The following is a 72,089-nucleotide window of genomic DNA, read 5'->3' on the forward strand; positions in this document are numbered from 1 at the left end:
AATATGAGGTTAAACATAAACAAAATGATTTTTACTTATCAAGATTGCTTAACAAAAGCTCATGCAAATGTCAATGAAAACTTGAGGGAGCCTAAAGTTCAAGTATTGTAATTTGCTATGTTTCTTCAAAACCATAATTAGAAGAATGTCAATTATATTTGAATTGGGAATTCAAGAAAAAATGATATATATAGCTTTCATCATATTTTTATCACATACAACACTATTTAATAAGAGACATAACATTTTTTATTTTAATAACAAAATTTTACTTTTACAGAAACAAAATTTATTCTATTGGAATAACAAAAGTGTAATTGAAAAAAATGCAAATAAAACAAAAGTACACACTTATCTCATGGAGACTTGGAATTGAGCTGTAGCGTGCACTCCATGCCTAATGGAACCTTTCTCTCAAGTTCTCTGGAAGGAGTCTATGTAATATCGTCTACAGCTACCAGCACTTCACCTCCACACAGAATTCAAGAAAAAATTGATATATATAGCTTTCATCATATGTTTATCACATACAACACTATTTATAATAAGAGACATAATATTTTTTATTTAAATAACAAAACTTTACTTTTATTAGAAACAAAATTGATTCTATTGGAATAATAAAAATGTAATTGAAAAATAAGCAAATAAAACAAAAGTACACACTTATCTCTTGAGACTGTCTTGAGCAATGAGGTGCACCTTCCATGCAGACCACAGTGGTTTGGGTGCCTGGATTTTGTTGAAATTACAGCAATGCGATGAGCTATGGTGGATCAAATACTAGAATCAACATCATAAACAAAGTGATTAGCAAATAATTAAGACGTAATTAGTGAGTAATTAGCAAATAGCTTAATGTAGGCATGGATAATAAAAAACCAGCAAATTCTCATTAGGCCAATGCCTCAATTTATAGAGTTTACATCCAAGCATCTAATCCCACTGATTTCTCCTTGATTCACTCCACCTCTTTTGCTTGATTCTCTCCACCTCTTCACTTTTTCCAAAATATCTCCCAGAATATCTCCACACTTCCTAAATCTTCTCATGCTACCCTTTATTCTCTCCCAGTAGATTCTTCTCACCTTTTCATAGGTTCTCTCACATTTACACATTCTCTTTTATAGCCTCTAACCAAGGGCTTGTTCCCGCACACACCCTATTCACTTGTATATTTCAACACCTCCCCTCAAGTGAATACTCTCTAGCACACCTGGACCCTATACCAAGTTTCCCTCTTACTTGATAGCCCGCGAGACCAGTGCCTCAAGTCCCTAAACTCATAGTCCTTGACACTCTCTCTCTCTATGTATCCAAGGCTACTACAAGTGCCCGGCGACCTTGACTAAAGTGCTCACACATACATCTATCTACCACACATGGCCTACATCATCAAAGGCTCAGAGGTGGTTTTACTTTGTTAGGGCAGGTTACATTGGGTTGTGGGGTCTCTCTCTCTCTCTCAGAAAAGATGATCCGACTCCACTTTCTTTGGAGCCTCCATGAAGTTTGCCGATGTCGTTCCTTCTCCACTGGGTTTGCTGTAGTAGTCTCTTGCCATGTGTCCTGGCTTTCCACAATTGTGGCAAGTGAAGGTCCTTCCTCCTACTTTGCCTCTTCCTCGTCCTCGTTCTCGTCCTCGTCCTCTCGAGAGAATCCTCCTCGGGTGAAGAATGCTTTTTCTTCTCCTGCTGTTGAGTCGAGCCATTTCTTCTCTTTGCCTCTGCTCTCTTGCTCTTGTAGAGCTGCTTCTATCTCGTGTAGCTTCACTTCAGGTACATTCTTTAGTGTTGCTACAATATTTTCATATTCACCTTTGTCCACACTCTTCAGAAGCACTGCTAGTGCCTCATCATCTTCTACCTTTTTGCCAATAGAGCTGCCAGAGCAGCTGTTGCTTAATGCTTTTATATCTGTTCAAGTGTGTGATTAAAGGTTCACTTTCCTTCATGTCCAATTTGTAGAATTGCATTAATAGAAGCACTGCTAGTGCCTCATCATCTTCTACCTTTTTGCCAATAGAGCTGCCAGAGCAGCTGTTGCTTAATGCTTTTATATCTGTTAAAGTGTGTGATTAAAGGTTCACTTTCCTTCATGTCCAATTTGTAGAATTGCATTAACAGATTTATATTTGAATTTTTTGCTTGTGTGCCAAATAATTTATTGAGTTCATCCCATGCATCTTTTGCCCATTGTATCCCTGTGATGTGATGAATGATTTCATCATTTAAACTGAGTGCAATAAGTCCCAATGCTTTTTCATTCCTGCTCTTCCACTCATTTTTCCCTCTCGCCTCTGGGCATTCACCTCTTCCCTCAACTAGCCCCCACAGATTTTTCCTCATGAGCAAATACATGGTTTTTGTCTGCCATGTGTAAAACTACTCCCCATTAAATTTGGCTATTTCTTGTGCTGTACTCATGATGATGTGAAGGGGGTCTTACCTCTTGATCCAATTTCAAGATTCAAGGACAGTGTCTACCCTTTTACAACTCAATCTGGTGTTTAAGAGATGATTACAACAAATTTATCAGCATAAAATCACCAGAAATTACATTAAATCAAGGGTAACCAATTTGTACGGAATGGTTGGAGTATCAAACCAACTCCGAATTGCAATCTGAAGTTATAGGGCTCTGTATTAGATACCTAATGGTTGATTTGAACCCTCAATTATACCAAAATATAGTGATTAGTACTGATTAATCATTGATTAACAAATTAATCCTCTATTTTGTGTGCAAAAAATAGAGTATGCGGGGAGTCCAGATCTGGTGCCTTAGACTTCAAATGAGCTCAAATGCTTTCAAAGACATCAATAGCAACGAGTCTAGTAGAGGATTAAGCCAAGAAACACAAGATTTGACCAAACATTGAATGCTTACTCTGTTTTACCAAAGTCACCTGCTTCTGCAGATTTGATGAAGAGCTTGGATCTCACTATAGACTTGATCAAATTGAATTCTGACTTCACCAGCTTGTAGAGCATGCTTGAAAACCCCCGAGGCTAAGAGGAATTACACTGATTTGATTTGATGAAGTGAAGATCTCAAATTTTCTCCCAAAAACAGGCGCCTGGTAAATTCGTGATTTCTCCTGAACCCGTCTGCTGCTGCGATGATTTGATGAGCTTGAAGAGCAATGAGATACCTATGTTGTGCGAGAAGGGTTTGGGCTAATTTGATGTGTGCAAGGAGAGGAAGCTCCTCCACTGGCTGGGGGTGCAGATGTGAGTTGAAAAATAACTAAAAATTTGATGAATTTCTAATTATCTACTAATCTTAATTAATTAGATAATGGGCTCATAAACATGATGAATTCTAGGCATGGCTCTGATACCATGTTGAAATTACAGCAATGTGATGAGCTATGGTGGATCAAATACTAGAATCAATATCATTAATAATGTGATTAGTAAATAATTAAGACGTAATTGGAGTAATTAGCAAATAATTAAGACGTAAGTGAGTAATTAGCAAATAGCTTAATGTAGGCATGGATAATCAAAAACCAGCAAATTCTCATTAGGCCAATGTCTCAATTTATAGAGTTCACATCCAAGCATCTAATCCCACTGATTTCTCCTTGATTCACTCCACCCTTTTGCTTGATTCTCTCCACCTCTTCACTTTTTGCAGAATATCTCCCAGAATATCTCCACACTTCCTAAATCTTCTCATGCTACCCTTTATTCTCTCCTAGTAGATTCTTCTCACCTTTTCACAGGTTCTCTCACATTTACACATTCTCTTTTGCAGCCTCTAACCAAGGGCTTGTTCCCGCACACACCCTATTCACTTGTATATTTCAATAGATTTCACCTCATTCTATGCCCTAGGCCTCATGTTGGCCTCCGATTGTGGACAATGGAAGAGTTGAGTGACGAGTCTATTGAACTTTAAAGTTTGAATTCTGAAGGGTTGTTCACTTTGTTGGGATTTTTAAAGAGAAGGAGAGGCTTCAAAGAATAGGCCACCAAAATCTTTTTTTGAGTTTGTATTAATTAATTAGTGAAGAGTTGAAAGGTTTTCTAAATAGGGCACCAAAATCTCATTCTATGCCCTATTAATTAATTAGTGAAGAGTTGAAAGGAGGTTGAAAGGTTTTCTAAATAGGGTACCAAAATCTCATTCACCTCATTCTACGCCCTGGGCCTCATGTTGGCCTCCGATTGTGGACAATGGAAGAGTTGAGTGACGAGTCTATTGAACTTTAAAGTTTGAATTCTAAAGGGTTGTTCACTTTGTTGGGATTTTTAAAGAGAAGGAGAGGCTTTAGAGAATAAAATCTTTTTTTGAGTTTGTATTAATTAATTAGTGAAGAGTTGAAAGGTTTTCTAAATAGGGCACCAAAATCTGTGGGGACGGAATCAATTTGGAAACAATAGTTTTTAATCGAATCTACTGTTATCTTCTTATTAAAAAAACATGTTTTGACAAACTCTTCTTCGTCTACATTCTTCAAAGGTACCCTCTGTCAAGCTTATCTTCATCTACATTCTTCAAAGGTACCCTCTGTCAAGCTTATCTCCATCTCCCAACAGAAATATCAGCACCGGGATGCCCTTCATCTCTCTCTCTCTCTCTCTCTCTCTCTCTCTCTCTCTCTCTCTCTCTCTCTCTCTCTCTCTCTCTCTCTCTCTCTCTCTCTCTCTCTTTGTGGCACTCGCCCAACAGAAATATCAGCACCGAGATGCCCTTCATCTCTCTCTCTCTCTCTCTCTCTCTCTCTCTCTCTCTCTCTCTCTCTCTCTCTCTCTCTTTGTGGCACTCGCCCAGTACACATGCAATAGTGGAGGAGGTCTCTCGTTCTCGTTGAGGGGAGTTGGCTCTACATTACAAAGCAACTAAGGAGTATAGAATGGCAAGTCGTGTTGTTGTGAGGGAACAAAGCATGGTCCTTCTACAAAGAGGCCTAGGAGGAGCATGACATGGTAGGTTGGGGAGGGTACGATTCTCTTTCTCGAGGAGGAGGAGATGGTGAGGAGGAAGAGGAGGAGGCGTTGGTCAGTTGCATAAGGATGAGGAGTGAATTGGGGGTGTGGCTATCAACTACTAAGAGGCTAAGTCTCCTAATGTTATTAATTAATGCTAGGGATAAGTGAGCATTAATTAATAGTAGCAAGATAATTTAAGAGAGTATGATGGGAGATTAATGAATTACCATGAGCATTAATATAATGAATTATGCATGTAGCATAGTTTTAACTTTATTGTTAGCAATTGCCAATGAGCATAAATTATAATGGTAACTTATAAGTTACCATTAGCAATTGCTGTTAGCAATTGCCAATGAGAATAAATTATAATGGTAACTTATAAGTTCATCATTATGAAATTATTATGCCAATTAATATATATATATTGCTAATGAGCATAAATTGTAATAGCAACTTGCAAGGCTAACTTACAAGTTGCTATTACAATTTATACTCATACAATATGCTCTAATCTTTAGCCTCTTTCTACACATAAACCCTAATGGCCAAGAAAAGAAAACACGAACAAACCGCTAAAGAGAATACTTCTTCTAATCTCTTTCCTAATCCCTAGCTAAGACTGATCCTCATAGGGGCTTTGATACCAACTCAAAATTATATGATGCTAGGGTGGCTCATAACAAAAAGTGCTTAATACCATGATTAATGACACTATATCTATCCTTAATTAGATAATGATTACCAAAAAAAGAGTCTAACTCTTTTGTGTTTCACTTTAAAATGACATTGGGATTACATTAATTAGAGGTCAACAAAGGAGGACTTAGATCCACAATTATCTCCTTGAATTGCTTCATCAAATCACCTAGAATATCCCCACACCTCCTAAATCATCTCATGCTACCTTGATTCTCTCAATCACATCTGTGAATGTCTTAACCAACCCTTTCATCTTCCTCTTCACCTTTTACAGTATCACCAACCAGTTGAACCTTTGATCACACTAACAAATAATCCTTTGTTCAAGGCCCTTCAGACCTTTGAATACACACTAACAACTGTTGATCACACACTTATAAATAATACCTTTTCCAAGGCCCTTTAGACCTTTACGCATGCACACATACATAAGGCTCTTATAGTCCCCCTTAAACACACACCGTTTATCACTATAATTTTTAACAGAGACCTAGAGGAGGGTGCTACCTCCTAAAAGCCTATGCAATGACATGCCCACACACACTCACATAGGGTTGGAGAGAGAGAGAGAGAGAGAGAGAGAGAGAGAGAGAGAGAGAGAGAGAGAGAGAGAGAGAGAGAGAGAGAGAGAGAACTCAATAGGTAGATAACCACTAATCTGCTTTAGCCAACTAGTTAGAAGGAGCTAGGTCTTATATACGGGTGACAAAAACGCATGGATTAACGTTGAGAGAGAAAAATATGATCAAGAAACCAAGACAAATATAATGAGATAAGAAACTCAAAACCAACAAATCATTATATTGGTCATAACAAAAGCCATTACATTATAGCCTTGGGTGGAGGCTTTTAGATCCCACATGTATCTATATGCACAAGAAGCATGTGAGTGGTGCACCCATACAATGCATGTAACAATCACAAACCATGTGCCCGCTTCGATTCACCTTCCACGAAAACAACCTTTAATTTAAAAGGCCATATACAAACGTCTTTTGGTTGAGTTATGCTGCTCCCCCTACATCACCATAATTCAAATAGCTTGCTCCCCTTGCATCACCATAATTCAAATAGCTTGCTCCCCTTGCATCATCATAATTCAAATAGCTTGTCCACTAACCCATTGAATCAACATTTAAATAGCTTGTCCACTAACCCATTGAATCAACATGTGCTAAATGTAAGTAATGGTTCCCACTTAAACCATTACTTGGCTCTTTGCACCTTTGCAAAGAGGCAGCGATGGGTTCGACCCAGAGCCCGAGCACCGTATGGTCAGCACCCTCTAGGATCCTTCGCAGCAGAGCAGGTTACTTAGCGTTTCACTCATAGGCCGCTTCCTTGGTCCCTCATCCACTGTATCGGAAGCTCACCATTTAATCAAACCGAGGCTGGTCAAGACCTCGGCCGACCTTGCTACGTGAGACGTCCTCCCATGACTCTCCGTCATAGCAGTTGCAACTTTAATAAATAGGTCTCCATGACCTCATTCACAAGACGGTCAAAATGCTTTCCCAGCATTCTTGACATAAAACAATCATCGGTTTGCTCACTCAAATTTCTCAAAGCTTCTTGATATTCATCGTCATGATCTTGTGAGAGGTATGGGGGGGAGAACTTGGAGTGTGGCAGCTTTGCTCACACATATGAACTCCATAGATAGCTAGCCGCCGCCACCTATTAGCGGAGCTGGCCCATCTACTAGTCCTGTGGAGGCCGAAAAAAATTCATTTTTTGTGTGTGCGATCCATCCATCAAGTAGAGAGGTTGAGATGCACCAGGGAGAATGAGCACTCGTATGGCCAAGAGACCCCACCACTCAAGCTACGATCGCCGCCCACAATCTGTGAGATCTCTCTCAAGCACCTTGGCAAGGCAACGCGCTGGGGGTTGTGCACAAATAGGGCAAGGGTGGCTGGCATATAGGCACAAAAAGAAAAGGGGAGGTTACTAATGTTAATAGCTCATTAAAAAAACATATAGATGGACACATATGACATCATCCAATTATTTATTGTGTGTGTACGTGTACGTGTATACGTGTGTGTAGATAGATAGATAGATAGATATATGTAGTGTATATGTGTGTGTGTGTGTGTGTGTGTGTGTATGTATGTAGGCAATCTTGCCTTTTAAAAAAACATGGAAGATCAACTTCAACAAAACTTTTAAGCACAATAAATTCTACTCAATAATGTTCACACTTTACATCAAAATGAGCAAAATATGCAAGTATATATAGTGCACGCACTTGGCTAACAAGACACCTCAAAAGTTTAGTGTGACCTTAAAGACTTCATTCAAAGTCTTTCCACCAGGTTGTCGTATTGCACACCCTTTCTCATTGCTACCTACATTTAACCTTTCTTATTGCCACCCTACATTTTGAAGACTTGTATCCATGAATGTATTGCACCCACTTTCTCATTGCCACTTAAAGACTTTCTCATTGCCACTTACCTACATTTAATACTCTTCATTGCTAAAACCTAAGTTTATAGCCAAAGGTTGGTTATGACTCACAACATTGAGGTGCAAGACAAACACATGAAGTCGCCGCCGGTAGGGGAAGTAACAAAAATACCACCACTATAAAGAGCTAATATGGTGCAAGACAAACACATGAAGTCGCCGCCGGTAGGGGAAGTAACAAAAATACCACCACTATAAAGAGCTAATATGGTGCAATCTAACTCGTGTAAGGTGCATTTCCTTGGCCATTAAAGACACTCTTTTAGGCCAATACTAAGCCATCATAGAATTATGGATTCCACCCACCTTCTTTTTGTCCTTATCAAATAGGAACCGCTCTTTCCATGGTGATGATCTTACTTCTAGATGTGCAAAGTAGTACCATCACTCTTAGATGTGCAAACACGTTGCTAAGGGTCTTTACAGACACCCCCTGCCCTGGACGGGGAGTGTCAAAGTGTGGATGGGGAGAATTTGTAGCAAACTCTCTCACACTTCTATTCGATTGTTTGTGTTTCGACATGGGTGGAGCGAGCCTCTATACACTCCCTTGGACCTTGGAGGTAGCTCGGGTTTTTGGGGCGATCTCCCTCGCCCAAGTTAGTGGAGGGGACATTGAACTTGATCCATGTAGCCAACTGTGGAATTTTAGGGGTTTTAGGGAAGTAGTGTGCAAAGGCCCTAAAGACTCTTAAGAATCTTGTCAACAGCTAATATGGGGAACCTACTTTTAGGGAAGTAGTGTGCAAAGGCCCTAAAGACTCTTAAGAATCTTGTCAACAGCTAATATGGGGAACCTGCCAGGAGTAGTGTGCACAGGCTCTTGTCAAGAGCTAATATGCTGGAGCTAAACATGGAAAGTTCCAACCTAACACGCTGCATCAATAGCATTGAAAAATTGTGAGCATCGAAAGCTCCGTCTCTATTATTATCCTTCTCTGCGTACAGAGCTGTCGTTCTAAAGCTTTCTGCAGAACGAAAATGAGGGCCTTGGTGTGCAGGTCTCTGGGGGATCCCACGCTCCCTTTCTCCGACCAATCCCCTCTTTTTATTGACACAGAGCACCCTCGCCCTCCTCTGCCATCGCCCAAGCACGTGCGCGTGCGTGTGGAAGGTGTCAGCGTCAACTATGCCACTCTCCTTTCTGTGATGGGTCGGTATCAGGAGAGGCCCCCTCTCCCTTTTGTCCCCGGCAGCGACTTTGCCGGCGTCGTCGACGAAGTCGGCGCGGACGTCTCGTCTTTCCGGATTGGTGATGCAGTCTGCGGTGTCGGCGATGTGGGTTCGTTTGCTGAAGAGCATGTGATTGAAGAGAGCAGACTGTAAGTGTTTGTCTGGTTTTACTTCTTTTGAAAAATCTATTTTTTTTATATGAATTGTGAAAGCTATGAGACAATTGCAATCAAACCTCTAAGGTTCCAATCATATTTCTATGTTAATGGTCGGTTAAATAATATGATAAGTTCCTCAATAGCTCGTGCAGGACCAGAAGTTTTGTTATGGATTGAGGGCCCAAATGCAGTTTAATTTCATTTCATGTGTGTGTTTGTGCTTGCACTCATGTGTTCAGTGTGTGCACTTATCATAGTTGCATGCATGGAAACGGACGATGTCTCCAACAACCGAAATAGGAAACGGCATGTCTCTAACATTATATATATATATATATATATATATATATATATATACCTAGGTGAATCCAAGAACATGCCCAAATTCACCTTTTAGGAACGTGCATGTTATATACCCATGGTAGTCAACCCGCAAGACTATATAACTATCAACTCCATTATGCATAGTATGGACTAGATACTACGACATCCCAACTAACGTCATCAGTACCCAATAGTGGGTGTAGAACTCTGTATCAAGATATGAGCTCTCTCTCTCTCTCTCTCTCTCTCTCACACACACACACACACACACACACACACACACACACACATAAGAGCATATATTCACACAAAGCTCTTTGTACTGAGAAACAAATTGAGAATATAGTAGATGTAAATAGAAATGATGAATATAGGAGAAATAGAGGAGAAACTTGGGATAGATCATCATCTAATAGAAGCAAGGAAAAATATAGAAACTCAACACTTACTAGGAGAAAATTGTGGGAAAATTCTTTGTGAGATTAGGAAACGAGGGAACGAAAATGGTTTGGAACGGGAAATGATGAACATAGTCGAGAGAAATACAGGAGAAACTTGGGATAGATCATAATCTAATAGAAACACAAAAAATTGGGGAAAATCAAAACTTACCAGAGAAAATCGAAAGAATTCTTAGGCGAGATTAGAAAATAGGGAAACAGAAACAAAAACAGCTCCTCCTGAGAAATGGAGCACTCTTTTGAGTGTGGCATGGACATACTTCCACCCATTGACCAACTCTCTCATGTCGAGTACGTGGTCGAATTTATGTGTTTTTAAGGGCTGTTGTGTCAGATCATTATAATATTGTCCTTGCATCCAATGAGTAGCCAAGTGTGGACGTAGTTATTGGGTTATTGTGTGAACACACTTTGTTATTAGGGTTCGTAGAGTTGGTAGCCAAGTCACTAACATTAGATACTGTAAATAGGAGTCTATATAACTTAGCAGTTTGGGGCTTGTGAAGGGGACTACCTCCTTTCCAAAACCGATATTTACACTATTGGTCACTTCTCATCCTAGTACTAATCAACAACAAATGCTTATCTTTTTTAAGAGTTAAGGATATCAGACTGAGATCTCTCCACTCAATGTTGAACATAACGTTTATCTGATTAACCACTCTTCAAGAAGTTGTTGGTATGTGTGGAACAAGAGCAATTGAATGCATAAACCATCAAGCATTCCTTTCCAGTACCCTTTATATATACCATGGTGGATGACGTAGCATGACATGAGATGCAATGTTTTATGGATGTATAGTGCATATAATCATCTCAAGATTGCACCAAAAGACATGGAGAAAATTCATTGGTGAGCTAGTCATCGTTGAGTCATTGAGAGCTCAGGAGCAGTGCTACCATTGAGTATCTCTATTTAGCATTGTATATATTTCATGTTGGTAATACATGGTAGATTATGTCACCAGCCTGGACATTTCCCAGTCTGAAAGGGGTTTGGTGGACTCCAGGATGTTTAAATATTTGGAAAGTACAAGCTTTGGGAATGGGGGATTATCCTAGAATACAAAGGACCACACTCCTAAAATTTAGGAGAGTTGCTATTTTTGGCCCGACTCCGATGGAAATTCTGTTCGCATCATTACATCTGGAATTGAGCAGATACCAAGAGTTGGCAAAGTGCCTCTGACAGAATGTCTACTAGTTGGGATATTTTTAGAGATAAAGTTTATGGAAGGACCCATCTCTTAGATTGGGACATGTGGCAAGAAAGTGGACCAAAGTGAGATGGACACTTGTTAGAAAGTGGATCAAAGTGAGACAAGTGGCCTCACACTTGTCACTTCAGCTATTGTGTGGCTCTCCACTTGTCATTGTAGCCTTCTCTTGCCATTTTAGCTCATGGGAGGCCCAAGTCTATAAATTGGAGCCCTCTCTCTTCATTAATGGAGGCTCTCTTGCTGCACACTAGCCTCTACCACCGTTGAAGGCTGCCCTAATGCTGGCTACTCTCTTTCTCTCTCTCTTGAAGGCTGCCCATGAAGAATACCGGCTGTTGGGGACTGTTTTGGAGGCTTCCATCGCGAAGAAATACTGAAGGCAAGGGTATTTAATCATTTATTATGATTTCTAGCCATTGTACTTGTTGCACTAGCATTTGTACTTGCTATACTAGCCATCATATCGGATGCACCAGCCACTGTACCTACTGTACTAGTCATTGTACCTGATGTACCAACATTTGTACTTACTGTACTTGTTGTACCAGCCACCATATCGATTGTACCAGCCATTGTACCGGCTGTACCAGTCACTGTACCTATTGTACCAGCCATTATACTTGTTGTACCGGCTGAATGGAGAGTTGTACTTGCTGTACCAGCTCTATTGCATGAAGACCCGTGGTTTTTGGAGAAGAGTCAGTGCCCACACGGAGGTATATGGATTATATTGTTGGCTCGGCATTTCTACAGCCTATGTTCCGGCTTGGTAGCCTTGTGTTGGGCTCTGTTATGGCATTTGTATAGGGATAATCCGGCATCTCCCGTGGGGAGAGTAAGGCCCTCAAAGCTTGCACATGATATTATTCTCCTTTGGTAATAAAATACTCCAAGGGGGGGGGGGTCGGCCCATTCCGGCCTCTATGTGGTGTCACACGTGCAAGCTCCATTTTCAGCATTTGTGGATGTTTTGTCCAGCTTTATGTTTTACGCAAAGTGATGATGGATATGTGTTAAGGCTGTGGCCATGTTTAAGTGTTTTAACATGCATTGATGGTATCAACAAGTGTGTAAAAGGCCCTAGTCTCCCGGGCACCCGCCGCGAGTTTCATTGGTATCAGAGCATAGGCTTTCTTGGAAGCGGAGGCTTCTTTCTATCAATAAGGAAGAGAAAAGATCTCAAGTGGGGACCACACTTACCATCATTGCTGTTAAGCATGGCCAGCCGCTTCATAGCTTATGAAGCAAGAGCATGAGCAGTAGACAGCTTGTTGATCTAAGGATTTATGAATTCACAGAATTTTATCGTGGAAGTGTGAAGTTGGCTTTATGTGCACACGTTTAGCACTCTTTTCATATGGATATGGATTATATTATCAAGCTTACAAGTAAGCTATATGGAGATATATCTCGGGATATCTTAAGGATATGGTGAGGAGATATTTCTTTTGGCTTCATGGCCAACCTGGCAAAGAACAGCTAAGTATACTTTGAGTTTGCAAAGTTGGTGCTTTTGCTATTTACTATGAAGTGTTTTTGATGTTCACTAACCCTTGTATAGCTATGCAAGGAGAAAGGTGTTGTTGTTTGCCTTGAGATGGTTTCAGGGAAACATTGTTTATGGCTCCCTTTAATGCATAGTCACAAGGAACGGGGGACGGTAACGGGGGACGGGGATAGGACGGGGGACGGCCATAAGTAGGGAACGGGGACGGGGGAGGGAACGACACTCAAAAAATACTTTTTTTTAAAAGTTTTTCCACCCTCAGGTAACTACGCAGGCACCGGCTAACTCTACTTTGTGAGTCCCCCCTATATGAGGAGAAGGTATTTATGAGTAGCACGGGTCACCTGATAGGTCCCGGTTTAAACACCAGATGGTGGCCGATTGTGGCCAGATAGCATGAGACGATTCTGGAGAAGGTTGGCACATTGCCAACCAGGCTACATGCATATGCGGTGAGTTATTATACACCTACTGCATATGGGCTGTAAATTTTGAGTCTGTTGCGGCGCGCAGTTTCACACCAGCCTACTTGGGGGAAGGTGCATAGGGGGGCGTGAGCCCCTCTCTGCAGGGGGTCCGGGGGGGAGATGACTCCCCCCCCCGGCCCGAAGGGCCGTTTACGCTAAACTCCATGTTTGTAGCCTTGTAGCCTTGTTCTATATATAGATATTAGATAGGCAAGAGAGAGGCAAGGGCAAGTGAGAGAGAGAGAGAGGCAAGGGCCAAGCCTCAAGGGCCAAGGCCCAAGGCCCAAGGCCCAAGGCCCAAGCCTCAAACTTAAGCCTCAAGGGCAAGAGAGAGAGAGAGGGCCAAACAAGCCTCAAAGAGCCAACAGCCATAAACGGCTAGAAATGGGAAGCGCAACAGCCAAAAACGGCAGGCATCTCTCTGTCGTCCCCTCACAGGTCCGTCCCTCACCGGCGTCCCCGTCCCTGCGCCGTCCCCTGTGAGAAACGTGCCATGGGGGATGTCCGTCCGTCCCCGTCCGTCCCCGTTTGCTGGTCTGTCCCGAATCGGCGTCCCCGCGTTCCAAGCTGCCGTCCCCTCCGTCCCTTGTGACTATGCTTTAATGGGATGAATTCTTTTCATGGCTCCCTTTATTGGGATGGATTATATCTATGGAGATTTCTTTCTTGGACGAGATTTATATAGATATTGGGCTTCACAAGCAATTTCTATGGACGAATCTGTCCGAGTTTATAGAGAAGAAATCTTTGGATATCTCATGGATATGATGCTTTTATGGATAAAGTCCACCTCTACTCCAAGGGATGGATTATTCCTTTTGGCTCCCTTTATTTGGGATGCAGTGGACTTATGAAACTCATGATTCACATACCCTGTGTAGTGTTCTCTTGTCCTACGTGCTCTCTTGAAGATTGTTTCTACCATGTGAGGGTGGAACAATAGAGAGCAGATGGAAGGGAACATGGGCCTTTCACAGGTGTGGTCGCTTGGATGGCTGTCGATTGCTGTCCAGCCCTCTTTTGTGCCTTGTTGAGCTTTTTCTAGGTCCTACATCTGCTGCCAAATTATGCGCTTGATTTCTCAGCGATGTCCATGTGGCATGCACATGACATCCTGTTACATGCGCGGAAGCTCTGTCTTGTTTCAGCCCTAAACACCTTTCATAGGAACATCTCAATACAAAAGGCAGAGAAGAGATGGAGAGAAGAGCTGTATTTTCAGTGTATTTATATAGTACAAAATGGTACATGATTCTGGTAGCCATAGACATGCCCCAAAAAGGTGGAAAACCCCATCCTACCTATCTACTGTGACCTAACACTTTTGAGGTGTCAGATGATTGAAAAGATTCTTGGCAAAGCCTTATATAGGCTTTTGGACACCCAATCATGTTGGTTGACAATTCTAATGGACATTAAATGTCATTAAAGCTACCGACCGGCCCTGAATGCTTTGCAATCCTGGCAGACCTGATCTTGATCCATGGGGATCCATTCTAGTGTCCTCCTATGCCTAGCTTATGCCCTAAATTGTCTGTTTAAACTGTTGTCCACCAGGGATTAGCGTGGGAGTAAGCATTTACCTATGCACATGAGATCCCTTGCTACTAAACTTGATGATAGGATTCCAACCTTGACCTTGGACAATTGTGTCATTGTCCTCTATCTCCACATATGGTCTCCCATACTTGTTCTTCTTGGCAACCTTTTCAATGGAAACCTTGTCTTAGGTCTTTGATTCCACTCCAAAGTTTGGTGTAGATTTGTGCATCTGTTCCACTTGTTCATTGGCTCTTCATGCCCTGTCCCTGAACTCTTTCTTTGGTCTTCTTTTCCTGAGTATTGAGTCTGGCATTCTCACTGCACTCCTTGATTCATCATCCCTTGGAACCGTTTTCTTGAAATCCTTTCCTGGTAACCGAGATTTAATGGACCACATGCTCAATACAAGAAGTAATTTGCTGGATTGACAAGAGACGCACGATGACGTGGAACGGCCGTCTCTCCCTGAAATAAAGTATATTGATCTTGGGAGAATCAAGTACATAGTGTCATTGGCATTTTTGACTAGATTTCCATACCAATGCATATGAATACAATATTGCAAACAATGTGGTTGTCGGTGTAGACTTCAACTCACACTACCCTCTCAAGTGCCCATGTTCCCTACCATCTGCTCTCTATTGTTCCACCAACACATGGTAGCACGTAGGACAAGAGAACATTACACAGAGTATGTGAACATGGAGTCTTGCTCCTTCTCCTTAGTACTTGCTTCCATATTTAAGCATCAAAGCCTACGAATTGCAAGTAGAGTCGATGACAGTGGAAGTCTTTGGGATGGAAGCGTTTGGAGTGTTGAAATCTTCAATCTGACGCGATCCTTCATGACAAAAGTATGAAGGCAACCCTGGGAAAGCTCCCCTATGGTTCAACTTGAGAAAGGAAGGCTGAAATTAGGGTTTTCAAGAAAAAGACTAGAAATTACAGCAAATGTAAGAGCTGTTTTGCTGAATTTCAGTCATGGGAGTGTGGGGGAGAGTAAAACCACCTGGAAACACACTAGCACGCTTGGTTATGGAGTTGGGAAGGAGAGTGCAGAAAACACAGCCAACGAGGCTCATGAAGAGGAGCGCCTATTTCTAGAGAGACATGGAAGAGAGAGAGGGTGAGATGTCCATCCTAGGTGTGAGGTAGAGAGGATAAGTGACTTGTGGTGCAAGCTAGGATGGACACATGGCTGGTTGCTCCCTTTGTACAAAGAGGATAAGGTTTGGGTTGTGGACATTGAGTTTTGTCCACCTTGGGACCTGCGATAGGGCTAGTCATAATTTATAAGCGAGTTTTGGTCGCCCAAAACTAAATGAATTGTGTACTAAAGTGTGTACACACTCACTTATAAATTAATGCTAATTCCTAAGGCTAGGGTTTTGACCAATAGTTACCACCTGTCACATGCCGCATAACCATGTCAGTAGATAGTTTCACATGCACGGTTCACGGGCGGGCGTCCCCTTACTCGGAACTACACATTGGTCAGGCAAGCATGAAAACAGCATGCAAATTCAATTGCAAGCAAGCACATAAAGATGCTATCCAATGCAGCACTAGTATGGACACGTTCAATCAATCAATTCATAAACACGCTTTTGCAATTACCCATGTTACACGGAGTTTCCGCAATGTTTGGCTAGGAAACAGTTGTTACTTGTTACTATGATTGCTTATGCTTGCATACAGGGTGTGGTTTCACATGCTTATATGTGGGTGCCCGTGCTTGTGGGAGCGGGGGTGTGTGGCAACAGCTTGAATTGTTTGGGGCGGTGGAAATTTTATATTTGTTCCTTTGGATGATCTCTTTTTTCTAGAAGAAAATTACACATTGAAGTTTGCTATTTTGTGTTCAATATTGAACTTTTTTTCTTTTTGGGTTTTGCAGCTTTCTGGTGCCTGATGGTTGTGACTTAGTGGCAACAGCAGGTCTCCCTGTAGCCTTTGGCACTTCCCATTTAGCACTGACACATCGAGCACATCTTCGTCCACACCAGGTGTGTGATTTAGCTCTTCTACACCAGGTTTTAATGCTTTTATGCATTTCATTATTGAAAAATTGATGCTGATGGAATTTTGAGTTATTGAAATGTCTCTTTCGTCTAAATGCAATTGTAAATACGTCCCAAAATGAGAGGAGAAAAGATATCTGGCAGTTTCTATTAAGGATTTTTAGGAGTGAAATGTTCAGTTACATGTCACATTTTCTAATAGAAGACCAAAGCAAGGGGGGAGATCAGACTTATGTCATTTCCTGTCGGGAATCTATGGAATGAAATCTATAATGACTCTCACATTGTCCGACTAAAAGCCCCTTGCCAAAGCAAGGGGGGAGATTAGACTTCAGTCATTTCCTGTTGGGAATCTATGGAATGAAATCTTTAGTTACTCTCACATTATCCAACTAAAAGAAGCCAGTTGCTTCACATCAATTTTTTTGTGTTGGAGGAGGGTTTGAATACTGTGTGTGTGTGCATCCTTTCAACGTGCGCAGTGTCAGAGTCAGATCCTCACGTGCACTAATGTCCAGAGAATTTTGCAGAAGGTATTCATCTTAATGCAATTGGATTGATACTGAATGGATTAAACAGCATGCATGTTAATCATTTATCCACATAGATACCAGTGTTGGGTCCCAATATGCAAGATAAAAAATTAGGGGCTGAGGGGGCATATATAGGCTGATCCCACCCTCTTCCGACCCTTCTTGTTGGTTGTGAAACAACCTCTTAACTCTGCAGCAGCTTTTGCAACACACACACACACACACACACACACACACACACCATATATATGGCATCGGTCGCTCTCCACCCTTCTATAGCTCAATCCAGAGCACCCTTGGGCTAGAGGCGAGACCAACACCATTGCCATGCTTGTTGTCCAAACCATGGCATCTCATACCACCGGATTCCATTGTCCAAGTGTGTAGCTAGAGCCATGCCCAAGGCCTTGCTTGGGTCTTGATCCTTGGAAGTTCTCCATGCGAGGGGATGGCCACTTATGAGCCTATATCTTACTTATATATATGGTATAGGCTATAAATAAAGCAAGAAAGCACACCCTTTCACGCTAACCCACGCTAAAAGTGTCCATAAATCAATAAAATATGGCTTCTAGGTATAAGCCTGGCATCAAGTGGAAGCGAAGACAAAACAAGAGAGAGAAGAGGGAGCAAAGGAGAGAGAGCTTGTGGACAAGATCACCTTTTATAATAGCATGAAGCTTTACAATGGCAATAGCCAGCAAGAGGTGTTGCACAATGTGCTTGGAATGGATTGATTACAAGTGAATATGAGAAGTCCCTTTTATAGTGCAGTGTGGGAGCTGGCTGACATCTCCAAGACCTACAGAAAAGAGATAAAAGCGTAAAAGCCCATAAAATAGGCAGAGTCCCAAACACTGAGATGCACAATTCTAACACCCCCTTTGTAGCTCATAGTGTGTAAGAGTCTGAAGAAGATGCAACCATGGACCCTCCAATACTGCAGATACCGGAATTACCTCGGAGAGAGCTTCCGCTGTCACCAATTGGCCAACCATTTGGTCCATCTCCAGATTTGTGTCTCGTTCACTTGAGGCCAGGCCGGTGTCTCATGTGAAGGGGCCAGTATTTTTGCATAACATGGACGGGAGCTAGACTGGTGCCACCCGCGTGTCTTGCCTATGGGACTGTCACTCCATAGGGAGGCTCGTGCCTGGATTTGTGTCTTACCTATGGGACTGTCACTCCATAGGAAGACCGGGATTTATGTTTTCTATCATGCCATCATTGTGCTCGACAGAAATATTTAGTACTTGTTCCATGAAGGGGAGATATGTCCATGATACTGTTTGCACATGCATTCATGTTTTGCATGTTTGGAACTGTTTTCGCATGACTTGTATTTTTGTGTTTGCCTGTTTGACGTGCCACTTACTGAGCGGGGTCACCTGCCAGTGAGTCGTGAAGTTTGCTCTGTCTTCTGACGAGTTTTGTTGCGTGTGAACAGTGGTAAGTGTATTGCAATTGTTTATTTTATAGCTTTCTTTCTAACCTTTACCTTTTTATAAGGTTGCAAGTTCACATTCATTAAAGAGTGGGCACCCTCCCAAATATTTCATGATGTCCTTGGTAGGGTGGGCACCCATGTATGGGTCAAGGTGGAGAGGGAAACCCCTCACTTATTCTTATGTGTGGGGGTGGGTGCATGGCCACCTACCCACCCCTCACCTTGAGACTTTGGAACTGGCCGCCTCCATGCAACTGTGGTGGGCCGGCCAGCTGTTTATCATGCACCCCCTTCCATCGCTTAGGAGTGAACCTCCTCTTGCTTATATTCAGCTGCGCACAGGTGAATCAGCATCATCTCTCCGCTTGTCCTCTCCAACGCTGCACGACTAGTCGACTGTACTGCTGGGCTGTGCACAGTTCTCTTCCGCCTGCCCTCAGACTGCTGCATGCTGCTGGGCTGCGCACAAGCCTCACTTCCATTTGCCCTCAGGCCGCTGTACGACTGTGCAGGCCATCTCTTTCTCCTTGCTTGCTGGCGACTGCATACAGGAGGCTGCATAGGCCATCTCTCTCCCCTTGCCTTGCAGGCGGTTGCATACTGACTTCACAACAAGTGAATATTTCATATCATTCTACGGGGCAGCTGCTAGTTCTCCATCTCTCAAGCTGGCAGAAACAGCAATGTTCCTCCTTTCATACGTGGGAGTCTAATACTGCTGAAGGCCATAATTCATTGTGCTACAAGGTACGTTGATTGAGATTTAAGCAAAGGACTTTCATATCATTCTACGGGGCAGATGCTAGTTCTCCATCTCTCAAGCTGGCAGAAACAGCAATGTTCCTCCTTTCATACGTGGGAGTCTAATACTGCTGAAGGCCATAATTCATTGTGCTACAAGGTACGTTGATTGTGCTACAAGGTACGTTGATTGAGATTCATTGTGCTACAAGGTACGTTGATTGAGATTTAAGCAAAGGACTTTGATGTAAATCTGATAAGGGATGCTCTCTACTGCTAACACCCATTCGCTGTCGGGTAGTCCAAGCTTCTGGAGAACCACGGTCCATGGGTGCTGAGATCGGGAGGGCCAGGCGTTAGTACGGGAGCGCCTGTTTGTGCGTGGTCCTGGAACACCAGTGGGGCGCTCTCTGCGGATTCTAGTGAAGGCACGGGACCGTAGAGACTAGACTTCTCAAGTGGATCGCTCTCCTTCAAACGTCTACTTCGAGTCTCTTGTTTGGTAACTGTATTCATCTCAGTTGTACATGGACATCATCTGGTTCATTGAACCTATGGAGCATTGTATCTTTTAAATACTCCCAATAATATATATCATATATTGAGGGGGAGGGGTCGGCCCGTTCCGGCCCCAGTGCTGGTGTCCATTGATTAACATTTCATTTCATTTCAGTTTTCAGTTGTTATTCAGTTGTCCGTTCAAATTGAGATATTTAAGTTGTGCTATTACGCGTGTGGGTGTCCAACGGAGTCTATTCCCATTTGTCGGGATCGGTTTCATCCGCCAACTTGTTTTCTTAAAACAGAATGCCATCACGGGCAGCAAGGAACTTTGCTTGGCGCCGAATTCCCACACAAGGGTGCAGTGAACTCCAAGAATAAGATTATGAGCTACTAGACACACCGTGTCACCATTTGGCAACCCAATTGGTCCACCCGTGCTTCCTCATCATGTATGTACATTGGATTGGTGTCCATGGCAGTTGTATATGCCGGGGATTGATGCCACTCATGTGATACTGTGGACTTGGCTTTCCGTTGGGACTTGTGTCTCTGTGTACATGCCCGGAAATGCCTGGTGGATTGGTGTTACATTGGGTCTGGTACCTTGTGTACTTGCCTGGAGCACGCTTATTTTGGTATAGTCTCATGAACGGGGATTGTCCATACCAATGCTGCATTGCATAGCATCTTTATGTGCTTGCTTGCAATTGAAATTGCATGCTGTTTTCATGCTTGCTTGACCAATGTGTAGTTCTGGGTAAGGGGACGCCCGCCCACAAACCGTGCGTGTGAAACTGTCTGCTGACATGGTTATGTGGCATGTGACAGGTGGTAAGTATTGGTCATAAACCTAGCCTTAGGAGTTAACCCTAATTTATAAGTGTGTGTATACACTTCATTAAGTTTTGGGCGGCCAAAACTTACTTATAAATTATGACCAGCCCGATGTTTACACAGACTGATGTCTCGAGGTGGACAAAACTCAATGTCCACCGACTAGACCCTATCCCCTTTGTACAAAGGGAGTAACCAACCATGTGTCCTTTCTAGCTTGCTCCACAAAGCACCTGCGTGCCTAGAGTTGACAACTCACCACCTCACGCTTTCCTCTCTCTAGAAGAAGGCGCCTCCTTCATGAGGCCATTTGTGCTGTATTTTCTGCACTTTCTCCTTCCCAACTCCATATCCAAGCTTGCTAAGGTGTTTCCCAAGCTTCCAAGAGTGTTTCCGCGTGCTAATCACTCTCCTACACACTCCCAATGACTGAAATTCAGCAAAACAGCTCTCTTTCTTGCTGTAATTTCTGGTCTTTTTGCTGAAAACCCTAATTTCAGCCCTCCTTTCTCAAGTTGAACCATAGGGGAAGCTTTCCTAGGGTTCCTTTCATCCTCTTGAAGACTTTTGTCCTGAAGAATTGCCACAAATCGAAGATTTCAACACTACAAGCACTTCCATCGTGAAGACTTCCGCTGTCATCAACTCTACTTGCAATTGGTAAGCTTTTATGCTTAAATATGGAAGCAAGTAGCAGGAGGGAGGAACCGGATTACAAGATCACATACCCTGTGCAGTGTTCTCTTGCAGATTGTTGCTACCATGTGTTGGTGGAACAATAGGAACATGGGCACTTGAGAGGGTAGTGTGAGTTGCAAGTCTAATATGCATTGGTATGGAAATTTGGTTAGAAACGCCCATGACACTATGTACTTGATTCTCCCAAGATCAATTTACTTTATTTGAGGGAGGGACTGGCCGTTTTGGCTCATTGTCTCTGTTGTGAATTCAGCAAATTACTTCTTGTATTGAGCATGTGAACTCGGAACAGATCTTGTCCATAATCTTTGCTACACCAAAGATAACCATGTCCTGCTGAAACCAATCCCGTCAAGTGGGAATAGACTTCGTTGGACACCCACACGCGTAATAGCACAACTTAATATCACAATTTGAAATGGACAACTTAATAACAACTGGAATTTGAAATGAAATGAAATGAAATAGATAGACACCAGCACTAGGGCCGGAACGGGCCGACCCCCCTCTCAATATATGATATATTATTGGGAGTATTTAACAAATACGATGCTCCATGGGTTCAAAGAACCAGATGATGTCCATGTACAAATGAATACAGTACCAAACAAGAAGTTCGAAGTAGATATTCGAAGGAGAGCGACCACTTGAGTGGTCCAGTCTCTATGGTCCTGTGCCTTCACTGGACTCCGCAGAGAGCGCCCCACTGGTGTCCCAGGACCACGCACAAACAGGCGCGCACGGCACCGAACGGGTGTTAGCCGTAGAGAGAATCCCTTATCAGATTTACCACAAAGTTCTTTACTTAAATCTGAAATTCACTTACTTGTAGATTGCAGATGGAAGACCAATACCCATGGTGTCTGTGTGCAGCTACTTGAGAGGGACACCAAGGTGCAGCAGCATGTCGTGAGGAGTAGTTGCCTGGGGAATAGTATAGCCTCCTGAAGAAAGGAGATGCCGCCTATGTAAAGGAGGCACAACCGCCTGCAAAGGAAAACAACCACCCGCTGTGCAGGACACAGCCACCTTCTGTGGAGGAGGAAGAGGAGTCGTCGCCTGGCTGTAGGAGCACAGCCGCCAATTGAAGGAACAGCAGCTACGTACAGAAGGTACAGCCGCCTGAGGGAGAAGAAGCAGGAGCCGTTTGTATGCAAGGTATAGCCGTCGCCTGCAGAGTAGGAGAAGTACACACAGCGGAGGAGCAGCCTGTATGGTCGCCTGGCTGCAGTGGAGAAGAGGCAGCCGTCTGCTGCTGGAGGGGACAACTACCTGCTGGAGGAGGCGACGCAGCCTATGCAACCTGTGTAGCCTGCTGATGATGGCACACAGTAGCCTGCAAAAGAGGCAGCGTAGCATGTGCAGTACAAACACCGCTTGTATGTAGGGTACAGCAGCCGCCTGGGAGCAGAAGCGCAGGTTGAATTGCGCCGCCTGGGAGCAGAGGCGTAGGTTGAAGTGCAGCCGCCTGGGAGCAGAAGCGCAGGTTGAAGTGCAGCCGCCTGGGAGCAGAAGCGCAAGTTGAAGTGCAGCCGCCTGGGAGCAGAAGCGCAGGTTGAAGTGCAGCCGCTTGGGAGCAGAAGCGCAAGAGAAGGAGCCGCCTGAGGGATCGTGGAAATGATCGCCGGTTTCTCCTTACGAAGGGTGGTAGCCTCTATTTTGTAGATATTGGAGGGGAGTTAAACAATTACAGCTAGCCGGCTCCCCACGTTTGCATGGGGGCGGCCAGCTTCATGGTGGTGTGGGTAGGTGACCATGCACCCACACCCACACACACGAGTTAAGTGTGGCTGCCCACCTTGGCCCTTATGTGGGTGCCCAAAGTGGGTGCCCACTTTTAACTGAATGTGAACATACAACCTTATAAAACAAAAGGTTAGAAAATAAACTATTAAACCAGCATGTGCAATACACTTACCACCTGTTCACACGCAATAAAACTCGTCAGAAGACAGAGCAAACTTCACGACTCATTGGCAGGCGTCCCCGCTCAGTAAGTGGCACGTCAAGCAGGCAAACACAAAAATACAAGTCATGCGAAAATAGTTTCAAACAAGCAAAACATGAGTGCATGTGCAAATAGTATCATGGACATATCTCTCGTTCATGGAACAAGTACAAAATATCTGTCGGGCACAAAAAATGGCACGACGTAAAACATAAATCCTGGTCTTCCTATGGAGTGACAGTTCCATAGGTAAGACAGTTCCAGGCACGAGCCTCCCTATGGAGTGACAGTCCCATAGGCAAGACACGACACGAATACTGGCTCTTCCATGGCGTGACAATCCCATGGACAGAACACAGTCCAGGTCATACACGGGTGGCACCAGTCTGACTCCCGTCCATACGACACGATCTTGCTTGCTTATCTTGTGACCTTGCAATGGCTGTCCGCACCTGAGCAAAAGCTACATCCAAATCACGAACATATTCATCAGCTGCAAAAATCTCATCCTTTGTATGAAGGATGGGTGGTAATACCACTCTGCCATAAATAATCTCAAACGGGCCTTTCCCGTGGAGGCATGGGTCGTATTATTGTAGGCAAACTCAACAAGTGGAAGATACTTCTCCCATGCAGTCTTTTGATTTGCCACATAACACTTCCATAAATCCAACACGGCTGAATTTGCAGCTTCACTTTGGCCATCCGTTTGGGGATGATAAGCTGATGAAAATTCACGTTTAGTACCCATGTTATCAAATAAAGCCCTCCAAAAGAGGCTGGTAGTCCTGGGATCTCTATCCCCAACAATGGATTTAGGCATACCATGATGCTTGAAAATATTAGCAAGAAAAAGCTTTACCATATGATCAACTTTAATGGTTTTCTTGACGGGCAAGAAATGAGCTTGCTTGCTAAACCTGTCCACAATGGTCCAAATAGCATCATTCCCATGCTGGGATCTTGGCAAATCCATAATAAAATCCATAGTAATACTTTCCCAAGGTTGCGAGGGAATAGGCAATGGCTGAAGCAAACCTGGAGGTTTTTGCCTGTCAAATTTCACCTTTTGGCAAGTAATACACGCACGTACATAAGTCTCAATGTCTTTACGCCGCATGCTTGGCCAAAAGAAATATCTCTCAATCATGCGTGTAGTAGGCATGATACCTCTATGACCAGCATAAGGTGGAGCGTGACATTCCTCCATAACCTTTGGATGCAAATCCTTCACCACACATAGGCAATTATCCTTCATAAGATAACCCTCGTTGATAACATAAGAGGCATGTGAATGACCAGCCAACAAATCAGTCCATATATGCAGCTACATAAGGCCTCTTGGATAATGCATCGGCCACCACATTTTTCTTTCCTGGAGTATGCACAATCTGAAAATGAAACATGGAAAGAAAGTTTGCCATTCTCATCTGCTTCTCTGAAAGCTTTGTTTGAGATAGAAAGTATCTCAAGCTTTGATGATCTGTCTTGACTACAAATTCAGTCCCAAGAAGATAATGTTTCCATATCTTTAAGGCATGAATTACAGCCAAGAGCTCTTTCTCATAGATATCCATATGAAGCTCAGCATCATGCAAACGACGGCTCTCGTAGGCTAGACAACTTGTTGACATACTGTTGCACACTTTCATTTTCTCTTTGCTCAAGTCTATCTCACTTTTGAGTGAGAATTTGCTCCGCATTTGGTGGCAAAAACTGAGCATAGAATCTGTCCTTAAACTCCTTCCAGGTGCAAATGGGGTCCTTGGTGATCTTTTCAGTGATCCACCAATGAGCAGCGGTCCCTTTCAAAAACATGCTAGCATGGCGTACTTTAGACTTCTCAGTGAAGTCCTCATCGCTAAAAGCAATGTCAAACTGTACCACAGATGCTAACACTTTGGAAGCATCATGCTCTCCATGAAAAACATCAAACTTAACAGATTTGTCACCTGCTTTAAATTCCTTGAGCTTTCTGGCATGAGGCTCATGGTCTTCTCTTTTTCTTTTCCTCTTATCCAACGGGGCAGCCCTATCTGCATGGGCTCCATGGGCCATCATAGAAGTTTCATGAGGCACGGTGGCATGTGCTCCACGAACTTGAGAATCAGATGCATGTGACTTTCTTGCATAAGGCAATGTCTCTCCATGAGACGACTCAGAAGGCAAAGCTCTTCTAGTGGCAGACCTGTCACCCCTACCATGGGATACATGTCTTGAATGCATATGACCTTCATGCCCTCCATGAGCACCAGCATACATATATCTATTAGGCTTTGTGCCTTGTGGAGAAGACGCATGACGAGAGGTGACTGTCACCTCTTCCAGAATCAAGACAGCTACCTAAGCTCTGATACCAGTTGAATGGGAGAGATTATTAGGGTTAGAGATATTCATGTGGGAGACATACACACAGAGAGAAAAGGGAGAGAGAGAGTTGTGGGGATAAGTCAACTCATCAAGATGAGTGTGTGACTCCCCTATCACACATGTATATTGCACTAGTACACATAGTGCACTTAGTACATTAAAAGTACTAAGTGTACTATGTACTATAACTTATGGGCTTGTACACACTATGTCACGATTGTGACTTAGTTCATTATACACAGTCTCCTTATGGTTACAGATACTGAAGTGACATGATTATAGAGGACCCCTACACTCGGATGGTCACGACAATTCGCTCTAGAGACATGCCTCTTCATCAAGAGCCACACTCCTTCGACGCCTGGTCACACCCCTTCGCTCTAGGGTTGCAACTCTTCATCCAATGATTGCAGCTATTCGTCCAAAGGATGTGTCTCTTCGCCTAGAGTCATGACTATTGGTCATGGGATGTGTCTTTTCATTCGTGTCTCTTGGACTCCTATATAAGGAGCCTGTTGTATCATAGTTTCAATAAATCAATCAAACATCTGTGTTCAAGTCTACTTTCAGTTTCAGTCTTAAATACATAGATAGTGGATGAAATACTAAGTAATAACAGTAATCCTCACAGTGGTATCAAAGCAAAATTTTTTCCCGGGCCTACGGTTGTGAGCCTCTCACCCTCTCCGCGGCACTCCCTCATCCACCTCTCCTCTCGGTGTTGTATGGAAGAAGCAGAGCGATGGTGGACTTGGCGTGAATCCTTGCTCGCAGTAATGTAAACAAGCACACAAGGTCTCACACCCATATACACGTATTGTGTGTATAGCAGAGAGGGACCCCCTGCTGTATTTCCGGAATACCCTCCCTCCCTACTGACTGGTGGCGTTCGGCGTTCGCAACATGGCAGGAACTGCCCCCTTCGCTGCTGAATATGGAGCCCCCCCCCTCTCTTCGCCTTGGTTGCTGCCAACGGGCGCTCTTGTTTGCTGAGCGTGGCTGCCGGTTGTGAGCCTCCTTAATACATGCAGCGACTGCTGGTGGCACACTGTTCGAAGAGGCGCTGTTCGAAGATGGCAACGCGTACTGGCCTTCGAAGCGGCGCATTCCTTCCAGTCGGCGAAGCGTCAACCTTCAAAAAAAAAAAACAATACATAACATTAATACGTGCATTGCCACGTGGATCATCTAAAAAAATAAAAAATAAAAAAAAACAAGCAGCCTTATAACGTAAGGCTTATAATTAAGCCTTATTATATACGTACGTGAAGCGCCAGCACCGAACGGCCACCCGCCAGCGCAAGGAAACCCAGCCGCCGCCGTTGACCAGCGCACACTAAAAAAAAAAAGAAGGGACGGCCAGCCAGCGACCTGCGCATTAAAAAAAAAAGAAAAGAGGAAGCGAACACAGCCGACCAGCGTCTTTAAATAAAAAAAAACCCATACACATACGGGTTCCTACGAAATGGCGCCTGCCTTGGTCTTCTGCGCGCCAACTTGCTGCCGCCTCCCTTCCTCGAAAGCAGCCTTCTTCATTGCGGTTTGAAGCCATGTTCCATCAACAACCAAAAGCTTGTATCGATGAGCTTCAACATGTTTCTCAACAAAAATTCTCACACCCTAAGCATGGTTATTCAGAGACAACCAGACACAAAGTATCTTCGTGCGAGCAACGCAAGCCTCAGCATGGATATTCTTGGAAATGTTACAGTTCTAAGCAACCAACTTCTTATTGGAATCATCAGCAACAGAAGCAGCAACATGAAGCTTCCAAAGGATCACATCTTGGAAAGAAATCAGCCATATCAAGATGGGCTTACTTAGTGGCACGTGTGTCCGACCCTAGTCGAGTACTCGGTCGTGAACGCCGCGACGTTGGACAAGTTTCCCCTCGCGAGCAATGCCCTACATTCAAGTCCTTGCAAGCTCTTGGTGGCAGTGTTGAAGACTTACTCATTCTCACGTTGTGCAAGAGGATCCTTGAGAGGTCTAAGAGGCGCAAACAACCTCAACCTCCCCCTTCTACATTGGAAGCCTTAATACCTGCTGAGAAAGCTGAAGATTCAGAACATTCTGGTACATGTGTGACAAATACAATGTCCACAACCCCTTTTCTTGTCGTGACCCAGGCAAAAGCAATAGCCTCGTCACCGCCCGTGCAAAACGGAGTCTTTGCCTCTGACCAGATACTTGACGCCGTGGTGAATGATGATTCTTCTTCAAAAATGAAGACTCCAGTCCTTACCTTCAGTGGTGCGAAGGATAAATCAGACGCAGACTCTTGCCTTGTGGCATGGGCATGACATGACACACCCTTATTGACTTAGATGGTGCCTGACAATGACCCTCTGGACTGCTTTTGGCCCAAAAAAAGGTTTCCTAAGTGTACTATCTAAGTAGAATTTCGAGGTGGCACCCTAGTACATCAGTTGTGCACGTGATTGTTGTGGTTGTGCCTCTACTATGTGGTGATTAAACTCTATATATGTCATCACAAGTTGTGGTGGTGAAGATTCAAGAAATAGCTATCGTCAGAGTTGAAGTAGTAGCTGTTGGGTGGTGCCTAGAGTGTTGCCACACAATAGTGGGGAGAAGAGGGAGAGATGATCAACAAGAGAATCAACACAAGACTAAAGGGATCGTGGGAGTGCAAGATGTAGTGGAAAACATAAATTCATTATAGAAGTAAGTCCTTTTTATAGGAGAGACCTCATTACATATTCTAATGATATGCTAGATGTGATGCCACCACATATGCTAAATATGATTCCACCACATATTCTAAATATGATTCCACCACATATTCTAAGTATGATGCCACCACATATGCCAAATATGATGCCATCACATATGCCTTCTAAGAGGCTGTTCCCACACAAGACTTATATATACTAGCGGTTGTTCACACACATTGGAACCGCTTTATTTAAGGTCTACATTTAGTGCCGCTTTATTTAAGGTCTACATTTAGTGCTAGTTTACTCAACCACCTAGCACTTGTTTGTTCCCTCGTTAACTACTATTAATATTTAACATTTTCCCACACAGTGATAATGTGGCTAGAAAGCCCAATCATCTTGGACTAGGTTTACTTTATCTTCTGGTTGCTGCTTCTTTTCGTCGGAGATAGAAGAAGCAGAATTTGTAGAGTCTTCATCAGCTTTCAGCTTTGCGAGTCTCTTCTGACACTCTTCGATGTAGTGCCCTGGCTTGTGGCAGTAGTGACACTTTCCTTTCTTCTTCTTGGTGTCTCCTTGTGGCAAGTCCACTTTACCTTTGTCCCTGGAAAAGTAGGCTTGGTCTCCTTTGCTTGCATCACCCCTGGATTTGTTCTTCCTTTTCTGCTCCTCTTGGAGAAGTAATCCAACCAACTCCTCGAGGGATATAGGATTGCCTCCTCCTCTTGTAGAGAGATTTAGAGAAGTATGGAAACTCTGATAGGACTCAGGTAAGGAGTTAAGAATGGTGGTGACCAATTTTCTACTATCAACTACCTCATCTATATTCAATAGCTATTCATTTAGGTCTATTACCTTGGCAAGATGATCTGCAATGGAATCACCTTCGTTCATGGTCAAGTCGTCCAGTTCTCGCATTAGGTACATGACTTGTGCCTGCAACATGGTCTCGAGGACCACCTAGGCAACCCTTGCAGAGTTGCAAGATCGGATGTGAGTTACAATTGAGCGCTTGATTGAAAGAGCAATCATGGCCTTTGCTTGAGCATCACGGGCATCACACCGTCTTTGGTCTTCAGTGGGTCCAGGAGGCGGTGCTGGTGCTGTAATGCCTTACACAACTTGTGCCACAGTTTGAGTTGCTCTTGATGTCGAGGTGTAGGAGTTGGTGCAGGAGGATGAGGCTCTTGCCCCGTGACAATCTCCCATAGTCCCTTGGCAATTAAGAGATTCTTCAGAATGAAACTCCATAATGAATAGTTGGGACCATCAAGTCGATCTCAGCTGTTGTGAATGCACCAAATCCGGAAAACTCAGTGGAAGCAACTCTTTGCGACATCCTCACAGTAGTACGAGATTTCTCAAAGTTCGAGAGAGAACTAGGAACAAGAAAGCCCCCCTTGATGTGAGCTCTTGGGAAAATATGAGAAAAAGAGAGTTAGGGGAGGGTGCACACAAGGCACTGGGATATGACGAGGTTTAAGGTGCGATTGCTGAAGTATATCAAAAATAGGGTGTATACTTGAATGAGCTAACACAAGACTCCAGGAGTATTGCACAGGAACATGAGTGCATATGGATGCTTCCACCTTACCTCCCCTTACGAACAAGAATCCCCAAAGATGTAGCACAGAGGCCTTGAATTTGACAAAAAAAGAATGAAAAAGAAAGTCCCAAAAATTGCTTGTACCTATGTGAACAAGATGCTGGTGAGCTGAGTTGCTTCTTCTCTCTTCCCCTTTGTCACCCAAGCCGAGCTGAGAATAGAGCTAAGAAAAGAATAGAGCCAAGGAGAAGCCGTGTTGGTGTTGAGAACTAGGCCAAGCAGTGGGCTGGGCAGGTCTCAATGTGGACGCTGGCGGTGTTGAGTAGCGAAGGTGGCACTTGTTGCAGTGGTTCCGCCCAGTTGGCTGGCAGAGGTGGTGCGCTGGACACTAGCGCCGCTGATACTAGTGGTGGCCAAGCTGATGTGGTGGTTGGTTGCACACTAGCGCCGCCCGAATTGCCGGTGGCGGTGTCACATGCACACTGCACTATAGTGCATGGTGACAAGATGGCTCATCATTATCAGTGCAACATTGTACAGTATTAGTACCCTTTAGGATGATATTTGTTGTACGCTGTGACCCCATTGTAATCCTCAGTCCAGGATATGTTAGGCACGAGCTATGTAGGTCATTCCTCAGCCATAGCGAGTGAGTGAGTCAGTCAAGTTTATGAGTATTTATCTAGCATTTTTCCCATATTTTACAGCATTATTTCAGCATTTAAATATCATTATTGAGCATAAACAAGTCGTGTAGCTCTAGGGAGCCAACTGACCAGCCCATGATTAGTATAAATAGCATTCATTTACACCATTCCATCATCAATCAATAAGCGTTTCAGCCATCAGCCTTCTGGAGCATTAACGCTTGAGCATCTAGGAGCATACAACCTAAATGCAGCATATCCAGCAAGCCAGCCAGCATCAGAGCTTCTCCATCCTTGCATTTTCAGCATATCCAGCAGCCAGCCAGCAACAGAGCATCAACATCCTTGCATTTTCAGCCTTGAAGCAGTTTTCAGCATTGCATAGCATCAGCGTTTGCTACAGCCCCTTGGGTGAAGGTAACACGCATGCATACATTCATTTTCAGCATTCATACATAGCTTAGAACAGTCCCAAACAGCCCATACCTCAGCCTCAGATTTGCAGCCTTCCCTCATTCCATTGGGAAGAGTGCATAGGCTCGAGATCGGTCATTAATGGTGTTTCTACAGCCGTGTACAGTTCAGCCCGACTCCTGGTCCTTTGAGATCTTGTGTTTGGCTTATCGTTAGTCCAAAGTCATTCTCTTCAAAGTAATAAATCGAATACTATTCCGGTAACGGGATAGGGGGCCCTTCAGTGGGTAATTCAAGACCCAATCTGGTGTAGAGTTTCTCTCTCTCTCTCTCTCTCTCTCTCTCTCTCTCTCTCTCTAAATCTCTTAAAGTTTGAAGTCATAAAAGTGGATTGTTAAACTCGTGAAACTTAGGATACAGAAGGCGGTGTGAGACTTGTGTGACAGGATCCTTAATTACGAATACTTTCGCTGCATGTTACAGGCGATGGGCTATAGATCGGCGACGACTGGCTTTGAGACCATAGTGGTTGCGTACTTTAGGTACAGTGCGGTAGTTATGGTATGCGTACGAGTACGTAAAGTAGGCATCGGGATAAGTACTTTAAGTACGTTCATGTTTTAAAATAATGTATATATAATTAAAAATATATAATATAAACTTTGGTGCCTTTAGAGGTGGAAGGACGACTCTGCTGAGTTGAAGAAGTGAGGGAAGTGGTTGTGAGAGCTCGAGTGCCTTATCTATCAATGCCCTCTAGCTCTCTGTGAAATTGTTTGTATATCTCCTCTTGCTCATCACGTACTATGTCACTCTCATCGGCATGTTGTTGTTTGTGATGCTCAAGCTCCTCAACATCAACCTACATACCATGTATTCACTAGTAGTTATTAGTGACTAGTCACTGTAATTTTTTTTTAAAGTACGGGTACGGAAAGCATGGTACTTGTATGGTACGTATTGAGAGTACAGAACGGATGAGTACGAGTACGGAATGCAACTATGTTTGAGACGACGGTAGCGAGCAGCAGGTGACTTTGGGATGGCGTGCATGGCGGCAGTTGGCTTTGAGGTGGCGGGATCTGACTCTGATACCAAATGTTGGCCAGTGCCTAGAGTGCAGCCACACAATAGTGGGGAGAAGAGGGAGAGATGAAAATAAACAAGAGAATCAGCAGAAGACTAAAGGGATTGTGGGAGTACAAGATGTAGTGGAAGGCATAAATTCATTATAGAAGTAGGTCCTTTTTATATTTATAGGAGAGACCTCATTACATATTCTAAGCATATGCTAGATGTGATGCCGCCACATATGCTAAATATGATTCCACCACATATTCTAAGTATGATGCCACCACATATGCCAAATATGATGCCACCACATATGCCTTTTAAGAGGCTGTTCCCACCCAAGAGACTTGACTTCTAGGGCCCTGAATTACTGACCAAGTTGACGTGTAGAATGTGGGTGTCTTGGGCTGAATGCTGGCCCAGAAGTTGCCTTCTGCTGGGCAGTAGATGGGTGTTACGTTTTTCTTCTACAGGCTGCGTTTTTACTTCTACATAGAGTTGGGACTGTTTGTGATCTCCTGTATCTTGCGTTAATGGTTGAGGCCTGCCCTACGTTAATGGTTGAGGGATGACATTTCTATTGAGTTTTGCTAAGGCAAGTGTTCTGCATTTCGAACATTGATCTTCTGTTGCTCTTTGGAGTCGTCTCATCCTCATTGGCTCTGAGTTTGCTCATTCACATAGGCCTTTCGCCTCTAGGCACTAATCATACATTCACATGCATGTATCTAGGATAATCCTGGGCAAACTCTGAACGCCTTGTCTCTTCATCAAATAGGGCTCACAATTCCCTAGATGACCTTGTACATGGCCTCAGTAGTCACAACACGTGTTGACACATGCATTGAATCCAGATGCATGCACAGCTAGTCAAGCTCTTACACATCTTTACCCCAAAAAATATAAAAATAAAACTGGTTTTGGGTATTTGGACAGACTTTGTGAGGAATGGACTGCCTGAAGACCCAGGTCTTCCCACACGTATAAGGCGGAGCATGTTGGATAACATTTGGGGTTGGGCAGTGGGCAAGTCAAAACAGTGTCGGCAGTTGTTGATCTTGAGCATTTTCCTGTCTCAATGAAGTTTTGGATGTCTGGACATGGGCAGGCACATAGAAACCAAAAAATACACATCATGGGTTAGAATCCTGCGAAACGTTTCTAAAATTTCATGAAACATTTTTAATTTAAAAATTGCCTAAATTTTTTGGGTGATTTCCCCCCTTTTTTTTCCTTCATGTGACCCATAGTAGCCAGGAGTTTCATAAAAAAGGTTTTTGAAACGCGTTTCGAAACGTTTCATTGCCCGACCCAAAAGTATGAAACGGGAGGGGTACCTTGGGGGGGGGGGGGAGGGGGGGGGGAGAGCCAACAATAGGGACCCTTAACAAGTTTCATATCAGTTTATAAGACTGCAAACAAACAACATGTCACCTTGATCTTATAGACTTAAAAATGTGTAAATAAAAGCAAGACATTGCAATTTGAAATTTGATTTACGAATCACGATATCATATCTATATTTGACATCATGATTCATGACATGCCAACCTTGGCCCCTGGATACCGAATTTAACAACTTACAAGTAACCAAATGACAATAAGATTGTCTAAATAGTAAAGACCAAAGAGTGGCAATCCATAAAATCATAAATGTGACATGAGCCATGGGCCATGGCCAAAGCAGCTGAGAGTCTGGCACATGTGACACATGTGGTACATAAAAAAACCGACATAAAAGATAATAGCTACAACTGTCAACAATGTCTAATGTCAACATGAGACATGAGTCATGACCATAAATCATAAATTAAGCTGTAAAAAAACGAGAATGACTAAGTAGATACTAGACTCTAGAAGCCTAGTCATCCTCCTCTGCATCATCCAACTCAATATCCTCGTCCTCATCCTGAACATCAGATGCCTCAGAAGCTGTGACCCAATCGGAAGAGTCATCTGCACCCTCTGCCACCGCTGCCTCAGGTCCAGCACTCGTGCTAGCACCATCTGTGCAAGGTGCAGCACTCGTGCTAGCACCATGTGTACCCACAACAACTCCAACCTTGGCTCGAGAGCGGCTACGGGTTTGCCTGGTTTCCTGCATCGCCTCCTCATATAACATGGTGTAAATGTCCTGCTCATCAGGTGGGATCTCTGGGATGTCTTTCACTTTCTCGATGTCGATTTTGTCGACATTTACTTGTATTGGCTCTATGGAATTGCCTCTTTGCTCAAGTAGACGGAGGTTGCAATGACAATAAACCAACCGCTCTAATTGTGTAGTGGTAAACTTGTTCCTTTTCTTTGTGTGGAAAAGGGCCCATGTACTCCAATTTCTCTCACAAGGACCTGAGCTGCAGTCCTGTGAGAGCACTCTCAAAACAAACCTCCTCTGCAAAATTCAAATATGAAAAATCACACATGAGTCATGATTCATTATTCATGACACATGTGACATGAGCACAAAATTGTAATGAATACTCACCAGCTGCGGGGCACTTATACCATATTTCTCCCACCAAGATACGGCCCACGGGCTGCAACATCCCTGAATGCAATTCCGCAGTTGGTGACCCAAAATGCTTTCCTGTCTTGTTGCGGAAGGCAAGCCGCTGCTCCTCCAAGGCAGCCAACTCCCCCACATCTCCACCCACCCATGTTGTCACATACTCGGTCCAACCATCCTCCAACTCCTCACAACATGCCTGGTCTTCGTGTCTCCACAAAGGATGAAGAATGTGGGCCACCGCATGGATTGGTCTATGAAACCAATCCCAACGATCTTGCCAAATAGCACGAAGGCTGTCCTTCCTAGTTTTTTAAACATTACAATTTAGAATCTAGATGCACCAAGTTTAGAGCTGAAATTGAAGAGTTAAGAGTCAAGACAAAATATAATACTCACTCAATAGCAGAAATACCAGTTGCCTTTATAAGGCACTCCCCGAGTTTGTCCATTTACTCATACAAGAGGCCCATGGTGCTGCCCTCCATGTCGGTGATACGCAATACACTGTAGAAAGGCTGTAAAACTCTCACCAATCCCTCTGCTGTTGCCCACCACCCACCACCCATAATAGTGCTTGCAAACTTATCTGACTTTGGACACTTATTTTCAGCCTCCCAATCATACCACTCCTTGGACACCACTAGTCGTAAGCGTCTCTTTCGAACTCTTACTACTTTGTCAAGCACTATGAACATATATGCAAACCTGGTGGTCGAGGGTTTACACAACTCCAACTCACCCTGTGCCCTGTAGATAGAAAGTATCTTGGGCCTCTTTGTGACAAATTTGACAATGAAGCGAGCTGTATTCAATATATCCTGCAACCAACCTAGCTTGCCCATATCCTCCATCATAAGATCTAGACTATGACTGGCACATGGTGTCCAAACAATACGTGGGAACACATCCTGAAGCATGCGGCCCATACTGACACAGTTTGAACCATTGTCAGTCACAACCTGCACATGTTTTCTGGCCCAACTTCCAACACAACCTCACGCAAATGGCGCCAAATGAACTCTCCTGTCACCACTGTCCCTGGTTGGGATGCATCAATGGCACGCAAAAACATTGTGCCCTTGCAGGAGGACACCAAGATGTTGTACACACTCCTCTTGCGTACATCCGACCACCCATCACAAAGCAATGAACAGCCGTACTTTTCCCATGTCTTCCTTAATGGCTGAATTTCATGATGCACCTGTGCACGCTCTCTACGGAGCTCTCTAGTGCGCATAGTCTCATAGCTGGGCCCCTCCCACTCATATCCAATTCGGCTAATTGCACGCATGGCACATTTCCAACGATTTGTGCGTAGTATGTTGAAAGACAAGGCACACTGTATGAAAAGCTTAGTTAGCTCCCGAGTTGCCTCTTTCACAGCCTGTTTTTGAATACCTGCTTTTATGCTGCCTCTCTTGAGAGACCCCACAATCGGCAATTTAGAACGAGCCGCTACTGGCATAGAGCTCGATCTTACATAAACACCACCTGCATATGAGTCTTGGCTCTCGGCCACCTGTGTTTTTCCCCTCTTTGTCACTGCCTCTGAATTCTCCTCTTCCTCGATTCCTGTACCTGTGTTGGAGTCAATAACCCCTTCTTGGATTTTCTTCCAATCTTGTAGACTGTGCTGCACAACCTTTGGCACCTTGGGACAAGCAGAAATCCCCTCACCCTTCAAGCCAGACAAGTGGGCTTTGATGCGGGTTACACTCCCGCCAGTCACTAACAGGCAGAAATTGCATCTCCATTTTTCAGCTCCAGACCCACCGTATCTTCCAAGAGAGGTGACGTGTGTCCACACAGCATCACGATTGCGACCCATCTATGGCAAAAGAAACAAAAAAAAAACTCCCTGTTGAAAGTTGAAAGTAAAAAAAGCTTCGTGTTGAAAGTTAATCACATTATGCTGCATGCACAGACTCTCTCTCAATTACACAATGCAATTTCTCTCTCAATTTCTCTCTCTCTCTCTCTCTCTCTCTCTCTCTCACACACACACACACACACACACACACACACACACACACACAAACACGCACACACACACATCTCAATTGAAAATTGAAATTTGAGATGTGTGTGTGTGTGCGTGTTTGTGTGTGTGTGTGTGTGAGAGAGAGAGAGAGAGAGAGAGAGAGAGAAAGCTAGAGGAGAGAGAGAGAGAGAGGTAAAACCTGCTAGTTGCAAGGCTGTAGCAAACACGCACGCACGCCCTCTCTCTCTGTGAAACTCGCACGTAAGCTCTCTCTCTGTGAAACGCGTGCGCAAGGCTGAAAAAGGCCCAAATTTTGAGCCGTACGTTTTCAAACGGCAAAAATCCCCAATTTTGACATTAAAAAAAAATAAGCATAAAAAACTCGTTTCAAATTTAACCGAAACGTTTCGTACTTCAGTGGGGATGCGAAATGCGTTCCATTGCTACAATCATGTCAGCCCGTTTTCGATCCCTTATGTGCAGCCCCTTTCAAGATCGTTTCAGCATGTTTCAAGCCTACCCTATGATCCATCATTCTTCTTCATCTCCTCTTCCCATGGTCCACCTTGAATTTGAGGATTTACTTCAATTTTGGAAAAATCAGAGTAAACCTGCAAAAATCCCCAGTTCTTCAATTTCACTAAATTGAAATGAAATTGGACTTGCGGATTTGTCATTGACGTGAAATTGCAAAAATCCTAGTGGGATTTGGGGATTTTTGCAATTTCATTTTAATTTGATGAGATTGAACTCATTGAAGTGAAATTGCAAAAATTCAAATGGGATTTTGGGAATTTTGCAAGCTCCCCCCCCCCCCCCCCCAAAAAAAAAAAAACAAAATAAAACAAAAAAATTGGATTTGGGGATTTTTACAATTTCACTATAGTGAAATCGATGTGACATTGCAAAAATCCCCAAATCCTTGAGCTGTCATTTCAGTTTCTGAAAGCTATACATGTTTCTAAAAACTAATCAACACATCGATTTTTTGGAATGTTTTTTTTTTCCATTTAAGGATGAAATGTTTCTAGGCCAAACCTAATAAACCTGGAAACCTTGAAACAAACCAGACATTTTTTGTGGCTATGGATAGGCAGCCTCGTTTAGGAATGGACTGCCTGAGGAGGCAGGCATTCCACATGCACATGGCAGAGCAAGTTGGTCAACGTTTGGACAATGGGCAGCCTGAAAATGTCAGGTTGAGCAGCAGGGGTGATTTTGGGCGGGGCCAGGGGGGGGGGTGCAAAGCGTTAAATGCTGTTACTTGTAAAAAATGACTATCTATACAAGTAAAAGTATGTTGTGAACTGGTCCGTACTTCATCAGATTATTGTTGAGTTTGAATGTTTACCGTCTCAGCATGTGAGCAGCAGCCAATGAGCACTAAAGGCTGTTCTGGAGGCAATCCAAGTTGGCTGGGATTTTTGAACTGTCATTTCAGTTTGTGAAAGCTATACACATTTCTAAGAAATAATGGACACTGTGATTTTTTGGATCGTTTTTTTTTTCCCATTTAAGAATGAAATGTTTCTAGGCCAAACCTAATAAACCTGGAAACCTTGAAACAAACCAAACATTTTTTGTGACTATGTGTAGGCAGCCTCGTTTAAGAATGGACCCAGGTATTCCACACACACATGGCAGAGCAGGTTGGTCAACGTGGGTTGCCTCTAGAACAGCCTCTAGTGCTCACTGGCAAGCTTGTATGTAGAGCATTGTGCTCAGAAGTACTAGAACATGGAGTAGTTTAGGTTTTTATGTGCTAGATTAAGTCTTCTGTTGCTTTCTTCTGTCCGATATTCTCTTTCAGCTGGACTGTTAGGCCTTAGACACTTTAAGAAAGGAAACAAAGTGCCTTTTGGTTTGACAAGATGATTTCTGTCATGGGGTGATCAGGTGTTGCTTGTACTTGGTGCAGCTGGTGGTGTTGGGCTTGCAGCAGTGCAAATAGGAAAGGTTTGTGGTGCAACTGTGATTGCCGTGGCAAGGTCTGTTCACACAATAAGTTCTGTCCATCTTTTGTCCATGTTGCAATTATGGATGATTTAGTGGACATTGTTTAAGTTCACTTCCTGTGGCCAAGAATGGAAAGCTTCTGAGTGTTTTTCAGGGGTAAAGAGAAGGCAGATCTTTTGAACTCTGTGGGGGCAGACTTCGTTGTCGATCCTTCGGATGGATCTTTGATCAAGAGCGTACAAAGTTTTCTCAAAAGTAAGAAACTCAGAGGTGTTGACATTCTTTATGATCCTGTTGGTGGGAAGCTCTTCAAAGACAGCTTGAAACTGCTAAACTGGGGAGCTCAAGTTCTCATAATAGGCTTTACTAGTGGGGAAATTCCATCCATCCCTGCAAACGTCGCTCTTGTAAAGGTGATGCCAAATGGCTCTAAATTCTCCTCTTTACTGTGTTTCACACTACTTTGCACTTGGACGGGCAACACAGCCACTCTGTTTCCCGCCCATCTGTAAACAGCCTAATGTTTTGTATGGAACTAATCTAAGCAATCTCTTATTGGGGGGGGAATACCAGAATCTCACTATCCATGGTATATACTGGGGTAGCTATTTCAAGCACCAACCGACTATTCTGCAGGATTCTATGAATGAGCTTCTGTCATGGTTATCAAAAGGTTTCATAAGTGTACATGTCTCGCACAAGTTTCCTCTCTCCCAGGTAAATCTAAGTAGTCTTATTGGTTCCAGCTCACTTGTACTCCAGGTGGCTGACCTTTGAAATCAACTATGCAGGCCAACAAAGCTTTTTCTACCATTGCAGAACGGAAAGTGCTCGGGAAAGTGATGATAACTTTCCAAGCAAATGATAACTTGAGCAAAGCAGAAGGCAACAGGTCAAAGCTTTAAATGAGGATCCAAGTTTCCATCCCACCCATTTCATGAGAATCGGAGTGGGCTTTAAGAATGTCCCTAGGTTGTCGAGTAATTGTTGAAACGATTTAGCTGTATGAGCTTACCAATAATATGGGCAGCTGATAGAAGCAATGGTTCGAAGTGATGGTGATAGGTACAAAGTCAACAAAACTTTGATGTGTGATATCGTGAATAAAATGCTGCTTTCTCTTGTCACCGTGGATAAGTTAGAAATTCAAGTTGTGAGGTGGTGTGGGATTAATGATAATTGCTTGTAAACATGAAACGTATCCTCTCTTTTTCTTTGTTAATGATGATTGCTTGTTTGCATGAAAATACGTCAAGGGAGTGTGTGCTCCCAATTTTAATGCTGATGCCACTGAACCCAATATTCCAACTTGTGAGGCATCATCCTTCGCTCCAAATAGGACCAAGAGCCTATCGACCATGTGTGCACCTTCCAAACTTAAGGCTGACACCACTCCCCTTCACCTTCTCATAGCATGTGGAAATAGGTTTTGTCCCGTGTGGGAACTTTATCTGGGAAGCAAGCTATGGAGTTAAGGACCTATTGTTAGCACTGTGTATAAGGCGGGCTCATCAATTGGTGGCCTTTGTTTGGTGAATCTTAATTTGGAGTTTGTGGCAGTTTTGTTAGTTGTAACTTATGACTGATGACACTAGTTTGAGGGTTCCAAGAGGCTCAACTGGCTTGACAGCAGATGTCCTTGGGATGTCTCCCCCAACCTCTCTCACAAGTCTTAGAAGGGTAGAATGGGGTGCCTCTGATTCTAAACTATGTATGAGATCACCACCATTGCCGCATGTTTTCTAATCTTTTTGCAAACCATGCCTCGTAGTTTTGACAATCCCTTCTTCTTCCTCTGGTTTTTTGGGGTGCCTATGATTTTTCTGGTATGTTGCCCACTGTTGCAAAAAAAATGAGGTCATGTGCACGTTGGTTTAGATCTTCATGGTTGTACAGATTCTATTGCACACATGTAAATGGTGAGGGCAATCTTGGTTGATTCCTCAGGGCCTTTGAAGGGTGTGGTCACAACAATTGACCTCCTTCTCTTGCCAATGGCGGCTGGATTGAGCTTAGCAGCGTAGTCGATAGGGATCTTGCAACAGGCTCTGTCAACAGGGTCAAAAATCTGTCAAAAATGTCTATCAAGGCTTTCATTACACAATGTCTCTCATAAGTACCAAGGGGGGGAAAAGCTTGCAGTGTCGATCCATAGAATAGGTTTATGCCAGTCTTTAAGCTAATTGCTCACTCTTCCTTTTTTCTATTTAGATCAAAAGGATAGATGGTGAGGCTTGTTGGCTTGCTATCACTCAACAGGCTACAAGAAGTTTTATCCTTTCGCCATGGCTGACAAAGTTGATTCTTTGGCCCATCCAAGCTACTTGTGCAGGTCCTCCCATCCATTCAGGTCAGAAAGGACATTAAACGTGTAGGGAAGTGGTATGATCTGTGCTGCAGACGAGGTGGAGGAGTTTTGTTTCTCAAGACTTGTCACCCTGTTTGTTCTTAGTCTCAAAGCTTATCTGCTTTCAGATCCTCTTGCTTCCCCAAATTTGGCTAGCCACCCAACATCGATAAGCATGTTTATGTAGTACTCTGCTTTTATGCACCAATGGATTGCATGAAAAAATAGTTGGAACACATGAATGTTGGAAAAGCAAGAATTTGCAAGAGCTTGGGTACTCCACCCTCATCTTGTTGGCATGCTCATCTACTTCGTCATCAAACATTTTCATCAGGTTACTGTTGTCAGGTGGTCAGTCTCCTAGAGTATGTTAGTACATTTCTTGAACAGGAACCGATGTGGTCTATATCTATATTTGGGTGGTGGCTCTTGGTGCCCCTTGGAAGTGCAGCAAGCATGTCTGAATAGTAAAACAACTTTTTGATACTTTTTGATCTATCAAGAGGTGAAAATCTTCAAATACCACCAACGGCTACATATTGGGACATTCTCAACAGTAGTCTTCAAATACCACCAACGGCTGCATATTGCGACATTCTCAACAGTGAGGTTCAAGTATCTAGGCAGAAAAAAATGTCCTTTTTTGTTTCTTCCTATGATAGCATTGTTCCCCATAATGAAGAAAAGATTTGCTCACGAGAGAGACTGGCTTATTAGATCGCGAGAAAACCCTACATAAGAGAGCAGAATCAATCACCCCCTTTAGGGATGTTTGATTGTTGGTGAGGGTTTGAACCCTTGATCATCGTCAGGATACAAGGGAGACCTTGCCACCCCATGAAGAATCGATAAGGAAAATGGTCCTGGGGATTTCAGGCTTTACCCTTGTAGTAGTGAAATTGCTGGCCTTACTACCATGTAGATGCTGATAGCACTGTTGGCCTTCTTACCACTAGCATACTGGCAGCACCAAGGTTAGTGCTTAAACAAAGAAAGGGTCTAAGAGCCAAGGCAGAAACAATTTGACGATCATCGTCAGGATATAAGGGAGACCTTGCCACCCCATGAAGAATCGATAGAGAAAATGGTCCTGGGGATTTCAGGCTTTACCCTTGTAGTAGTGAAATTACTGGCCTTACTACCATGTAGATGCTGATAGCACTGTTGGCCTTCTTACCACTTGCATACTGGCAGCACCAAGGTTAGTGCTTAAACAAAGAAAGGGTCTAAGAGCCAAGGTAGAAACGATTTGACATTAGAGTCCGAAGAAAGACTCCATTAGATGCAATTTGGTTGGCCACATACTAACATCTATGAGAGTTGGGCAATTCAACAAGCCCAACTGCCAATCAGGTGCTACATACGCATTGGTGGAACTTAGGGAGGAGGTCCCAAGTTACAAACCCTTGTGAGGCCCTGCTGGTAATTGTGACAGCTTTGACCATAAATTGTATTGACCTCAGGCAGGAGGAACAAGGTGCATGGAAAAGAAAAAGAGGAGTAAATGAGCCAACAATCAGGCATGTCACATAGCTAGAGCTGTATGAAGGAAAGGTAGTGCCAAAACAAGAACAAAGAGAGAACCAATATGATGTTTTTTTGTTCATGTAATTTGAGCTTGACTCTCTGTTTTGGAGTAGAGAATCTTTGTAGCCTTTACCGTTCTATTAGAGAGAGAGTTTTGATATTCCTTGCATCCGATACCTAAGTCTCATCTGAGTGGGGATTATTTATAGCAAAATCCCCTTCCTGGTCAACAGTATAAGACATTTTTTAGATAAAATGCCCCTCTTGTGGTCACATCGGGTCCAAGCCAACCTATTGACAATTGGCCTTGGTTGAAATTGGGTTGTCCATGATGTAAACAACCCCTAACTGTTGAGAGAGAGAGAGAGAGAGAGAGAGAGAGATTGGAGGGGAAGAGAGAGCAGGAACCCAACCCCCCACCCCCCCCCCCTCCAAAAAAAAAGAAGAAGAACGAACATGGCAGCAAAAAAGTTGGGCACACTAGATAGTCCAAAAGGAAAGAGGCCGGAAAAGACAAAGCAACCACTTGCAAAGGGGTTGAGAAAACAACCCGACTAAGCCCATTGGGTTGAGAAGAGATTAGAAAAGAAGTCCCAAAAAAGAGGAGATGTGGAAATAGAAGTGGTGATTTTTTTCTATCAATCCCCTCCAGGCTAAGGAGGCAACCAATCCGTGGCAAGACACCACACCTGCAATCGGCAAGGTAGAATATCAGGGAGAGCCGGCAACACAACCAAAGCCGGAAAAAGACCAAGAATCAATCGGGTTGTGCATCTCCCTCCAAGGCGCAAACATGCCTACAACCATAGTAATGAAGCGAGGTAGAGGTGCCCAAGAATCCAATGCAAAGCTACAATGCCAAGGTCAGCATTGTACGGCAATCCAAAATCCCCAAGCTACGCAAGCTTTGTAATGCTTCACTTCTTTCTGTTGACATCCTATGGTTCAAGTAAGTGGGCCGAGCAACCACCAACACTTCAAAAAGAGGCTCCAGAAATGCTTGGATCCATTCGGTCGTGTTTGGCAAGCCACCCATAGCTCATGATTTACCAACTTGCATACCATACCAGTTGTCGTAAATTCTTTCACTATCATTGATTACCTTACCTTAGTCACAATCGCCTTGTTGGCAGCGGCCAATCTTGTTACACATCAATGCTCAATTTCCTATCCCCAACCATGTGTAAGAGTTGAAAGCAGAAAGAAGAAGAAATCGGTGTGTTGGTGTTTTCATTGGAAGGAGCTTCTAGATGGGCCCACCTTTAGCCCAATTCCCATGCACAACACTAGCAATATAAACATGGGCTCTGCATTTATTAGACACATCTAATGGGAATAGGCACGGATATCTCAAGCATATGCATTAAGCCTAATCGATGCTAACCCTCCACGTACGTCTTTGGATGAGGCGACCATGTTGGGTGCAAGCATGCCATCAATTGGATCTTCCTCAATCAACAGGAACCTTCCGTGGCCTCACCACACCAATCATTGCTCCAAATAGCCTATATCCCCAATGCTCGATAATGCTGGAATTTTTTGAGCAAGAGATGCCCCCAACTCCATTACATATCTAGGCAAAGTCTACTGCCATGCATTAACAATCTAATGATCTCGACACCCATGAAAAAGGATGTTGAGGAAAGCACTCAAAATAGTCAAACAATGTGGTTGAGTTGGAGAAATCTTTGAGTTTGGAGTACACACACATGGCACACCTTCCAATGCGTCATGTTAGCCTTGGAAGTCATGGTGTGAACAGCCCTACATGGGTACTTTTTACCTTGTGCACAGGTGTTTTTTCTCCGTGTGAACACACTTTGGTGTGTTAGCCACGTCATCCCTAAGGCTAGGGCTACTAGTACTTTGTAATCCACACATTCAATATGATTATCATGGAGTACTTCCAGCTATCGCTGCTGGTCTCTCTCTTGCACTCTGTGCTTGATATGATTGTGTGTGTGCAAAGCATCTTTTCCCTCATCCAACATTGGTATCAAAGTCGTGTTATCAGAGCTTTGTTTCAGAGCTTAGGTTTCGATGCCTAGTTTCAGTGCCTAGTTTCAGAGCCAATAGCTCCACGTCGCTGTTCACTGTCGCGGTTCCTTAATCTATGTCGTCATACATCTCGGGTACACTCACACCCTTCTATACTTTGCTGGTGTCATTAATCTTCGCCATGATACATTCTAGGTAAGCTCTCACACTTTCCACAGATCTAGGGTTTCTGCCTCCATCTATACATTGGTGTCATTCATTTATGCTGACGTACATTCTGGGCAACCTCACAGACTATTACTACACAACTTTCAGAAGCTGTGTATAGTGATAGTTAGTGATAGTCTGGGCAACCTTGTAGACCATCACTACACAGAGCTTTCAGAAGCTTTCGACATCGGATTTTAATATCCGCCAATTTCTGTTGGTTTTGTTGTTGTTACTGATGTCTATCGGCTTTCAACTTTTGGCATTGGACTTTTGTGTTCATCGATTTTGCATGGTTAGCCATTCAACATTTCTTTTGGCATTGGACTTTTGCGCCTGTTGATTTTGCTTGGTCAACCATTTAGCTACGTCCATCAGCTTTGCCTGGTTAGTAGTTCAATCTTTGGCTTTCCTCATTTGGCATTTGGCTTTAACATTCACACATTCAACATTCAGCTTCAATTTTGCTTGATGAGCCATTTAGCTGCATCCATCGGCTTTGCTCAGTCAACCTTTTAGTGCTCGGCTTTTCGCTTTCAGCGCTTGGCTTTCTGCATTTGGCGCTCGGCTTTACGCTTTTTGCGTTCGACTTTTCGCATTCAGTACTTGGATGGGTTTACTTCCTTGGTCGGGTTTACTTTCTTGGCCGGGTTTTCCCATTCAGCAGTTGGCTTTCCGCATCCGGCCTTCTGCTTTAGCACTCGGTATTCGGCATTTAGATTTCAAACTTCTGCATTCGGCATTTGGTATTCTGCATACGACCTTTGGCATTTAGTGTTTAGGTTTCAGCTTTCATCAACTGATTGCATCTGTCAATTCAGCCAACTGATTCAGATTCTGTCCCTCAACTGGTTCAGTATCCGTCCCCGTCAGTTGGTTCAGCGTTTGTCCATCAGCTGTTTTCGTGTTCGTGCACCAGCTGCTTCTGATCTGTTGACTATGCCTTCAGCTTCTTCCAACCTATTACTGATGCCACGTCAAATTCTAACTAGCTGGTGCCATGTCTGCTTCTGACGACGTGCTGGTTTCACGTTAGCTTTCGACCTGCTGATTCCATGTCAGCTTCCAACTTGATGATTCCACGTCAGTAGATTTCTACCTGCAGATTCTACGTCCGCTGTTTCTGCCTGTAGATTTTGACCTGTATATTGTTGGTTTGGTGAATTTGCACATACATTGATGCCACGTCAGATTCTAACTAGCTGGTGCCATGTCTGCTTCTGACGTGCTGGTTTCACGTTAGCTTTCGACCTGCTGATTCCATGTTAGCTTCCGACTTGATGATTCCACGTCAGTAGATTTCGACCTGTAGATTCTACGTCCGCTGTTTCTGCCTGTAGATTTTGACCTGTATATTGTTGGTTTGGTGAATTTGCACATACATTGAGCAAACATGTGATGTACTTTGAGTCACTTGAAGCTACTACTTGTGTCAGATATACTTCCGTTTACACATGCATTGAGCAAACATTTGATGTACTTTGAGTCACTTGAGGTTGCTACTTGTGTCAGATATATTTTTATTACACATTCCTTTGCTGTGTAAAATGTTAGGAATCACCAATGACTTGTTTGGCAATGCCAAGGAAGCAAATTTTGCACATGATCTCTATGCCTTAACAGTCACATGTAGTAATCTGCCTGCTTCTTGTTTGTCATTGTTGGATGCTGATTGGTACTTTGCTTCTCAGGTGCTACAAAGCACATTACTTCCTGCAAGAAGCTGTTTGCCACCTTGAGAGATGCTCCCTCAGGTGGTACAATTTTGTGTGCTAATGATGCATCCTATGCCATTAAGGGCATTGGCAATGTGGAACTAACATTATATAGTGAGGTCACATATACTCTTGTTGACACTTTGTATGTACCTGGCATCTGCAAGAATCTAATTTCTATCTTAACATACTTGCAAAATCTGGCCGCAAAATCACACTACTGCTCCATTTATGACAGAATTGATTTGGATACGCTTTTGCTTTCTGGTACATTGCGCAATGGCCTTTTCAGGGTTGACATGCATGACAAGAGTAGTGATTTTCATGCTGATTCTATGATATCTTCCAAATCATAGGTTATGTGTGATACTGAGCTATGACGTGTTCGTTTTGGTCACCTTAACTTCACTTCTCTTATGTGGTTATTTACAACATCAGTCTATGGTTCAGGAGTTGCCACCTATGCAGCTCCCACACAAGCATGTATGCGAGGGATGTCTATTGGGAAAGATGCATCGCCAGTCCTTTTTCGGAAAGATGGCACTATGCGAGCTACTCAAGCATTGTAGCTTGTACTACATAGTGCTTTATGTGGCCCTATGACGACATCATCTTTATGACTTTCATTGATGACTGTACTTTATGACTTTCATTGCACGAAATCTGTACTTTATGACTTTCATTGATGACTACACCCATTTATGTTGGGTGTATGGTTTGAAAGCCAAATCGAATGCCTTTTCAGCTTGCCGTCAATTTCTCCCTATGGCCGAAAATGCTTGTAGCCATAAGCTCCTGACATTGTGTTTTTGATCGAGGCAGAATTGATTAGTACTTTGATATAGATGCAAAATTGTCAGCTGGTGTTGGTTTATCTGATGCAAAGGAAGAGGGTAATTGGACTCATGATGATTGTGCCTTAGTCACTTCATCTTCCTTGCATGATGTTCTGCCAGTTATAAATTCTGGTCACAATCCATACCCTGATGATTATGCTTTATAGCACTTGTCATCTCAGTTATCTCTGGCTGTTACATTTGAGGGGGGACACGTTGTGTATTGCTATTGGTGATGTCCTTGGTCACTTATGCATTTGACCTCCCAATGGTACTATGTCTTGGAGACATACCTTTATGCAGTGATGCTTACTTACTAGATGTACTAGACATACCTTTATGCAGTGATGCTTACTTACTAGATGTATTAATTTCTTTCCTCGCTTCATGTTCGAGCTGCCTCCCCTTTGCAGCTCATTTATATGGATTCTCATGGTGTCAGACTATTACATTGTCTTCAGCTTTGCTGCCTTGTCACTATGCATAATTTAGGGTTTCTTTACATCAATCTATGTGGGATTACACATCTCCTTTGCCATACACACCATCGCGCTTGGTGTTACTGAGAGGTTGCTTTATACTCTCATAGTAATGGCTGGATGTATGCCTTGTTGCCCCCACTTACAGATTTGTTATATCAATCCATTTTGCTAATTCCTTTATTGATGTATTGGTATTCATCATAGTGCTTACATCTTCATGCCATTATTTGGTATCGGTGTTGAATTTGTTGAGCTTCATTTGGCTTCATATCAGCCTTCCGCTACTGCTGTTAACAATTAGTCATTGCAGTCGCCCAAATTTCCCATATTGCTCGAGATCGGCCACACTTTTATCAGGATGCCATGGGTGATGCATTAATGAAGAGGATGCAGCCATTTGTGCTCCGCTTTGATAGCAATTTGCCTACACTTATCAGGACTGACACGTGTTGCCTCTCGACATGCATCTCATTTTGTTGATTCTGCCCTTGTTTCTTTGGCATTAAATGAGGAGCCAGTTTCTCCTTTTGATGCATTGGAGGATAATAACTGGGTTCATTTGCTCGGACTGGGCCTGATGAGGAGCAAATTTCAGCTTTCATTGATAAATTACAACATGCATTTGATGTCACACACATTATTATTTGGGTATCTAGTTTATTCAACAAGCTGTAGGATGCCTTATCTATGAAATACCCATCTTGATATTCATTATCCAATTTCACAGTTGAGCATATTTATGCATTGCCCTGGCACTCGTCTCACTGGCAACAATGAAGCAGCAATGCGTTTTCTTTACGCTTGACTGCCTACATCGACAGCAGTGATGACTGGGTAAAATGTTATGACACTAGCGTACCATATTTTGGTAAACCTTTTGAAATGGTTACTAATACTAGTGGGTATGCCATAGGAGGTGTTCTTAGGAAAAAAAAGGTACAATGTGGCATATGAATCCAGGAAACTTAGACCTCATGTGAGAGGAATTATGTTATCCATGATTTGAAGATATAGTAGTGCATGCCTTGAAACTATGGAGACATTATCTATTAGGGTTGCATGCGTTAGGCAGTGCTTAAAAAGTTTGATTTGTAGTATCTTTCTCTTGGTTAAAATTTGGTTTTAAGGGACAAAATTGTACATTTTAATTATAGTCCTAACATTTGTTTAATTTTTAGTGTTGAATCCTAATATCTTTTGAGCATTAATTTTTTTCAATTGATTTTAAAAAAACATACAAGCTTTCTTAAGCCTTCTACGGCAGAATGCAAATTGTTTTCCACCAATTAGAACACGTAATATTCTGAGAATAGGAAAAGTAAAAGTAGCCACATGTCCCAATTAGATGTCGACTCGAATAATATGTTTGATTAGTCATTTTGGACCAAGTTATAGGTTGGCTGCCAACCTATGTGGAGGTCAACCACATCACCACTACATATAGCCTAGTTTGGCGGCCTTAGTTTGTATTGAGTTCATTGTGTTCAAGTGCTCTTATAAGAAAAATATCCTCCATCCAAAGTCTGATTACATAGCTCCTTTCACAGATCACACGGATGGGTGGACAACCATCAATTTGTAATCAAGTTTGCAAGCAATAAGATTATTTACTCTCAACTTCTTTATGCAATTCAGTGCTTTGTGTTGTGAAGATTTTGCTTCCGCTATTGTATTTTCTTACACATGCCTACCCATACCATCTAGTACTTGCTCCTAAAGGCCTAGTAGTGACCACAAAATACTCCACCTCATCCAAAATTATTCATATCCTATTGAGCTTGCACCTTCAACATAGGGTATCCCATTGCTAAAACTTGGCACCAAGAGTATTTGGTGTAAAGAAGGTTTGGCTCACTACAATAAGAATAATATACAAAATTAATTTGCAGGATTTTAAAACCTCAAGTTTTTACCCCCCCAAAAAAATAATTTCAAGTTCTCTTGAGCCTTCCAAGATTAAAAGAAAAATTCTCTCCGCCGCTAAATAGACCACTTAAACCTTCCAAGAATAGGCAAAGGAAAAGTAGTGACATAATTTTAAAACTTGTGAATCTAACTTAAAAATGATTCTGAGTATGAATGTGTATAATTCAGTTCCAAAGGAGAAGGTTGTGCTACATTATATTCTAAACAGGTTGCGAACCCATTAGTTAAATGGTGCCTTACCACTATGTAGTGTTTTTATTATAAATTTGCACAAACAATATACAGTAATCAAAAAACCTAAAATTTCAAAAAACCCACCTTGTTTTGTGTCATGATTGATGAATGAAAGTACAAGAGAGGAATCATGTCCTATGTTATCATTTTGAGAAAGATTTTCCATCACTTCTACATAGAGTGAAACAAGATTTCTCTTGCATCATACAAGGGCTAAAAGTTCATTTGCAAGGTTAGTCTCACCACTACATTATACAAGGTTATTGTAACCTTGAATCCTTTGCCAGCTAGCCAACTTGGATGCTTCAAATCCATTAAGTTGGTTTGTGTCATGGCTGGCTTCAAGCCGGAGCAACCAAAGTCAAAGTGAAAAATTTCAAAGTGGGTATGACTTCTCCCCAGATGAGGGCCTCAGCCCCTCGAGAGCATTCCCACATGCTCACATTATTGAAGCCTGTGATCTTTTCTAGAAAGATGGACGGTGAAGCGATTCCATGTTGGATACATGAGTTAGACATGGTGCTTAACACTAAAGGTGGTTCTAGGTCCTTTCAGTGTGCCCAACCATAGTACGAGAACTACATTTAACTTCAACAATTTGTTCATGGTGGAAGCAATTGAAGACCTTGCTTCTACAACACTACACTCTATTTCATTACGTAAATACCATGCATAATTAGTGGTAACAGCTCTAACATCATGGAAATGAGTCAGTAATTGATTATGTTGTCCTGTAAATCTTTCATCTCAAACTTCTTCTTTGAGAAGAAACTTCACATTCCTTATCTCATCATCATTATCCCCACCCATAAAATGATCAAGTCATCAACATAGATGACTATCAATACAATGACCCTATCAGACCTCATGTAAAATGAGAAATCATTGTTGGTTGCATGAAAGCCAATCATGACAAGATACTCCCCTATCTTGTTTGACCATGCACAATCTACATGTTTCAAGTGATACAAGGCTTTACATAACATGCATACCAAATTGGAGTGACTCTCATCCCCATAGCCTAGTGGTTGCACTATGTAAACTTCCTCCTACAAATCACCATGCAAAAATACATCCTTTACATCTATCTGATGTAAAGACCAATGTCTTGCTGTGTAGCCATTGCAATCAGTGCTCTCATGGTTACCATTTTAGCAATCGGATTGAATGTTTTATCATAGTCAATGCCATAGGTATATGCTTAACTTTTGGTTACTAACATGGACTAAAACCTACTAATTGTTGAAAGACATGGTGTGAGCTTAGCTATTGAATGAATCAAGTAATGCAAAAGATCATCACATAAAAAATCTCACATCATTAAAGCAACACATGCCACCACTTAGATGTTAATAAAGTGTCACCAATGAGCAATGGAGTATACTCAAGGTCACCACACAAATGCATCACATAGACAAATACCAATGAAGAGAGAAAAGAGAGAGTATTTCCACAAAGGACCACTTAGTATATTGATCACAAAGTATGGGCACTATACTCTCCACTTAGCTATCACTAGCTCTCTAATGTGTGAGTAGTAGCCCTTGAATTCATAGGCTCATGAGAGGGGGAGGAGCCTTGTTAATCCCATTTTAGATTAACAAGTATACTCCTCCATTTGAGGACATTAATAAGTGTCATGAAAAGGCACTATAAAAGTTATACATTATGAGATATTGGCCACCCAAGGCCTTAGTTAAGTAAGTTTTGGGCACCCAAGTATGAATAAGGGCCAATTATATATAAGGCATTTTCTCATAATAAATGGACACAATCTCTCTTTGTGCTATTGAGAGCTCTTGTTTGTGTCTTGAGAGAGAGGATTGAGAGAGAGCATTCTAGTACTTGTGACTTATATGTGGCATGCTTGTGTTCGAGAGTGACTACCTAATGTGATGGTGCGAGTGACTCTACGGTGATAATGTGGAAGTGGAGCTTCACAAGGGAGCTTGGAGGCCTCGAGAAGCATTGGTAAGTGCCCTACGATAGTTGTGTTCTATTGCTCTTCCCTTAAGTGAATGCATTGAGTTGCCTCTTGGAGGTGTGGTAGCCTATAATATTTTTAGCACCGCTGTCGGGGAAACACCTTTGTTTCTTCCATCCTCTTGGAGTTTCAGCTCCCATTACATAAGATTCATCATTGCCTTTGCATTCTGGTAGTGCATTGTGTAGGAAATGTGCATTGTGTAGAAAATGAATGGATAAGATTTGAGTGGAAGTGAAAAATTATGAGAAATTGGTTGTGTTTGTTGTGTGGTGGAGTGGTCTTGGAAGAGAGCTTCACTATTTTTTCTAGTCAATTTTGATGTTTGTTTCACCGGAATCATCAACGTGAACGAGCAAGTTAGTGTTTTGTTTTTCTTTTTTTCTTTTAATTTACAAAAATCACAAAAATAAGGAGCCATTGACTGTGCCTTGAATTACACTCCTTAGGCGTGGCACAACCATCTTGGAAACAGTTGGATAAGGATTTTGCACCCAAAATCACTTCAGTTTTGACGCAAAAATTTCCCACATGAAACGCAAGAAAATTGTTCATGTGAACTATTTTTTGCAACTTGATGTCGTGAAAGGCTCCCGACATCAACATCATGATTAATGCCATAATTCACGGGATTACCTTACCAAAAATAGGTAACCTTATCTTGACACCTCTGACATCATGGGGTCTGACAAAATTAAGAATCGTGAACGTGCAGAAAATCGTTCACGACGTGAACTATTTCAGAGCACTTCATGGTGTGAAACATTTTCATTTCACGACGCGAACCATTTTAGAACCCTTCACGATGTGAACCATTTTTAATTCACAATGTGAACCAATTTCTTTTCACGATGTGAACCCTTTTCTCTTTACGACATGAACTTTTTCATAGTTTCACGCCTTATCCAACTTACGAACCTAGTATTGTCAAATTAAGGCTAAGGAAGTCTTGAGAACATTGAAAATCATAACAAGGTAACGTGGAAGTCTGAGTCCAAAGAAAAAAATTTAAACACGTGAAAGTGCAGAAACACGACGTGAACTGTTTTCTAACATTTCACACCACGAACTGTTCTCTGCAATCTCACGGCCTTAGAACAAGTCGACAAAATCTAACCAAATTTAATTGGGGCAGCAAAATAGCTTATCAAATCATATTCACATGAACTTGACCCCTACCAGATCTAGCACGGTATCATTAATATAGCTTATGGATTTTTTGGTCTCTCCAAACCAGCAAACGATGAAGAAGCGCAATCTGCGGGCATGGGTCCGTCAACCAGCATATTGGACTTGGTCCAAGAAGGCAAGAAGTACTTATCCAAACTTCAAATTCAAGGCTATCAAACACTGGCACCCTCCGAATGAGAAGAGACATGGAAAGTGCAGCCAGGACTGGTCAAGTATTCTTCCCAACCTTAGAGGAAGTAGAATTAGATCTGAAAAGGAACGAGGTAGAACGACAACTATGAGAATTAAGCTTAAGGATACAAGAGCTCGATACTCGACAGGCTAGAGCCCGAAAAAAAGGAGATGGAAAATGTAAACTTACTCCAATCACGGGGTAAAGAGCCGGAACTAGTCATGGGTAGAAGTGAGGGAGAAATTCCAAACTTAGAACCCATTAATGAAGAGCCCAGAGTGGAGGAAGGGTTTGTAACCTTAGATGAAGAGGATAATCTACCAAGAGAAGTGGATGAAGTGGAAGACTGCTTGTACACGTAAAAGGATATCGAGCAGATGATCAATCATCCCATGTTCCTATAGGACATGGAACTCTTAATTCTGCAAAGGCGGCTAATGATGAGCCATTCCAGAATGAAGTGGCCAGACCATCCCATAGACCGGAGATGCCTAGAAAAGTCAACATAGGAAGAGGACGAGGTATAGGTAGGGGGGAACAATTTCTCAAAGACCAAGGACAGATCCAACCATAGATCTTAATGCAGCCACCACAAGGATAGATTTACTGAATATGGATGCGGAAATGGGTTGAGGAATGGTCAGGGAACTAGGCACTGCTCTAGAATGCCAACCCTCATAAATGAAGCCACACATCATTTCAAAGCTCATTCAAAAATTCTCTGGGAATGGGGATCCTATTCAACATGTAGAGATTTTTGAATCCACATGCAAAACCTGCAAGCTAGTCAATGATGTAACAATAATTCATGCTTTCTCACTGACCCTAGAAGGAAAAGTGATACGAGACACATACATGGAAGGAACCCTTAATTGCCAAAGAACCCAGAGATATAGGAAGCCTTGTGGTGGCTGTACTATCCACTTCTGCGCAAATGACATTGGGAGAATTACTACATAGTTTAGCAACATTATGGGTAGACATAAAGGAATGGGTAGAAGGTAGACTAAGGCTAGCCGACACTACAGAAGATGTTCTATCACCTCTGGCAAAAAGAACCTTAAAACACACAAGGGAAGGAACAACCAGAGCCGTCAAGATACCGGTTAATCAATCGGGGCATTATTATGAAAGTGACAACACTAATGATACAATCCCAATTCATCATAACGGGTACTAGGCACTGGCTATCCTGGATGGTGGGGCAGGGGTTAGCATCATCACAAAACAGTGTTGGACAAACGGGGGAAAACCCGATCTAAAAAGAGCATATCTAATCTTCAAGGCCCACTGGGCCCACTGTGAGCATATCTAATCTTCAAGGAGAGTGAAAAAAGTGGGTAATGGCAGACGAAACATCTTCAAGGCCCATTGGGCTTTTAGAGAATGTGAGACTCAAACTCTTTACGTTCTGCTACCATAATACATTTGTAGTAATGGACTTTCAGTGCCAAGCAGACTCATATGACATAATATTGGGGAGACCCTACATGAGGGAATCCAAATTGGTGCATGATTGGGCATTAGATCATGTGTAGTAATGGACTTTCACTGCCAACCAGACTCATATAACATAATATTGAGGAGACCCTGCATGAGGGAATCCAAATTGGTGCATGATTGGGCATTCGATCATGATTGGGCATTAGATCATGTGTATGTGCGTAGGGATTCGCACATTTTAAAGATAGATCATGATTGGGCATTAGATCATGTGTGTGCGTAGGGATTCGTAAATTTTAAAGATAGATCTAAGAATGTGGAGAGCACATCCCATGGAAGGGCAACTATTCAGGGCAACTGTTCGGTAATGATTCGGTGACAACCGAGTGGACCCACAAATATGCCAGCCCACGGTGGAAAATTCCAAATAGGAAGAGGAAATGGAAATGTATGCATCACTTCCTCCTCCAGATTTCATCACTTCCTCCTCCAGATTTTAATGAAAATTGGATGCATGTGCTAGCTACCATAGATGTGATGCAACCCCGAGGAACCCAATATGTGGAATCTTAAATTTTTCCCACTACCTTTGTCTCTATGGTCAATTGGCAAACCATTGATGAGGAATCAGAAGAGGAGGTCTCTAGCATAGAAGGGATTGGATCACAAGGCCATACCAGCACCCGACGCATTAGAAGATGGCAAAAGTAGAAACGATATATTGCTCGACAAAATGCCTTACTATTTACAAAGAAAACCCAGGGTGGATGCCAAGTGGTTGAGATACCTCGAAGCCACTAAGGTACACGACAAGTTTTCTAAGGATTGGGGTGAGGAATTGAGTAAGATATCACTTGAAGGGAAACATAAGGAGGAATACATCCTTCAAGAACCAGAAACGCCTAAGCTTACGAAAGCTGGGCAGCGAAAATGAAACAAAGCCTTGGCATAAGATGAGCGAGAGGCTAGGAAAGTTATGGCTAAAACAAAAAGTGAGAATGAGGATAAACCAAACTTGCTTTCAGTACACCACCAGAACATTTCAAAACCTACATAGTTGACAAACAAAAGGTGGTCAAACAGAGTTAAGGAAGATAGGCTGTCCACATCATACGATGGCCCAGCTGAAGTCAAGGAAGTTGATGTTGCAAAACCAAGGGAGAAAGCCAAACGTGTTTATATCACTAAGGACTTGACTTCAGTTGAAAAAAATGAGCTCGTTAGGATTGTTCCATCTAGAACTACAAGGAGATGAAGGGTGTACCACCAGAGGTGATGCAACATACGATCCTAATCATGGAAGGATCAAGACTAACTAGGCAAACACCATACCAAATGAATCCTAAATATGCAGTAATTGTAAAGGAGGAAATCAATAAACTCATTACTGGATTTCATCTATGAGATAGAACATACGGCGGATTGGTTGTCACCAATCGTTAATAGTGCCAAAAAAGAATGGGAAACTTAGGGTATTTGTCGATCTTAAAAAGGTCAACGCAGCTACTAGGAAAGACCATTATCCATTGCCCTATACGGAACATGTTTTGGAGAGAGTGGCTGGTGAAGAAGCTTACAGCTTCTTGGATGGATTTTTAAGCGGGTGTCTATTGCACCAGAAGACCAACATAAGATAGCCTTCAACACAATATGGGGGATGTTTGCTTAGAAAGTCATGCCTTTCGGTCTTACCAATGCCCTAGCAACATTCCAACGATGTACAGCCTTCAAAGACTTCTTACAGAAGTGGTTAGAGGTATTTATTGATGATCTGTGTGCACTCTCTCAATGGGTAGACCATCTGGCTTGCTTAAGGAAGGTGTTTGAGAGATGTCGATTATATCATCGTATACTACCTAAACCCTTTAAAGTGACAATTTTGGGTCAAACACAATGGTATATTGGGACACATTATCTCTAAGAACGGTATATCCACGGATGACAGCAAGATCAAGTTGATCTTGGAACTGCCACCACCCAACTAATTACAAAGGTGTGCAAAGATTTATGGGCCATGTTGGGTATTACCGCGCTACTTCATAATCTTCTATGCTGAAATCGCCAGGCCATTATACAAGCTACTCATTGTATTTGAATGGACTGAGGAATGCCAAGAAGCATATGATCGATTGAAGGAGGCATTGGCTAGCACACCAATTCTAAGACCACCGAATTGGGACCTTATATTTCATGTGCATATCGATGCATCAAACTTTGCTATTGGATGATGTGTACTAGCACAACCTGGAGAGTTCAAATTGGACTATCCAATCTGCTTCACTAGTTGTCAATTGAATGATGCAGAGGTGAATTACACTACCATAGAGTGAGAACGGTTGACCATGGTTTATGCAGTCAAGAAGTATCGACCTTACCTATTGGACAACAAATTTGTGTTCTTCGCGGACCATCAGGCCTTATTATATTTGGTGAACAAGCCTTGCACCATGGAAAGAATCACACGCTGGTTGCTATTACTATTGGAATTTGACTTTACAGTTACGGCGGTGAGAAAGGGGACACAACATGTGTTGGCTGATCATATGCAAGAATTCCAAATGGGGAACCGACAACTGGTGTTGATGATGACCCCGCTAATGCTTGTTTGTTCAAACTCGTATTGGTGCCTGAATGGAGCAAGGAGATATCCGATTATCTAGCTTATGGTTTTCCACAACTGGTGTTGATGATGACCTCCTCCCCTGATGCTTGTTTAACTGGACATGGTGCCCGAATGGAGCAAGGAGATATCCGATTATCTAGCTTATGGTTTTCTGCAAGAAAGACCCTTGAACAAAGATAAAATGCGGCGGCTTATCAAGCTTGCTGCACCTTATCAATTAATTGTGAGAGAACTATATAAGCTAGGTAAAGACAATGTCCTAAAAAGATGCATGAGAGAAGATGAGTTCGTCACAATATTGGATGAAGCACATTTAGGGATAGCTAGAGGACATTTTGCTAGAGAGATTATAGCTCACAAGGTACTTCAATCAGGACTATGGTGGCCTACGTTGTTCGGGGATGTCATACATTTTGTTAAAAGGTACGAGGAATGTCAGTATCCCTCAACAAAGGGACAAGATGCACCTTACCCTTGTTATTGTCAGACAACCTTTCAAGAAATGGGGGATTGATTTTGTTGGGCCTATTATTCCAGTGGCGCATCGTCACAAGCCCGATATGTAATGGTGGCCATGAACTATTTCACCAAATGGGCAGAAGCCAAAGCCTCTAAGGGAGCTGATGCAGGAACAACAGCAAAATTCTTATATGAGCAAATTATCTCAAGATTCGGCTACCCCCATTAGAGTTAGTCAATGATCGCGGTTCACATTTAATTAATGAGAGGATGGATCACTTACTGGTTGGATTCCTAGTAGTCCACCAGAAGATATCACCTTATTTACAAACAAGATTTTGTGTACTATCTTGACGAAAACATTGGAAGCAAGTCGAACGGTCGGCGGCGGACTGGGAGCATAAGCTAATAGCAGCCTTATGGGCATACCAAACATTAGATAAGGTAGCGATGGGATACCCTCCCTTCCATCTAGCTTATGGTGTTGAGGTAGTAATGCATATGGAATACCTAGTTCCGAGCTTAAGGATTGTAGTGCAAGAACATCTGATGGAAAATGAATTAGCTAAAAGGCTAATTAATTTAGAGAAGCTTGATGAGACTAGACTGATTGCATCACATGGACTTATGGTCGAAAAACTACAAAGAAAACATTGGTTTGAAAATAACTTAAAACAAAAAGAACTAGAAACGGGGGACCTTGTCCTCATGTATGGTGTAGGGAGAACTAGAAAAAAGAAACTCAAGTACAGAGGCCTAGGACCCTTCCGAATGTCCGAGATCACACCTCAGGGGTCGATTAGAATTAAGACAATTGAGGGCGTACAAATGGAGGGTTACGTCAATGGGAGAAAACTTAAAAACTATTTTGGACCACTGACCCAAGAGATGCTCTTGCAAGAATATATTTTAAAATAATAGAAGGAGATCACAAAAGAAAAAATCCAGCAAGCTCAAGAAGAGGCTAAGGCAAGGCAGGCCAACAGATACTCCAGAAGAGAATGTTACACATGAACATGGCTTCACTAACTCTCCTAGGCAAAGAGGAACTAAACATTGAGCTAGCGTGACTCAGGGTGGGACTCTCTACAGCCAAATGTCATGCAACGAGCATTGCATTGATAGATACGGGATCAAGTCATAATCTGATCTCATATGAGACATGGGTAGCCTTAGATAAACCACACCTTGAAACCACCAACGCAAATGTACGCAGTGTGCACTTGACAACTACAAAAGCTGAGGGATTTTTAAGTGTTAATGTTTCCATTAGAAATAATTCCTTGGTTGGGAAGGTGTTTGTCATGCTTGTAGGTTCCATGGAGGAGGAAATGATCCTAGGACGATCCTTGATTTGCACCAGTAACTGTAATATCCAATGGGAGAAGAGGATAACACTACTGAACGAGGGAAGCAATGCCATTTCCATCCCTTATGGAGCCTAATAAACACAGGGAAGTAGGTCATGATTTAGGATATAGAAACACCAAGCACGATGACATCAACTCATGAGGCAAAAAGGCATCGATTTTGTAATCCCTACACAAAAAGCAACCCAAGTCATAGGGTACACAACATTGGGTGCCTAAGGGTCAATTTGGAAACTAGCTCTACAAGGATGAGAAGGGCGTCAATAAGGAATCAACAAGAAGGGTTCAAAAGGGAGACAAGGGGGATAGAAATGGTCTTCACAGGTAAGTTGGCGGTACTCCAAACAAAACAACACTTCGCAAAGCATTTGTAAGCAATGGGTTCGAAAGGACTTGCTAATGGCACAAGGTTACTACTACCAAGACAATACAACGGTATGGGTGCCCAAACTCCACCCAGTGGCCCCCACCATTGTAAACACCTCTGAATACAAAGGAAAGGGTAGTAAAGGCATTCATAACCAACTCCCACAACTAAAACCAACTCCCAACTAAAACCAATGCTAAGAGTGCACAAACACTGGTGTGGAGGAAGAAGCCAACCCAACAAGATGGGTAAAATATAACCAAACCAATACCTGTAACCACCTTGATCAAGGACCTTGAAAGGAGAAAAAATAAGGTTCAACAAATGGACACTGATACAAGCCCCAATCCACATGACTCAGTAGAAACACTGTTTAGTTGGGTGGAGGGAAGAATCAGGCATTCCCACACGAAGTTAAAATGCTTGCAACAACACCTACCAAGAAGTGCCAAGTACCACCTTGGTTTCCATGGCAATAAAAAGATGAAGGTATCCGTTAGTCACAAAATGGATACAAGGTAAAATTGGGTATCATTCACTCCTTTAAATGCATGTTTGAATGTCTGAGCATGAAGAGAAATATAGGGTATCAATCTTGCACACACATGATCCAAAAGGTTCATGCCGTGAACTGATCCAATATGCTTCACGTCGTGAACTGGTACAAAAAGGTTCACACCGTGAACTGATCTTAAAAGGTTCATGCTATGAACTGGTACAAAACGGTTCACATCGTGAACTGGTCCAAAATGCTTCACACTGTGAAATGATTACTTTTTCTAGACCAATCATAGGAAGACACATAACAGTCTTCATTAAGGCAGCTGCGCAGTCCAACGGCCGTGCCATGAATTTGAAATTCTGTCCTTTTTTGTCATTTTGCAATTGCCAGTCTCATCATGTGCACAAATGCAATCGAACCTTCCTTGCATCGCCTTCCTCCTCACTTCTTCGAGTTCAATCAACACTTACGTGTTGAGGTGGGAGCTTGGGCCCTTCTTTGTTTTTTCTTTTCTTTCATATATTTAAACATTGATCATAATAAATTGAATTCCTTGGACAAATAATGTTTGTATATTTCAAACAAATGCCTTTGATTGTCATTCAATGTCATCATCATTAATTACCTCGTGATCATCCTTACACAAAACTCCGCTTTGCAATTAGATCCAATAATGCATTAATCGAATTTACAAAAAACGAAACCTAAATACTTCACTTGCAACCTCACAGCTACGGCCAAAACCTGCAAACTCATGGAAATCCACCTCACAGAAATCCAACTCACGGATTTCCATCTCACAGATTTCCACCTCATGGAAATCCAACTCACGGATTTCCATCTCACGAAAATCCAACTCACGGATTTCCATCTCACGGAAATACAACTCACGGAACTAACTCTCACGGGTTTACCCCGTTTCATGGTACCCCTCACGACCTGCACTTTCACGGTACTTAATTTGACCTTGTTAATTGCTCACACTACTAACACATTTCCTATCACAATTAACCTTCTTACCATTTTAAAAAAAAAGAAAAAAGACAACACTAAGTCATGGCACATGCCCCACCAGATCTTTTTTCCATGTACAGATGTCGACCTCAGACCTAGAAGCCACAGAGACCCCCATGGTGACACAGGCCAATGAGACGGGATCCCCAGTGAGCCAAAAGAAACGACTAACACGAGGCTCGAAGATGAACTACCTGGGTCCATACCCCTAGGCTTTCCATATAGTACCATCATCAACAAGGAGATCCACATGACACATGGAAAGGTGGACTTGCAATATCATAGCCCAGAGTGCCTCCATATTTTGGAAGAGGCAGAAGTTAAAGACAAGCTAGAGAAGGTGGGCCTTGGAAGGATGGCACAGGTTCTCCCTCAGAACATAAACACAAAACTTTATACAGAATATATAACGACGTACGACAAAGCCACCCCAAGAGGGGGACAAGGACAAAAGCAGATGGCACCATAGAGCAAGTTTTGATCATAGAAGAGCTAATACGTGATGCTCTATAGCTCCCACCACCAGTCAAGATACATACACATGCCTTTGACAAGATGCCCCTAGATGCCATGTTGAAGAAGAGCTCCTACAACTCTAATGGAGCTGAATACGAGAACATCAGGGATGAAGTCATAGAAAAGGCATGCAGAGCTATGTCACTGATCATGCAAGTGAAGCCAGTGGATAGGTACAACAGGGTGCCGCTGAATAGATTCGCAAAGGTGCTGTGAGATCCCTGTCCCCACCGCACAACGAATTCAGGGGTGCTAGCAACGGAAGCAGCACTTCTTGCACGGGGCAAGGTCCCACACTCGGGGCCTCCACGGATATCCAGACAAGAGACTAATTCTTCCAAAACCGAACTCGAAAAAACTTTCCTTGCCCGAAAAGCACGGGCGATTCCTCCAGGATAACTTTTCTCTCTTGGATCATAGAGACCAACACTTTTTTCCTCATCGAGAGGTACAACCGTTGATTCTTTTCCATAGAACAATTTTTATCCGGGATTTACTTCATCTATCGTACTATACAGAAATTGAGTCTCGATTTAGGGATCCATCAGTCCAGCCTAAGCCCATCCAGACCCATGGGTTAGCCAACCGCCCAACCACTGTAGTGATGGGATCCAATTAGGAAATTTTGGTTAGGTTTTGTCCCGGGTACCTGGGAAAAGAGTTCCCAGGCCCCCTAGCCGGATATTCATGCAAACATAAATCTAGTCACACCACTTACACACCCAATATGAACTTGCCTTTTCCACAGATTCAACAAATCTTTAAAACAATCATTTAATGAAACCATAGTGTTACTGATCATAATCCTCTAATTATCAGTTGAATCCTAATTTCCAATTCCTTCCTTCATCGGTGTACCCATAGCATCATTGGCAACCAAAACGCTCACCACCTGTTTACTAATAAGGGGCCTTTTCAATAGTTCCTAGCTCATAGTACCCGACAATATAATCACATAAAAATATCTAGATGGAATCTCCGTTGAAGATCAGCAAGATCAACCAACAGATCCATATAAAAGAGCCATGGACTCATCCGTTGAGGACCAGCAAGGTCAATCAGCCAGATCCATGCCCAAATTCAGAAAACAACTCTTACTCCTTGTTCCAATATCTTCCCCGACGTACTCGTGGGTATCTTCGGCGACACAGAGCCCGAGCACTATATGGTCAGTACCCTCTAGGATCCTTTGCAGGTCACCTAGTGCTTCACTCATAGGCCGCTTCCTTGGTCCCTCATCCACTGTACCAGAAGCTCACCATTTAATCAAATCGAGGCTGGTCAAGACCTCGGTCGACCTTGCTACGCGAGACGTCCTCCGATGACTCTCCCTCAGCAGTTGCAACTTAAACAGATACGTCTCCACAACCTCATTCACAAGATGGTCAAAATGCTTCCCCAACATTCTTGACATAAAACAGTCATTTAAAAACAGATTTCACAAACAATTACAGTTCCAACAATATTTCTATCTTTTCTCATTACTCCGCATCCTTTCACATTAGACCCCATCTTTTTTTTTTCATCTTACCACAATTTTATTTTCATCATCAATCCCTATCACATCACATCATTCCTACATCAAATCACATCCAATCGCATCATCCACACATCAATCCACATCATCCATACATCCATCCACATCAATCCACACGTCAATCCACATCATTCAAACATCCATACACATCAATCCACATTATCCACACATCAATCCACATTATCCATACATCAATCCACCTCATCCATACATCCATCCACACGTCAATCCACATCATTCAAACATCCATGCACATCAATCCACATTATCCACACATCAATCCACATTATCCATACATCAATCCACCTCATCCATACATCCATCCACACGTCAATCCACATCATTCAAACATCCATGCACATCAATCCACATTATCCACACATCAATCCACCTCATCCATACATCCATCCACATCATACACATCAATCCACATCCTTCACTCATCATACACACGCCAATCCACATGTCAATCCACATCATTCAAACATCTATGCACATCAATCCACCTCATTTCATAAGCATTTCCATTCTCATCTAATCACATCTTTTTCTATCTCATCACTTATTTCCTCATTTATCCACATCAGATCTCACCCACTTGCATCTACCTATATATCTCATCACTTCACATACATTAACATCTATCCAGTTTACATCGCATCTTATCACATTCATTTCACATCACATCTCATTCATTCACATCCTGATTCACATGCTAACATATTCATTCATGTCCCTTATCGTTCATTCACATTCTGATTCACATCACATCACATCCATTCACGTCCCTTATCATTCATTCACATCCCGATTCACATCACATCACATCCATTCACATCCCTTATCATTCATTCACATCCCGATTCACATCACATCACATCTATTCACATCCCTTATCATTCATTCACATCCCGATTCATATGCTATCACATTCATTCACATCCTATATCATTCATTCACATTCCTTATCATTTATATCTATCCAATTTACTTCACATCTCATTGCTTCAATTTTAGTTCATATTCATCACATTTACATCCACAAATATTCTCCCACATATATCCACATCCATACTTATCACATACACATCCACATCTATCCTTTCACATACACTCATCCACATCCATTCTTTAACATACATCCACTTCTATTCTTCACATACATCCACATCCATACTTATCACATACACATACACATCTATCCTTTCACATACATCCACATCCATACTTATCACATCAACATCTATCCTTTCACATACACTCATCCACATCCATTCTTTAACATATATCCACTTCTATTCTTCACATACATCCACATCCATACTTATCACATACACATCCACATCTATCCTTTCACATACATCCACATCCATTCTTCACATACATCCACATCCATTCTTTAACATACATCCTCTTCTATTCTTCACATATATCCACATGCATCCATCCATTCATTCCCATCTATCAGATTCACATTACTTCTCATCACATCTATTCACCTCACATTCTCGTCACTCCTATTCTCATCACATCCATCCATCCATTCATTCCCATCTATCTGATTTGCATCCCATCTCATCACATCCATTCTTAGAATGCAAGAGAATCCTTATTTTTTATATAAAGATTCTTTACACATCTATTTATGCATAATTTCAAATTTTAAGGAGAATAACACTTTCGAAATTAAAATAAATCTTTTATGCATCTTTCTATCCATAAATTCAATTTTAATGAGAAAAACTCTTTTGAAATAAAAATAAATTTCTTTATGCATCATTCTATGCATAAAATCAAAATTGATGAGAATAACTCTTTTGAAATAAAAATAAATTTCTTTATGCACCTTTCTATGCATAAAATCAAAATTGATAAGAATAACTCTTTTGAATTAAAAATAATTTCTTTATGCACCTTTCTATGCATAAAATAAAAAAATAACTCTTTTGAAATAAAAAATAACTCTCTTGAAATAAAAAATAATTTCTTTATGCACCTTTCTATGCATAAAATCAAAATTGATGAAAATAACTCTCTTGAAATAAAAATAATTTCTTTATGCACCTTTCTATGCATAAAATCAAAATTGATGAGAATAACTCTTTTGAAATAAAAATAAATTTCTTTATGCATCTTTCTATGCATAAAATGAAAATTGATGAAAATAACTCTTTTGAAATAAAAATAATTTCTTTATGCACCTTTCTATGCATAAAATGAAAATTGATGAAAATAACTCTTTTGAAATAAAAATAATTTCTTTATGCACCTTTCTATGCATAAAATGAAAATTGATGAAAATAACTCTTTTGAAATAAAAATAATTTCTTTATGCACCTTTCTATGAATAAAATCAAAATTGATGAGAATAACTCTTTTGAAATAAAAATTAATTTCTTTATGCATCTTTCTATGCATAAAATCAAAATTGATGAGAATAACTTTTTTGAAATAAAAAATAAATTTCTTTATGCATCTTTCTATGCATAAAATGAAAATTGATGAAAATAACTCTTTTGAAATAAAAATAATTTCTTTATACATCTTTCTATGAATAAAATCAAAATTGCTGAGAATAACTCTTTTGAAATAAAAATAATTTCTTTATGCACCTTTCTATGCATAAAATCAAAATTGATGAAAATAACTCTTTTGAAATAAAAATAAATTTCTTTATGCATCTTTCTATGCATAAAATCAAAATTACACTTTTAGAATACACAATTGGTGGGGATTACTCTTTTTGGATAATAAAAGATAAAACTTATTTCACCAATTTTTAGAATTTTTTTCCATAATCTCCTCTGTATGGCTGACCATTTTTCAAAATTTTCTAACTTAAAATTACTTAAAAATTATCCCCAATTGGTTTTAAGCACTCTAAACTAATCAAATTTCACTTTTAAAAGAGAAACAATACGAATGGTTTAATTCCAACAATTAGATTACTTAACTAGGATAAAGAAGGGCTAAATTTAAGAATGAGAGAGGGGGAAAGCCTTTCCAGCAAGGCATAGTATCAGAGTTTTCAATTTAAACAAAACAAGATTAGAAAAACCATTAAAAGAATAAAGAAAAGGTAAAATTACTAACTTACAATAATTCTGAGAGCTTTCCTTTGGCTTGATGGTTTGAGGGATCTACTCTTGTTTGCAACAAGAGTGGCCACCAATTCTTTAGAAGAGGGAATGGTCAAAACTTAATGAATTATTAAGAAATTCATAGTTCTTGACTCTGGGGTGGAGTAGAGTAACAGTGCATAAAACACTATTAAGCTTCAACAAAGGGGGAGGCTTCTATTTGTAGAAAAAAGTGGGCTCCTAACCAGGCAAACTGATTCCAGAATTTTCCAAATCAATTTGGTCAATTTTTGACCATTTTTAGGTCAGTTTAGCTTACTTTTTGGAACTAGACTTGAATTAGGAGAGAGAAGAGATAAAATATCTCAATTTTTGATGATTTAAAACTCCATTCCACATGTGAAGTAGGCGCCTCATTCATGAGGGGGGGATTCCCATTTTGAGGTGTCAAAAAATCCATTTTTTTAGAATTCCTTTGGTCCTTAGTCCACTCTTCATCTTATGTGAGTATTTACTCATTTTTGGGGGGATTGTCTTTATTTCTTATATTTATCTTCTCCACACATTTGGATGAATTTGATTGGCCCCTCAAAACCTTAATTTAAAATTTTTCAAAAATTTAGACCCCTAGGATAAGGCCTCTTGAACAGATTATACTTAATTTCTAATGCACCTTCTGAAAATCTTTTTGAACTTCTGTTTTGGCGGAACTTATTTTAATAAGAAGAGATATTTTTCATCCAAAAATATTCAAAATCTGAATAATCTCTCTCTAGAATATTTTCTCTCTCTAGGTCAAAATAGGCAGAAACAAGATCTTTTATATTTTTGAAGAGGGATTTGATTACAAGGGAAGATGTTGGACATCTTGAGAGGATGGGGAGGAATCTTACATTCTACTCCACTTAAAAAACGCGAGATGTCCTCATCTCGCAAAGCTAGAGAGGAGAATTCTTTTCCTTAAGATCCAACTGATTCTGGGTTCCTTTTATAGTCTAGAGAACCCAACAGAATCCTGGGATAAAGATCCCTTATATAAAACTCATCATCAAATAATAATTCACTCAGATCGTAACATTCAATCCTTATCACAATAATGGTCCATTAGACTGAGATTTCTATCTGAACAGTCCGCCATGGAAATTTTCAATTTTACAGAGTTTTAATTTGACACCCCTTACTTGATCCACTGGGTCAAGTATTAACAGCAGCAATCTGCCAGCACAATCCACTAATCTCATAGTGATTTGCTCAAGTCATTAACTTTATTCCAGCTACGAACATTATTACAGGGACTCGTCCCATTCATCCTTATTGTGGTTTTGCTTAGTTATTACAATTCAGCCAGAATTCAGAAATCTTCATTTCAATCAGAATCCAAATCAACTCATCAGTTCTCACTCAGAATTGAAAATCATATCAACAACCACATTAGAATTCATCATCTAGATAGTATTAATGCTTACAATTTCAAGTCTTAGATTTACTCGTATATACTGCCAGTAAAGAGCTGCAGTTATACCCTCGGTATATACGGGTAGTCACGGTCCTTGGAACTATAAGGTAAATACCATCATGTTTAGGCCTCAAGCAAGTCAGGGATTCCATACAATTGCGGTACTTCTATCTGAAGACCCAATTACCAATTTACGAATTTCAGTTTGAATAATAATTTGTATGAATTTTATCACACAATTGCAACCTTTTACTGCTTCTTCATCAATTTTTGACATTTTTGGCTTCTCAATTAATCCTCATTAGCCAATTTGCTCTGATACTAGCTGTGAGATTCTTGTCCCCATCGTACAACGAATTCAGGGGTGCTAGCAGTGGAAGCAGCACTTCTTGCACGGGGCAGGGTCCCACACTCAGAGCCTCACCCACGGATATCCAGCCAAGAGACTAATCCATCGGTTCTTCGAGATGGTATGAGGAATATTCCCTCGAATACTAGGTCCATCATTAGTGGTCGGTGGTCCATTGGCTGCATTCTTGATACGCGGGCAGTGACCGCCGTGTCTATGCAATGTAACCACCCTCGTTGTATACGCGTCTACCACACCGGCTACAATACTATATATGGACATGGTTGCCACCATGAGCTAAGGCATCAAATGCTTGTGAGTATCCACCCCCTTCTACACCTCGTACATACTCCATCCAGAGTCTATCTAGATCGCCATTCTAAGCTCTACTTTTGAGAGCGCACGGGTGGACAACACCATCACTTGTACCTCTTTGGTATAATCAAAATTTTAAATTCTCTCCATTGTGTATCTATTGCATTGTCTATTGTGCTTTGTCTTGCTTTATCTCTTTCCGATGTGCCATATTCTTATAGAAACAACCTTCAAATCACCACTTTTAAGCTTTTTTGGTTAAGTGGACGAGGGTTAGTAGCTACAATATTGCAAAGATAAAATTATTAATAATGAAGTTGCAAAGAATGGCCATTCCCATGAAATAACCTCTATTATCACCACTTTTAAGCCTTCTGGGTTTGGAGGAGTGTTTACAAAATTGCAAACATGGAACTACTAATGATGTTGCAGATATTGTCACTATAAACATCTCTCTTTCTTTCTCCATTTCTATGAGAGAGATCCCTTTCTTGAGAATCTTTCCACATTAGAAAAAGATAAGCTCGCCCAAAGGCTTCTTGAGATTCTCCTTGAATCTAAATTTCTTCAAGATTTGTACCAAAGCCCATGGTCAAATAAAATAATACAACTATCTTTCTTCCCAAATCACAAGTGCATGCATATGGTCTATGACAATTGAGCACATTGGAAAGATAATTACTATCTCTCCTACCTTTAGTACTCCCATTATTCTTGGAGACAACATAGAGGCCATAAGTGATACTACACCTATGTGGCTCCATCCTTAAAATGGAAACCGTAGTTACATGTTGCATAGCTACATGTTGGTTGATGTTGGATAACATTTCTTTGGCTAGCCCTTCAAAATAATTTTTGATACCCATCTTATCTTTCTAAGTATGAGTAAAGGTAATAGCAAGTTCTCATTGAGAGGAGAACAAGGCCATGTTACCATAGGCCTAAACTTTGTCATAAAGCATGACTTTAAGTAATCTTACCGGGATGAAAGGATTGATGCAAATATCACCAAACTTCTCACAAAAGGCTTCAAAAGGATACTGATTAATATAGAGGACTTGAGAGGACAAGAGAGGAGTTTATGACACTTACACCGAGAGGATTCATCATTTGAGGCACAAGAGAAAGTTTTGAGTTTTTTTATTTTGACAGAGGGTCATGAGGGGGTAAGTAAGATTACAGACATTATAAACTCTCTTCATGAGTGCAAGAGAATTAGGAGCTTTTCTTTGTTTGTGAGAGCTAAGTTGTTATCCTACATGAGTTTGCCAAGCTTTTTTTATAAAAATGTTAAGCTTTGCTAGTGCAAGTGAGTGCAACTTCGTATGCATTAAACCAAGCTACTACATCAAATTGTAAAGAATCAACTTCCTAGAGTTGTCATCAGCATCAACTATGGTACTATCTAGTTGTATCGATGGCTTATCAGTGTCTCATGAAAGGATCCGTGTTTGATGATACAAGAAAACAATCCTAATATGATGAACTAGAAGGCCATTGTTTTTACCCAAGTTCACTGACCTCATTGCACCATCCTTGGGCATCCTAAAAACATAATAATGGTTATATAAGAAGTTTATTATCATGAAAGCATTATAGGTAGTGAATAAATTAGAAGCTTTACCATTGTTATGAGTGCACTAGAAAGGGTGCACAAATGTAGTGAAGATAGATCTAAACTTGATCTCAATATGATAGAGGAGGCTTTCAATCCCATCTATTCATAGTACCCAAGATTGTTTATATCATAGGAGGTCGCCCCATGTTGGCCCCTCTACGACATCAATCTAGATGGGCCAAACCAATCACATCACCCAATTGGGACAATAATAGATTGAAAAAAATTTGTAGTTATAGATACAACTTCCACGCCCATTCAAGGTCGTTTGGGAAAACCGTTTGGGCCCCATAACCCGAGGATGATGTGTCAAAGAAGATGTCCTTCTAACCAAGGTGAAACTTATCAACTGCACTTACATGCATTCTACTTGGCGTAGTGCCAAGTCTACGTAAGCGTCCAAAAATAACCATCTAGCCCACCTATGGCTAATATCCAATAATACCATAAATGGGCATAATGCAAAGAAAGGCAACAAGAATAAAACTCTAATGTAGCTATTAATAACAATATTATGCCCTGATTTTAGCCATAGGTGTAACCCTAAACCCTAAACCATACAACCCATGCTATATATTAAGGCACCTCCTCCCAACAAGGAATACTCTGACTCTTTCCACCTCACATCATTAACACCCATACTAGCACATTCGATGTACTACACACATGACAACGCGTGAATGTAAGAATAATAACATGGAGAAGCCAATCACAAAACCATGTGCCTTCATGTAATTCCTTAAAAGTATAATAACTTTATGAAATACTACTAAGGATTCTTAAATATAGCATAAAAAGAAGCTTAAGAGTAGATACACAAATTGCTTTTAGTGAGGCATTAACTCCTTTGATATATAAGCGTGCATGCATGCACGTGCATGCATGCACGTGCACACGCATACATGTACGTACACACACATGTATGTACGTACACACACATGTATATAAGCGTGCATGCATGCACGTGCACACGCATACATGTACGTACACACACATGTATGCATATATGCACACACACGCACACATGCATGCACACACACACACACACATGTACAGATACATACACATGCGCACACGCACACACATGTACACATATACACACATGCATGTGTGTACACAGATGAGCACGTGTGCATGTGAATGTGCACACACACACACACACACACACACACACACACACACACACACACACAAGCATGTGCATGTGCATGCGCGCGCAAACACACACACACACACACACTCATTTCACTTTTACTCTATGTAATCTAATGATGTAACCTACTTTATAGTCAAGCATTGGAATATATATTTATACACACACATGCATGCATGTGCATGTGCATACGCGCGTGCACACACACATACACTCATTTCACTTTGACTCTATGTAATCTAATGGTATAACCTACTTGTTAAGCATCAGAATATATATATACACACACTGTCCTTCACCTTAAATTGTTACATTCATTCACTAGAAAAATGATATAAACTATATTATTATTATTTAAGTATGTGCCATCCCTCCGTCGCCCCCTCCATCACCATCCTTGCATAGGTGTTGGTTCATGTTTATCCAGTCTATCCTATAACGGGTAGTTGTCCACTTAATAATTTACACCTTGTTATACACATATTTGATTTTAATACACGCACACCATCTTCCTCTCAACACAACCAATGTTTTTTTATTTTCAGTAAGATAAAGAGTGCGCTAGAATCCAAGAAGCTTGATAAAGTGCCTATCCCGCTACCTTCTACATTGTATTCTCCCTCCTTCCTTCCCTACTTTTCATGCCTGACTTTCAAGGTGACCACACTTCATGAGGATCCGAATCTGACTATGCTTGGAAACCTTAAATAATATGGCACCACCACCTTTTATGACCACACTTGTGTTATTGCTCCGTGTTGCCTACATCAACATATGTTTATACTGCTGGCATGGCCTTATTT

The 72,089-nt window shown here is 41.9% G+C and overlaps 1 protein-coding gene across 1 annotated transcript; it reads left to right on the top strand.

The window, feature by feature from the left end:
- Positions 1–8,957: 8,957 nt before the first annotated feature.
- LOC147635546 (GroES-like zinc-binding alcohol dehydrogenase family protein) lies at positions 8,958–40,062 on the top strand. The gene is made up of 6 exons (XM_086802882.1): positions 8,958–9,436; positions 16,864–16,972; positions 38,806–38,897; positions 39,020–39,278; positions 39,439–39,582; positions 39,657–40,062. Exons 1-6 carry the CDS (start codon positions 9,096–9,098, stop codon positions 39,768–39,770), a joined length of 1,059 nt encoding a protein of 352 aa, XP_086659008.1. The 5' UTR covers positions 8,958–9,095; the 3' UTR covers positions 39,771–40,062.
- Positions 40,063–72,089: the final 32,027 nt, after the last annotated feature.

The sequence above is a fragment of the Cibotium barometz genome, chromosome 9 (genome assembly GCF_041138505.1).
Source record: "Cibotium barometz isolate CiBa-2024 chromosome 9, ASM4113850v1, whole genome shotgun sequence".
NCBI classification, from domain to species: domain Eukaryota; kingdom Viridiplantae; phylum Streptophyta; class Polypodiopsida; order Cyatheales; family Cibotiaceae; genus Cibotium; species Cibotium barometz.

Excerpts from the sequence above, each read along its gene's own strand:
- LOC147635546 (XM_086802882.1), top strand. The coding sequence starts at position 9,096 with ATGAGGGCCTTGGTGTGCAGGTCTCTGGGGGATCCCACGCTCCCTTTC. Across the intron at positions 16,973-38,805 it reads CACATCTTCGTCCACACCAG|GTGTTGCTTGTACTTGGTGC; the intron begins GTGTGTGATTTA and ends TGGGGTGATCAG. Across the intron at positions 38,898-39,019 it reads ACTGTGATTGCCGTGGCAAG|GGGTAAAGAGAAGGCAGATC; the intron begins GTCTGTTCACAC and ends AGTGTTTTTCAG.